Here is a 72,089-nt window from a genome sequence, read left to right as displayed (position 1 = left end):
ACGTACAAGGTCTATTTTCGATTTATCTACTTCAATTCCTTTTTCTGAAACAATATGTCCTAAAACTATACCTTGTTTCACCATAAAGTGACATTTCTCCCAATTCAAGACAAGGTTAGTTTCAACACATCGTTTCAAAATTAAGGTCAGATTATCTAAGCAATTATCAAATGAACTCCCAAATACACTGAAATCATCCATGAAAACCTCAATGATCTTTTCAACAAAATCGGAAAATATACTTACCATACACCTTTGGAAAGTGGCCGGTGCGTTGCATAAGCCAAATGGCATGCGACGATAAGCAAATGTTCCAAAGGGACATGTGAATGTGGTCTTCTCTTGATCATCCGGGGCTATCACAATTTGGTTATATCCAGAGTATCCGTCAAGAAAACAGTAAAAAGCATGACCGGCTAACCTTTCGAGCATCTGGTCGATGAATGGCAAAGGAAAGTGATCTTTCCTAGTCATGGCATTTAGCTTCCGGTAATCGATACATACTCGCCATCCAGTCTGAATGCGTGTAGGCACGAGCTCATTCTCATCATTCTTGATAACAGTTACTCCGGACTTCTTGGGAACGACTTGAACTGGAAAGACCCAACGGCTATCGGAGATAGGGTAGATCACTCCGCAATCCAAAAGCTTGATTATTTCCTTCTTCACCACTTCCATCATCGGAGGGTTGAGACGGCGTTGAGCCTCTCGAGTTGGTTTAGCCCCCTCCTCAAGAAGTATACGGTGCATGCATGTGGTAGGGCTTATTCCTTTAATGTTGGCCAAAGTCCACCCTATGGCCGTTTTGTGCTCTCGCAGCACCCTCACAAGCTTCTCCTCCTCCATTGCCGTGAGACTGGATGAAATGATGACGGGCAATGTTTCGCCTTCTCCCAAAAACACATACTTCAAATGGTCCGGCAACGGCTTAAGTTCAAGCGATGGTGCCTGAATAACAGAAGGTAGCATCTTAGTGGAAACTGAATTTGAAAGTGAGAGTGGAACCTTACCATATTGTTGTGGCAATGACTCAAGGGCTGCCACAACCTCAATTATTTCTTCACTAGAACCCATTGCAAAGAATTCCTCCTCATTGCCGTGGCCTTGCATTGGCCCAAATCCTTCATTTTTGCGCTCTATGGCCTTAGTGATGGTTGTTTCCAGGGCGTCCTCGTTCAATTCTTCAAGGTATACCTGCGCCAAAGAATCGATAACATCAATGGAAAAACAAGAATGGTCATCAACGGGATATCTCATAGTTTCAGAAATATTAAAATCAATCACTTCCCCATCGAATTCCATTGTCAAGGTGCCTTTGTATACATCAATCTTCGTTCGGGCCGTCTTCATGAATGGCCTACCAAGGAGAATCGGCAAAGATGTAGAATGGGCTGAATCCTCCATGTCTAGGACGTAGAAATCAGCCGGAAAAATTAAATGGTTCACCTGCACAAGCACATCCTCCAAAACTCCTTTTGGATACGCGTTAGAACGATCAGCCAATTGTATAATTACACCATCTTGTTTTAATTCACCCAAATTCATAGATGCATAAATAGAATAAGGCATGACATTTATGGATGCACCTAAATCAAGCATGGCATGTTCAAAACGATTATGTCCAATCACACAAGGAATCGTGAAACTACCGGGGTCTTTGCACTTGGTAGGCAGTTTACGTTGCAAAACAGCGGACACATTCTCGCTTACCTTCACTACCTCTTTGTTTGCCCTTCTTCTCTTTGTATTGCATAGGTCCTTGAGGAATTTAGCATACTTTGGAACCTGTTTGATTGCATCGAGAAGCGGTATGTTCACTTGCACCTTCCGGAACGTTTCAAGAATGTCCTTCTCGCTTTCTTCCTTTTTTTCTTGCATGAACCTGCGAGGAAAAGGTACATTGGGCAGATTAGGACGTGAAGTACATGAATTTGAACTTAAATTACCTGATTTGGCCGAGTTAGGGTGATCTGCCTCAGGTTGTGTCGTCTCTTCATCTACTTTTTGGGCAGATTTGGGATTGTTTGGCTCAGTCCCAACTTCTTTTCCACCCCTTAGGGTGATGGCCTTGGCGGATTCGAATCCTCCCTTTGGATTGACTGTGGTTGAGCTAGGAAGCTTTCCTTGCTCTCTAATCTGTCCAAGGAACTCAGAAATCTGCCCTATTTGTTTCTTCATATCCGTCATCTCCTTCTCGTTATTTGCTATCCGGTTGTTTTGATTTTGCAACCCCTGCGAAATAGAGGTTAGTAATTGCATAGCTTGATCACTTTCCAAGGACGTACCTGAATGAGATGATGCCGAAGGTTGTTGGGGTTGTTGGGGTGCATACGGCTTGGAATAAAAACCAGGGGGGTTTGGCCTAAATCCTCCTTGTTGGGCAGCTTGTTGTGGCTCCCTCCATTTGAAGTTTGGATGGTCCCTCCATCCGGCATTGTAAGTGTTTGAGTATGGGTTGTTTTGATTTTGTCCTTGGAAACCAATTGCATTGGCAGATTCCCACCCACCATTCTCGATTAGTTGAGGGCACTTGTCGGATGGATGCCCTTGAATTGAGCACACGCCACAAACTTGGTGTTCTTGTGCTTTTGGACCAATCACAACCTGAGAAACAAGAGAAGTAAGATTAGCAAGTTGTGATTGAATTTCAGAAATAGCACTCACCTCATTTACACTTTGTTGTCGTGGGGCTTCCCTTTGACCCACTCCTTCATATTGTTGAGCGTTGAGCGCTCGGTTGGCTATGAGAATCTTGGCATCCCTTGGTGTTTTGTCCACCAATGCTCCTCCCGCTGATGCATCAAGCATTTGACGTTCGATAGGAAGGAGGCCCTCATAGAAATATTGAAGGAGAAGTTCCTCCTTCATTTGATGTTGAGGACATAAAGCTACAAGGCCCTTGAAGCGCTCATAATAAGCCGGGAATGTCTCACCATGATTCTGTTGAATACCACTAATTTTCTTCCGTAGGAGAATCACTCTCGAAGTAGGGAAGAATTTCTCCAAGAAAGCACGCTTCATACTCTCCCACGAAGTCACAGTTCCCGGGGCTAGTTCGTAGAGCCAATCTTTGGCCTTGTCCATAAGTGAAAATGGAAAGGCCTTCATCTTCAATATACTCCCATCCACATTGACGGGGGTCATGCTTGAACAAAGCACCTCGAACTCCTTCAAGTGTTTGTTGGGGTCTTCCATAGACAAGCCATGGAACTTCGGAATATGGTGTAACAAACTGGATTTGAGTTCAAATTCCTCAGTCTTCCCCTCTGCAGCCGTGGGGTATTGGATACAAAGAGGCAATGCATTATCCAAACCCGAGGCCGAAAGCTCCTTGATGGTTCTATTATCTGCTGCCATGGCTTGTTCTTCCTCAAAAATCTGATCCGTGGGCTTTTCTTCTACACCTTCTTCGTCTTCTTCAAGCCCAGGTTGTGGTGGAGGTTGTGGTGGCTCTTGTTGACTCCTCGTTCTCCTCAAAGTGCGTTCAAAATCACCGTCAAAGTCGGAGATGTTCTCTATAATAGGCCGAGAGCTACGAGTCATACACAGTACCTAAAAAACAAGGAAACAAACAAACTAAGAATCTGAAATAAGAATGCACGAAAAACAAAATATAAAGACAAAGGATTAGCAAAGGTCTAGAACGATCCCTCACTTATCCATTCTACTACAATTGTCAAACGAGGGTTTAATTTGAGTGTCAAGTAAATCTCGCATCAAATTTTGGCGCCGTTGCCGGGGATTAGGAGGGCTTGCTAAAACCTTCTAAACTGACTTAAAAACATAAAAACTAAATTAAAATACTCTTAACAAGACTACTATGACTCAGAATGGCTTTGAAAAACTCAAATTGTCTAAAACAATCAAATTGACTCAAATAGAAGCTAGAACTTGATTTAGACGAATTTGCAAGTGTTTATGACTCCAAAAGCTTAAAGATACAAAAATAAAACAAATACGAATGATTAAGACTTAACAAAATAGGGGGGGGAATTGTGGTTGGACGATATTAAATTAAATGGACAGAATATAATTAAAGGCAAAATGTAAATATGAATGTGATGAAAAATATGGATGATGGAATAGCTAAGGGGTTTTTCTCCACACATGTTACACTTGCATACAAGATTAATTTTCGGTTGGTCTTTCGATAAATTATGAAACTCAATGCTCCAAGTTAATTAGGTCCGCTTACATTAACTTTCAGATTTCCCTAGATTCGTTGGATTGAATGGAATACGCATTACAACCAATTTATTCTTAATCAAAGTCCCTAACTATGGAATACGCATGATAGAGACATTCAACAAAGATCATTAAGTTCAACGGAAATCATAAACATTGACGAGGCATTCGTTACTATGGAATACGCATGAAACTTATGCCAAGAATTCGTTTAACGCGATTGTTTATAAGCAACCTCCACTACTTGTGAATATAAGTTCGTAACTATTAGGTGAAACTCACTTATATTCTAGCGTCATATTCATTCAAACGGTTAAACAAATTGAATCCACAACTTATGAAATTCCAACCAAAAGTAATCAATTCATATTGCAAGCATAAACATGTATTTTGAATCACCCCCTAGCTAAAGGGGGGTTTAGTTCCTCATAACTTTGAAATCAAAGAAACACCTAAACATTCCAACAACTCAAACGTGAATTGTATGAACGTTTAGGCACTCTTCTCTTCCCTTCTCATACGTACAAAACAAAGAGAATTAAATTTAAACTTTGAAATCAAAGAAACACCTAAACATTCCAACAACTCAAACTTGAATTGTATGAACGTTTAAGCACTCTTTTCTTCCTCGTTGTTGTAGCACAAGGTCTAAGGTGAGCTTAAGGGCTTTAGGTGTATGTGGAATGGAGTAGGGAGTGGTTGGAGATGGAAGAATGAAGAGAAAATATGCAGAAAATGAAGGGATATGCACGGCAAGAATGTGTTTGTTGCTTGGTGTTTGTAACTGAAAATGTGTATGGAAGAGTCAATGCATTTTGAGGAGTGTTGGATGCTTATTTATAGGTGAATGAAGGAAGGAAAGAGGGAATATTGCAGCTAGGAGGGAATGAATGATTATGGGTGCATGTGATTGGAATAATGAAGGGGGAATGTATGTAATAAAATAGCTAGGAAAAGTTGTGGAAAGCTGGAAATGGGAGTGGGAACTCACGGCAAGAATGTTTTCAGGATGCATGTGTGTGTAGGCCACGGCAAAGGGGATTTTTGGTGGTGTAAATGCATGTGTTTGTGGAGATGTAAAGCAAAGGATGTTTGGTGAATGATGGCAGGTTTTGTGATGGTGTTGTTGTGCATGTGTTTGCATTTGAAAGCTGGAATTTAAAGAAAAGAAAACATGTGCACGGCAAAGGGTTTGGTAAAGGGGAAGATGGTGTGTGTATGTGGCTTAATGATTAAGTGGGAAAGCTTGGAAAGCATGTGGATTAGAAATGATGATGATGCATGTGATTGGTGGGAACAAAGGGGGAAACAAGGCACAAGGGTGCTTGAGTGAATGATTGAATGTGCATGTGGATTAATGAATGAATGGTGGTGTAATGATGAAGTGAAATGGCTAGAAAAATGTGAGTGAATGATGTGCATGTATGTGAATGCATGTGGAATAAAGAAGAGTATGGAAGTGAATAAATCATAATATGGCTAGTTTAAAGGGCTAGGGTTTAAGTACATAGAATGGGCCTAAAAATAGGTTGGTTTGCATGGCATAGAATGTTTGATTTGGGCTAGAGGTTTTCCATGGCTCAAAGGATTTGTTTGATTGGGCTAGGCCCTTTGTTTTATGTCCCCAAAGAGCATACAAGGCTTCAATTTCGTCCATCCTCTTTGCACCATGATTAAGGTATCCAATCCATGCCCAAAAGTGCCCCAAATAGCCTCAAAATGCACTTTCTTGCTCCCTAAGCCCTTAGAACCTGAAAACACACAAAAGAAGCATAAAGGACTAAAATAACTAAAGAAACATAACGTAAATGTACGAGAACAAGCCATTTAAGTCGCATGAATATGCTCCTATCATTGATTCAGAAAATCCGAAAATTTACAAAACGTTTGCAAAAGAGTTTTGAAAAACCCAAAAAGAGTTGTTTTTAAGTTGTTTTTGTGTGTTTGTTTGTGTCTTAGGGTGCCTTCCAACACAATGATGAGGATTTGGTTTTTAATTGCATGACTATTAAACAATGTTGTAAACATGGATGGAACTTTGATTTATGCTTTGGTTTATGCTTGGTTATGGTTATTGTTTACGAATTCACATGTAATCACAAAGAGAAAATAAGTTTTTGTAACATGCTTGAAGGAAGGAACTCAAACTAACGCTACATCCTTGAGAGACTTGAGGCTATAACGTTCTTTGGAGAGTATAAATCTGTGATTTCTTGTTTTCTAAAGTCGTTGCATGATCTCATCATTCTTTGCTTGGTTGCTACTTAGAATGCATTTCATCATTATAGTTCCAAATACTAGAACTCATGCCCATTTCATTCAAAGCATGATATTGATTGCATAACATACAATAAGATGAAGTTGTTCAGTTAAACCAAAGCCAAAAAGCCTAACCCTGTTGCATTTGTATTGTAGGATTACCCCTTTTGAGCCTTATTGAGCCTATTTTCTTTGTTAGCCACATTATCCTTACCTAGCCTAGATTAGGACTTTCCATACCCTTGTTCTTAAAGGATAGTGAAGCATGACTTAGAATGAATTCCTTTTGATTAACATATTGCAGAAAACAAGTGTGGGGGAAGATAATAGGGCACGGCAAACAAAGAAAATAAAGAAAAAAATTCGTGGAAAAAATAAAAAGAAAATAGAAAAGTGGTGAAAAGAAAGAAAAAGAGTTGAAAAATAAGTGAGAATGAACTCACATGTGTTGGTTGTTGAAGAAAGGGTCCAAAAATTTGAATTTGATCCTAAATATTGCATGAATTTATTTTAGTAGTATAAGCTATTTTCGTGTGTTTATAGGTTCATATGGCTACGGAAGCAAAAGGGTGCATTTTGGAGCATTTTGGAGCAAAATTGGACTTGGAATGGATAGCATATGCTTGGAGCAAAAGGAATGGACGAAATTGAAGACCTAAAGGTGTTAGGATTCCTAATCACAAGAGGAATCCTAGTCAAAGAAAGTTTCCTATTTGACGTAGGAAAGTTAAGCCAAGGTTTCCTAATCCTTAATGACCCCATGTTTCAGCAACATTGAAGACTTCTATGCATTCTAGGACACAAACCAAGCCTTCCTTGCAGCTTAACATTCCTTGCCGTGCAAGGGAGGCCCTTGTTTCCTATTCTATGTCATAAAACCACATTCCTTTTCACTCCAATCTCAGCCACACCTCACATACCTTTTCTATCCTAAATCCTTGCCTAATTTCAGCATTAAAACACATTCCCTTTTCATATAATCAATGCCGCAGGTTACTTCCCTTTTTCCCTTTGATTTCTGATTTCATATCTCCTTTTCCTTATGGATTTGGGGTTAAATCCTTTCCTAAACGATGTAATAAGCTTTAGGGATTCTTTCTCCCAAATAAATACCAAAGCCGCACCCCTCATTCAACCCTGATCACTCTCACACACAATCTGCCATCATTCACAGAAAAAAAGTTCTTTGTCGCAGCCTTTAACCCATTCTTCCATCATTCATACACATTCATACCTTTATCCAAGCATCCATACACCATCCCCAACCTTTGCCGCACCACCCGACCAACCTTAATCCATTCATAACCCAAAAATCCATCCTAAAATCATCCCTAGACTCTTGTGTTGTAGCTTGCAAGGAAGAAGAGAAGAAGAAGAAGCCTTGGACGTTTGTGCATTCAAGTTAGAGTGTTGAAGCATTTTTAGGTGTAATCTATCTTTTCTTTTCAATGTTTAATTCAATTTTCCTTTGTTTTGTTGTGAACATGAGAAGCTAAACTTGTTTTAGCTAGGGGGCTTTGAAACCATGATTATATTTATGATATGAATTGATTAAGTCCAGTTGTGATTTCATAAATTGTGAATGCAATTTACTTAACTGTTTGATGGATAACTTATTCTTGTATGTTGATTAGGGAGGCCTACTTAATTGGCATGCTTGAATTTGGTGCTAGAATATAAGGGAGTTTCACATAATCGTCACAAACTTATATTCACAAGTAGTTAAGGTTGTTTTCACAATCATGTTAAGTAAATTCCTAGCATAAGTATCATGATGTCATAGTTATGAGTGTTTTGTCAATACTTATGATTTTCATTGAACGTAATGATCTTTGATTGTATCTCTATTATGATGTCATGTAGGGAACTTTTGAAGAATGCTTTGGGTTGTCGTATGATGTCATCCAATCCAATAACTTAAGGAAAATCTGAAGGTTAATTAGTGATGTCACGGTTAATCTGGGGTGTTGAGGTTCATGGTTTATCGGAAAATCAACTGGAAATCAATTTGGGTTTGAATATATCATGTGTGGAAAAGTGTTCCCTAGCTATCTAATCATGCATTGGTTTTCCCAAATTCGCCCAAATTTCTTTTAAGTCTTTTAATTACTTGTTTTTCTCTTAAATTCGTCCAAAACCAAATCCCCTTTACTTACTTGTTTCAAATCTGTCCAAAAGTGTGTTTTTGAGTCTTTTGAGTCAAAACTAATTCTATTTTCGTCCAAATTAAATCCTAGAGTTCAAATTGAGTCTTTTTTATTGTTTTGAGTTGTTTTGAGTGTTCTAAGTTTGTTTTGAGTCATATAAGTTTAGTTAAGAGTCTTTGAGTTTGTTTAAGTGTTTTTAAGCATATTTTTGTATCTTTGAGTCAGTTTCCCTTAGATTAGCAATCCCTCCTAATCCCCGGCCTAGAACGATCCCTACTTATATCTATATTACAATTGTCAAAAAGAGGGTTTAATTTGTGTGCTATCTTTTATCACATCAAGGACAATGTTTTTAAGTGTTGGGGGGGGGGGGTAAACAAAGTGTTTTTCATGAAAATTCGTGGGATTTTATCACCTATCAATTCTAAAGTTGTTATTCACTGCTTTTAGTGTGTTTTGAAGTGTTTTTATGTGTTTGGATCAGAAAATCCGAAAATTTAAAAAAAAAAAATTCGAAAAAGAGTGTTTTAAAAACCCAAAAAGAGTTATTTATAGAGTCATTTTTGTTTTTGTGTTTCTTTATGTCTTAGGGTACCTTCCAACACAATGATGAGGAATTCACACATGGATGGAAGTTTGATATGCTCTTTGGTTTATGCTTAGTTGTAGTTGACATTTACGAATTCACATATAGTCACAGAGGAAAAAAATCAGTTTTTGTAACATGCTTGAAGGAAGAAACTTAAATTAACGCTACAACCCTGAGAGACTTGAGCCTAAACTTTGTTTGGAGAGTAATTAATCTTGATGTTCTGGTTTTCTAAAGTTGTTGCATGATCTCATCATTCTTTGCTTGGTTACTACTTAGAATGTGTTTCATCACTATAGTTCCAAATACTTGAACTCATGCCTATTTCATTCAAAGCATAAATTTGATTAGCATAACAAATAACAAGATGAAGTTGTTTAGTTAAACCAGAGCCAAAAAGCCTTACCCCTTTGCATATGTATTGTAGGTTTAACCCCTTTGAGCCTTACTTTGCCTAATTTTCTTTGTTAACCACATAATCCTTACCTAGCCTAGATTAGGACTATCCATACCCTTGTTCTTAAAGGATAGGAAAGCATGACTTAAAGAGAATTCCTTTTTGATCTACAATTTGCAAAAAAAACAAGTGTGGGGGAGGGGATTTTTGTTTGGGAACCTATAGAGTTGTGTTAATGTGCCAAAAGAAGAAGAGGGGCACGAAAGAAGAAAAAAAAGAAAAAAGAAAAAAAACGTGAAAAAGAAGAAGAAAAGAAAGAAAAGGAGTTGAAAATAAGTGAGAATGAACTCACAAGTGTTGAATGTTGAAGAAAGGGTCAAAAAAGTTTGAATATGGCCCTAAGTTGTGTGTGAATCTTCCCTTGGTGTTCAAAGTTGATTTTTGCATTCAAAAGTGAATTCTAAGTGTTTATTTCATTACTTTACTTACTATTGCTTTAAGAACTTTTGTTTATCCTTACCTTTCTTTGTTAGCCAATACCTTAGCCCCGTTACAAACCCTTTGACTTCAATCTTGATTGTTATGTGTTTCAATATGTAGAGTTTAAAATTGGTTTGAGCATATGGTATCCCTGGTTCTCGCGTCTAAGTAGTGGCATTCCATTCATGAGATCATATACATGTTAATAATTCCGAAAATTGCCTTCTTTGTTATGACATATGTGAGTGTTAGTCTACATGTTTACATCAATCTTCTCACATATACCTAGTGTAGGGAGTGTAGTCAGAAAATCTGTGTGAAAACAGAGAGTATATCTTGTGAGGAATTGAGGGGTTCTCTAAGGCATGTTACTACATTCAAAATATTGTTTTAATTGATTAAATGCGAGCTAGTGAGTGGTGACTATGATTAAGTATATGTTAAAGGGTAGGGATTGCTAAAATCTATGGGAGTAGTAATCTTTAATATGTCATGTTGCATTGGAAATCCCTGAGGCAATTGTTGGAAGGTTTAGATTGTGTTTTGTTTGTTTTGTTTATTTCGTTTTGCTCGAGGACTAGCAAAAGCTAAGTGTGGGGGAATTAGATAGGAGCATATTTATGCTACTTAGTTATGTTGTTTCCTTGCATTAGTTAGTTAATTAATATTTATTTTAGTCTTTTAAGCTATTTTTGTATGTTTTTAGGTCCTAATGGCAAAATGAGCAAGAAAGTGCATTTTGGAGCTAAATAGAGCAGTTTTGGGCATGGATTGGATAGCTTAACTTTGAAGCAAAATGGTGGACGAAATTGAAGTCAAGAAGGGCTAGGAAAGGCTACAAATCTGGAGAAAGAAGTTCTAGTGCAAAGAAGATAAGGAAATAGCAAGAAATAAGGAACCTTATCCAACCTTATCTTACCCTATCCTAACCAACCTTATCCTTTCCTAACTCTAACATTATCTTATCTTATCCAATCCAAATCAGGTTAGGCCTTAAATCTAGCTAATTAGAATGGATTAGTTATACATTTAAACACCTATTTCAGATTCTAGAAGCCTAATCCCTTTGTATGCCGCATGTAGGCCATTCCTTGTAGGTTTAGGAGTTGTAATCCTTCCTCTATAGCTATGTCGTGTGTTCTTGTCCCTTTAGGTTTAGGAATTTGCCCTAAACAATCTTTCTAGAACACCTTATCTTCCCCCGACAAGTGTGCCGCACATATCCTTCTAGAAGGCCCTGAAACCTAGCCGTGTATTCCCTATTCCATTCCCTTTTGGTTTCTGTCAAGACTTAACCCTTTTCTCATTGGATTATGCAATCTTTTTCCTTCAGAAATTGTGCATAAATTAGCCTATAAATACAACCCTATGCCGCACCATTCAAATCATCCATTCACTCATTCATACTTTCAGCCATCAAACACCACAACTCACCCTACACCACCCTAATGTCGCAAGCAAGGAAGGAAGGAGAAGAAGACTTGTGCAATCTGCCATCCAAAGGAGTGCCGTGCGTGCCATTGGAGTGTGGATCGTTTCTTGGTTCTTTCTATCCTTAGTCTTAGTTCAATGTTTATGTTAATTTGGGTTAATTTGGTTTTCAATTATGATTAACATGTGGAACTAATTTCTTTTTAGTTAGAGGTGAATTCGAAGCCATGATTATATGTTTTCTATGAATTCATTACGTCCAGTTATTGTTTCTTAAGGCATGAATGTGATTTGCTTATCTAAGTTATTAAAACTTGTTTATGTATGTGGGTTGGGGGTCGACACAAGTAGTGGAGGTTGCTAGTCACAATCGTGTTAAGTAAATCCTTGGTATGAGTCTCATGCGTTTCATAGTGATAAATGCCTTGTCAATGCTTATGGTTTTCACAAAACTTAATGACTTTTGATATGTATCTCTATCATGCGTTTCATATAGGGAACTTGAGAAAGATATCTTGGTTGCGATGCGTATTCCATCTAATTCAATGAAATAAGGAAAATCTGATGGTTGATTGTGCAATGCAATTAACTTAGGGCATTGTCATTCATAGTCTAAAGGAATAATAACTGGAAATTGGTTCATATGCATATATCATGTGTGGAGAAGGACCCTCTAACTTGCCTTTCACCCATTTAATTCACCTAAATTCGTTTTTCCAAAGTGTTTTCTACAAAGTTTTTGTTTTAAATTTTAAATTCGTCAAAAACAATCCCCCTTTCATTTAGTCTTGTTATTTGAGTCAAAATCTGTTTTCTTTTAGTCTTTTGAGTCAAGTTAAGTCCTATTTTCATCCAAATCACTTGTTAGGTCTGGAATTAAGTCTTTTTTATTGTTGGTTGCTATTTTAAGTGTTTTAAGTTAATTTTGAGTCTATAGAGTCTAGTTTAGTGTTTTTGAGTCTTATTTGTATTGATTAGCATCCCTATTTAATCCCCGGTCTAAAATGATCCCTACTTACGTATCTACTACAATTGTCACAAATAGGGTTTAATTTGAGTGTTAGAATATTTCACATCAATTCTCTAAGGCATGTTACTACATTCAAAATGGTGTTTTACTTGATTAAATGTGAGCTGGTGAGTGGAGACTGTGGTTAAGTGTTTACTTGATAGGGGCATATTTAGGCGACTTAGTTAGCTTCTTACATTTATGTTGTTAGTTCATAGTTATTTTAGTATTTTAAGCTATTTTCGTGTGTTTATAAGTTCATATGGCTAAGGTAGCAAGAAGGTGCATTTTGGAGCCTTTTGGAGCAAAATTGGACTTAGAATGGATAGCATATGCTTGGAGCGGACGAAATTGAAGACCTAAAGAAGGATTCCTAATCAAAGGAGGATTCCTAGTCAAAGAAGGTTTCCTACTTGAAGTAGGAAAGTTAAGCCAAGGTTTCCTATTTTGGTTTAACCTTTCCTAATCCTAAAAGGGCTTAAGTTCCAGCAACATTGAGGACTCTCATGCATTTTAGGACACAAATTAAACCTTCCTTGCATCCTTGTGTCCCTTGCCGTGCCTTCCATAAACCTCCATTTCCTTGCCGTGCAAGGGGAATGCCTATTTCCTATTTTGTGTCACAAGATCACATTCCCCTTTCACCGTATTCAAGGCCGCACCTTACATACCTATTCTATCCTAAATCCTTGCCTATTTTCAGCCTTAAATCACATTCCTTTCTTATCCTTTTTGGCCGCAAGTTTTCTTTCCTTTGTCCCTTTGATTTCTGACTTTATGTCTCATTTTCCTTATGGATTTGGGGGTTATTTCTTTCCTAACCCATTCAATAAAAGCTAAGATCCTTTCCTTCAAATATATAGTCAAAGCCGCACCCAAAAGGAACCCTAATCACTCACTAATACAATCTGCCATCCTTCATCTCCACCAACCTTTGCCGCAGCATTCCTCCATTCTTCCACCATTGTCATACTTCCATACCTTCAACCACACACCCATACATCATCCCTAACCTTTGCCGCATCCCCCTACCAACCCAAATCCAACCTTAACCCAGAAATCCATCCAAAATCACCCAAAAACTCTTGTGCCACAGCATAGCAAGGAAGAAGAGGAGAAGAAGAAGCCTTGGACGTTTTTGCATTCAAGTTGGAGTGTTGGAACGTTTTTAGGTGTAATCTATCTTTTGTTTTCAATGTTTAATTCAAATTTTCTTTGTTTTGTTGTGAACATGAGAGGCTAAACTTATTTTAGCTAGGGGAGACTTTGAAACCATGATTATGTTTATGACATGAATTGATTAATTCCAGTTGTGATTTCATAAATTGTGAATGCAATTTACTTAACCGTTTGATGGATAACTTATTCTTGTATGTTGATTAGGGAGGCCTACTTAATTTGCATGCTTGAATTTGGTGCTAGAATATAAGGGAGTTTCACATAATCGTTACAAACTTCTATTCACAAGTAGTTAAGGTTGTTTTCACAATCATGTTAAGTAAATTCCTAGCATGAGTATCATGATGTCATAGTTACAAGTGCTTTGTCAATACTTATGATTTTCATAGAACGTAATGATCTTTGGTTGTATCTCTATTATGATGTCATGTAGGGAACTTTTGAAGAATGCTTTGGGTTGTCGTATGATGTCATCCAATCCAATAACTAAAGGAGAATCTGAGGGTTAATTAGTGATGTCACGGTTAATCTGGGGTGTTGAGGTTCATGGTTTATCAAAAAGTAACTGGAAATCAATTTGTGTTTGAATGTATCATGTGTGGAAAAGAATCCTTTAGTTAGTTAATCATCCATAGTTTTTCTCAAATTCGTCCAAAGTTTACTTAAGTCTTTTAGTTACTTGTTTTCATCTTAAATTCGTCAAACCCAATCCCCTTTATTTCATGAAGTCAAATCTGTCCTATTGTGTGTTTTTAAGTATTTTGAGTCAAAACCATTTTATTTTCGTCCAAATTAAGTCCTAGAGTCTAGTTTGAGTCTATTTGATTGTTTTGTGTTATTTTGAGTCTCTTGAGTTTGTTTTGAGTCATATAAGTTTAGTTAAGAGTCTTCGAGTTTGTTTAAGTGTTTTTAAGCATATTTTTGTATCTTTGAGTCAGTTTTCATTAGATTAGCAATCCCTCCTAATCCCCGGCCTAGAACGATCCCTACTTGTATCTTTAGTACAATTGTCAACAAGAAGGTTTAATTTGTGTGCTATTATTTATCACATCATTACTCAAGAGTAAAAAGAGCAAAAATCTATGTGAGTAGTGATTTTTAATATGTCATATTGCATTGAAAATCCCTGAGGTAAATGTTGGAAGGTCTAGATTATGTTTTGTTTGTTTTGTTTTGCTTGAGGACTAGCAAAAGCTAAGTGTGGGAGAATTTGATAGGAGCATATTTATGCAACTTTGTTAGCTTATTTCCTTGCATTTAGTGAGTTAGTTTCTATTTATTATAGTGATTTAAGCTATTTTCGTGTGTTTGTAGGTTCAATTGGCTAAAGTGGCAAGAAAAGGCAATTTGGAGCATTTTAGAGCAGTTTTGGGCTTGGAATGGAAAGCGCATGCTTGGAGCAAGGCGGATGGATGAATTTGAAGTTCAAGAATGGCTAAGAATATGCTAAAAAGATGGAAGAATTAATTCAAGACAAAGAAGATATGGAGTTCAACAAAGAAAGAAGGAAACATGAGCCAAACTTCCTTATTTTGTCTTAGCCAATCATAATCCTTCTCTACCTAAGTTCCAGCTACAAGGGGGTCCCTAATTATATTAGGACACCTAAATATATGTTTCTAGAAGGCCTAATCCTATTCCTAAAGGGATGCCGCACCTTTCCTTCTAGAAAACCTTTTCCCTTGCTGCAAATCCCTTTCCCTTTCCCTTGCCGCATATCTCTTTCCCTTTTCCTCTTGGATTCTGACATTTATTTACCCTTTTTCCTTTAGGATTTGGAGAGAAAATCTTTCCCAAAATTAATTAATTAATGCCTTGTTTTTTTCCCTTTATTTTATGCTTTTTGCCACACAAAAGGAAGGACCTTTCATCCATCTATAAACACAATTCAAACCATCCATCCATCTCACACAATAACCCAATTTCATACACAAACACCCTTGTGCGGTAGCCTTGCAAGGAGAAAGGAGGGGAGACCCTTGGAGCCATGCCTGCCATTCAAGTTTTGGATTGTTGGAACGTTCTTAGGTGTATTCTATCTTTTGTTTTCAATGTTTGATTTAAGTTATCTTTGTTTAAGTGCGAACATGTGGAGCTAAACTCATTTTGGTTAGAGAAAAATTCAAAGCCATGAACATATATGTGATATGAATTGATTTCATCCAATTATTGTTTCGTAAAACATGAATGTGATTTACTTAACTGCTTGATTGATAACTTATTCTTGTATGTTGATTAAGGATGCATACTTAGTTTGCATGAATGAATTTGATGCTATAATATAAGGGATTTTCACCTAATCGTTATGAACTTATATTTGCAAGTAGTGGAGGTCGCTAGTGACGATCATGTTAAGTAAATTCTTGGCAGGAGTATCATGCTTTTCATAGTTACGAATGCCTCGTCAATGCTTATGATTTTCATAGAACTTAATGATCTTTGATATGTATCTCTATTATGTTGTTCATACAGGGAACTTGATAAGAATAATTTGATTAAGTCGCTAAGTCCAATTCAATGAAATTAAGGAAATCTAAGAGTTAATTAGTGTTGTTCACGGTTAACTTGAGGCATTGTCATTCATGGTTTATTGGAATAACAATTGGAAATCGATTTGTATGCATATGTGTCATGTGTGGAGAAGGACCCTCTAGCTAGCCTATCAGCAATCAATTCACCCAAATTTGTGTCAATTTACTTTGTTTCTGCAATTTGTTTGTTTAAGTTCTAAATTCGTCAAAACCAATCCCCCTTTTAATATTTCATGTTTACTTAGTTAAAACCTGTTTTAATTTGTTTCTTTTAGTATTTTGAGTCAAAGTTAAGTTACAATTCGTCCAAAATCATCCTTAGTTTCTATTTTGAGTCAATTTGCTTGTTTTGTGTTGTTTTGAGTCATTCTAGTTTGTTTTGAGTTATTAGAGTCAAGTTTTCTGTTTTTGAGTTGAGAGATTAGCATCCCTTCTAATCCCTGGCCTATAACAATCCCTACTTATCCATACTACAACTACATAAAAAGGGTTTAAGTTTGTGTGCTATTTTATATCACACCACCGATGACCCCTCTCTTTCTCTCTCTATAACCCTTCTGATGTGAAATATTCTAACACTCAAATTAAAACCCTATGATTGTAGTAAATGAAAGTAGGGATCGTTTTAGGCCGGGGATTAGAAGAGATGCTAATCAACACAATTAAGACTCAAAAAAACACTAAAATAGACTCTATAGACTCTAAACTAACTTAAAACACTCAAAACAGCAACAAACACTTAAAAAGACTCAATTTTAGACCTAACAAGTGTTTTGGACGAAAATAAACCTTAACTTGACTCAAAAGACTCAAAGAAAACAGATTTTGACTCAAATAACAAGACTAAATGAAAGGGGGATTGTTTTTGACGAATTTAAAACTCAAAACAAAAACTTTGTAGAAAATACTTTGGAAAAACGAATTTGGGTAAATTAAATGGGTGAAAGGTTAGTTAGAGGGTCCTTCTCCACACATGATATATGCATACAAACCAATGTCCAGTTATTATTCCTTTAGACTATGAATGACAACGCCCCAAATTAGTTGCATCGCACAACTAACCCTCAAGTTTTCCTTATTTCATTGAATTAGATGGAATACGCATCTAAACCAAATTATCTTTTTCAAGTTCTTTATATGAGACGCATAACAAAGATACATATCAAAAGTCACTAAGTTTTGTGAAAACTATAAGCATTGACAAGGCATTCATCACTATGAAACGCATGAGACTCATACCAAGGATTTACTTAACACGATTGTGACTAGCAACGTCCACTACTTGTGAATATAAGTGAATAACTCTTACATGAAACCCCCTTATACTCTAGCATCAAATTCATGCGTGCAAAAGTGTCGACCCCCAACCCACATATATAAACAAGTTTTAATAACTTAGATAAGAAAATCACATTCAAGACTCAAGAAACAATAACTGGATAGAATCAATTCATATAAAACATATAATCATGGCTTCGAATTCACCTTTAACTAAAAAGAAATTAGTTCCACATGTTCGCAAAACAAAGATAATTAAACTTAAACATTAAAAACAAAGATAGAATACACCTAGAAACACTCCAGGTGGCTCCTCCTTCCTTCCTTGCTGCCAACAATGGGGATTTGTGTGAATTTAGGCTCTTGAGGTGTGGTGGATGGTGTGGTGTGAATTTTTGGTAGAGGGTGGTGGTTTTTGAGTGTTGTGGCATCATGTATTTATAGGGTGAAGGGGAGGCACGAAATTTGGGCTGAAAAGGAGAGGAATTAGGACTCCAAATCACCAAAGAACAAGGACACTTTCAATTAGATTCCAAGGAGGACAAGGAATGGTCCTTGTGGCAGATTCTAGAACTTCTAGAAGGGTTACATGTAGCATAAACTTAATGCACGAAAATAGGGCTTCTAGAACTTGATATTTAGGTGATTTAATGTGAAAAGGAGTCCTCTTTGAAGTTGGAATTAAGGTAGGAAAATATTAGGATAGGATAAGATAAGGTTGGATAAGGTTTGGATAAGATAAGGAAATTTGGATAAGGTTCCTTGTTTCTTTCTCTTTCCTTATCTTCTTTGCATTTGGACTTCTTTCTCCAGATTTTTAGCCTTTCCTAGCTTCTCTTGACTTCAATTTCGTCCATGCACATTGCTCCATAGTTAAGCTATCCAATCCATGCCCAAAACTGCTCCAAATAGCCTCAAAATGCACTTTCTTGCTCCTTTTGCCATTAGGACCTAAAAATATACGAAAATAGCTTAAAAGACTAAAATAGATAGTAATTAAGTAACTAAATGCAAGGAAACAACATAACTAAGTAGCATAAATATGCTCCTATCAAATTCCCCCACACTTAGCTTTTGCTGGTCCTCGAGCAAAACGAAATAAACAAAACGAACAAAACACAATGTAGACCTTCCAACATGTGCCTCGGGGATTTCCATTGAACATGACACATTAAAGAACACCACATTCATAGATTTTAGTTATCCCTACCCTCGAGCATATACTTAACCATAGTTACCACACACTAGCTCCCATTTAATCAATTAAAACATGATTTTGAATGTAGTAACATGCCTTAGAGAATTCCCTCAATTCCCCACTCGATATACTCTCTATTTTCATACAGATTTTCTGACTACACTCCCTACACTAGGTATATGTGAGAAGATTGATGTAAACATGTAGACTAATACTCACATATGTATAATCAAAGAAAGCATTTTCTGGAATTATTAACATTATATGTATGATCTCAAGAATGGAATGCCACTACTTAGGCGCGAGAACTAGGGATACCTTATGCTCAAACCAATTTTAAACTCCACATATTAAAACACATAACAATCAAGATCGAAGTCAAAGGGTTGTAACGAGGCTAAGGTATTGGCTAACAAAGAAAGGATAAACAAAAGTTCTTAAAGCAATAGTAAGCAAAGTAATGAAATAAACACTTGGGATTCACTTTTGAATGCAGAAATCAACTTTGAACACCAAGGGACGATTCACACAAAACTTAGGGTCAAATTCAAACTTTTGGACCCTTTCTTCAACAATCAACACTTATGAGTTCATTCTCACTCATTTTCAACTCCTTTTTCTTTCTTTTCCTTCTTTTTCACGTTTTATTTTTTATTTTTTTTTATTTTTTTTTGTGCCCTATTCTTTTCTTTGGCACATAAATCATCCATCCCTCTAGATTCCCACGAAAATTACCTTCCCCCACACTTGTTTTTCTGCAAAATGTAGATCAAAAGGGATTCCCTCTAAGTCATGCTTAACTATCCTTTAAGAACAAGGGTATCGATAGTTCTAATCTAGGCTAGGTAAGGATTATGTGGGCTAACAAAGAAAATTAGACTAACTAAGGCTCAAAGGGGTTAACATACAATACATATGCAAAGGGTAAGGCTTTTTGGCTCTCGTTTTAACTAAACAACTTCATCTTGTTTTATGTTATGCACTCAATTTTATGCTTTGAATGAAATGGGCATGAGTTCTAGTATTTGGAACTATAGTGATGAAATGCATTCTAAGTAGCAACCAAGCAAAGAATGATGAGATCATGCAACGACTTTAGAAAACAAGAACATCAAGATTAATAACTCTCCAAACAAAGTTTAGGCTCAAGTCTCTCAGGGTTGTAGCGTTAGTTTGAGTTTCTTCCTTCAAGCATGTTACAAAAACTGATTTTTTTATTTTGTGATTACATGTGAATTCGTACATGTCAACTATAACCAAGCATATAACCAAAGAGCATATCAAACTTCCATCCATGTTCGTAACTTTCTTTAATAGTCATGCAATTAAAAACCAAATCCTTATCATTGTGTTGGAAGGTACCCTAAGACACAAACACACATAAAAACAAAAACAACTCTAAAAACAACTCTTTTTGGGTTTTTAAAACACTCTTTTTCGATTTTTTTTTCAAATTTCGGATTTTCTGTTTAAGACACATAAAAATACTTCCAAACACACTAAAAACACTTAAAAACAGTGAATAACAACTTTAGAAGTGATAGGTGATAAAATCCCACGAATTTTCATGAAAAACACTTTGTTTACCCCCCCACACTTAAACCAAACATTGTCCTCAATGTTTTAAGGATAGACTCACAAACAAACAAACAAATAACACAACTAACAAACATGACAATAATGGTAAAGTAAAAGCAATAAAGAGTAGGGTTTAGGAACGCAAATCTGGTTGTGGGATGTTGGAGATTCCTAGGTCTTCTTTATTGGAATGCATAGGTTGCCTCCCAAGAAGCGCTTGCTTTAACGTCTTCTAGCCGGACGATACCTCCTTTTAAGCTACCCTAGGTCCCATGGCATGGAATTGATCTTTGAATGGAAGGTGATACTTGCAATGATCCAGTAATGGTTTAAATTCTAGAGTGGGTGCCTGAATCATTAACAACATATTAGTATAAAACAAAATTGAAATTCGGGGAGGTGGCTTACCTGTGTGCTCCGACATGAACTCAAGGATAAACACATCTTCTTTGAAAGTTTTAGGGACTTTGCACTCAGCCAGATTTCGTGAGAGCATTAGTCCTTGTCCTGTGTCATAAAATTCAACTTCTTTGGGGTTGTTTGCCTCAAGAATATCCTCTTTGACGAATTCTTGATATTCCATACTTTGCACCTTTGGAAGGGTTTCCAAGATGTCTTTTTCACTTTCTTCTTCCTTGGAATTCATGAACCTGCAAGGAATAGGGACATTTGGTGGAACGGGGTTAGAAATAATGAAATTTGGAACAACCTTACCTGAATTGGAGGGCGTAGGGGCAATAGGTGCCTACGGCAAAGGTGTTTCCACCCTTTCCGTGGGTTGGGTGTGTTTTTCTTCCTCAAATTGCAATTTTTCATCTTCCTTGTAATTTGATTTTGATGGTTTAGGGTCTGTTCCAACCTCCTTGCCACTTTTCAAGATGATTTCCTTCGTAGTTTCAAATCCTCCCTTAGAATTTGCAATGGTTGAACTAGGGAGTTTGCCTTGGTCTTGAAATTGTCCTACGAACTCCGCTATCTGCCCAATTTGCTTTTCCAAGCGGTTCAACCTTTTGTCTCGATTTTGCATTGCTTTCTTTTGATTTTCTTGCCCCTGAGACAAATTGGTGGGTAACTTAATAAGCGTATCATTATACAAAGACGTACTTGAATTTGTTTGGGCAGGTTGTATATGAGGTTGTGGTGGCTGCATAAGGCTTGAATAGAACTCCTCATATTGCTGCCAATATCCTTCTTGTTGAACTTGTTGAACTTGTTGAGATTCCCACCACATAGAGTTTGAATGATCACTCCAATCTGAATTGTACATGTTGGAAAACAAATTGTTCCCTGATTGATTATGATCTTGATAACCCCATGTACTGACATTCTCCCAACCTCTTTGTGGACATTGATTTGCTTGATATTCTTGCATAGAAGAAGCACCAAATGTAGGGACACTTTGCATTGTGGACCCTTCGGCATACTGTGATAACTGACAAGTAAGATTCGCTAATTGAGCTTGAAGATTAGCAATTACCATGTCTTGCTTCTCTAGTACCTGAAATCAAAGAAATATAACTAAATCAAATATCAAAAGAAAAATAAACAAACAAACAGAGGGATTAGCAATTTTACTAATCCACGGCAACGGCGCCAAAATTTGATGTAAAATATTCTAACACTCAAATTAAAACCCTATGATTGTAGTATATAAAAGTAGGGATCGTTTTAGGCCGGGGATTAGAAAGGATGCTAATCAACACAATTAAGACTAAAAAAAACACTAAAATAGACTCTATAGACTCTAAACTAACTTAAACCACTCAAAACAGCAACAAACACTTAAAAAGACTCAATTTTAGACCTAACAAGTGTTTTGGACGAAAATAAACCTTAACTTGACTCAAAAGACTCAAAGAAAACAGATTTTGACTCAAATAACAAGACTAAATGAAAGGGGGATTGTTTTTGACGAATTTAAAACTTAAAACAAAAACTTTGTAGAAAATACTTTGGGAAAACGAATTTGGGTAAATTAAATAGGTGAAATGCTAGTTAGAGGGTCCTTCTCCACACATGATATATGCATACAAACCAATGTCAAGTTATTATTCCTTTAGACTATGAATGACAACGCCCCAAATTAGTTGCATCGCACAACTAACCCTCAAGTTTTCCTTATTTCTTTGAATTAGATGGAATACGCATCTTTTTCAAGTTCCTTATATGAGACGCATAACAAAGATACATATCAAAAGTCATTAAGTTTTGTGAAAACTATAAGCATTGACAAGGCATTCATCACTATGAAACGCATGAGACTCATACCAAGGATTTACTTAACACGATTGTGACTAGCAACCTCCACTACTTGTGAATATAAGTGAATAACTCTTACGTGAAACCCCCTTATACTCTAGCATCAAATTCATGCATGCAAATTAAGTGTCGACCCCTAACCCACATACATAAACAAGTTTTAATAACTTAGATAAGCAAATCACATTCAAGACTCAAGAAACAATAACTGGATAGAATCAATTCCTATGAAACATATAATCATGGCTTTGAATTCACCTCTAACTAAAAAGAAATTAGTTCCACATGTTTGCAAAACAAGGATAATTAAACTTAAACATTAAAAACAAAGATAGAATACAACTAGAAACACTCCAGGTGGCTCCTCCTTCCTTCCTTGCTGCCAACAATGGGGATTTGTGTGAATTTAGGCTCTTGAGGTGTGGTGGATGGTGTGGTGTGAATTTGTGGTAGAGGGTGGTGATTTTTGAGTGTTGTGGCATCATGTAATTATAGGGTGAAGGGGAGGCATGAAATTTGGGCTGAAAAGGAGAGGAATTAGGACTCCAAATCACCAAAGAACAAGGACACTTTCAATTAGATTCCAAGGAGGACAAGGAATGGTCCTTGTGGCAGATTCTAGAACTTCTAGAAGGGTTACATGTAGCATAAACTTAATGCACGAAAATAGGGCTTCTACAACTTGATATTTAGGTGATTTAATGTGAAAAGGAGTCATCTTTGAAGTTGGAATTAAGGTAGGAAAAGATTAGGATAAGATAAGATAAGGTTGGATAAGGTTTGGATAAGATAAGGAAATTTGGATAAGGTTCCTTATTTCTTGCTCTTTCCTTATCTTCTTTGCATTTGGACTTCTTTCTCCAGATTTTTAGCCTTTCTTAGCTTCTCTTGACTTCAATTTCGTCCATCCACATTGCTCCATAGTTAAGCTATCCAATCCATGCCCAAAACTGCTCCAAATAGCCTCAAAATGCACTTTCTTGCTCCTTTTGCCATTAGGACCTAAAAACATACGAAAATAGCTTAAAAGACTAAAATAGATAGTAATTAAGTAACTAAATGCAAGGAAACAACATAACTAAGTAGCATAAATATGTTCCTATCACCTTGCACTCACCAAATTGAAGATCCGGCAGGAATGACCCTGACATGCCCTTGTTCAACATCCCAATTCTTTCTCTCTCTCTCTCCCTCTCTACAAGCCTCATGTTCTCTCTTTTTCTGTCTAACCCATCCCCTTACCAAATCCCACACAATCATCAATCCCACCGAATGAAAATAAACCACTATGCAAACAAACACCTGCCCTAAATAAACAAACCCAAACACAAGACCCAAAAAAAAAAAAAAAAGAGGCGATTTTATAAATAAGTTGAAATCCTCCAATTTGAATGTGAAGCTATAGTCACTTCCCTCCCCAATTTTACAATAGAGTAATATAACTTTTGTATATCTTTTTAATGTGGACTCCTACCCTTAACTCTAGAGTTTTTTTTTTTTTTTTTTTTTTTTGTTGAACAAACGATATTATCTACAAAGGGGGAGCGGATAGGCTAAACTATCACGCCCTGGACCTGGAGTCAGTAGAAAAATAATCTTGCACTCGGTGCACAAGTAAAAGTAAAAATAAAACGAAAAATTATACTTCTCTTATAAAAATAACTACAAAATCTTTAGAGGGTGGTACACATATTAAATAAAAACTCTTAAATCCCTTGTCTAAAACAATCTCAGCCAGTCTATCACCTGTCTTGCCAAGTAACTCATCTGAAAAATAATAGAGTGAGGGGTGAGCAACAACCACCGTCGCCCAGTGAGTAGAAGATGTAATATGACAGTCAAGCGATGCCGTTTTACAAACTCTAGATAATACAATAATAATATTAAAGCTTTAGTCATGTAGTGTCATATCACATCGTCCCTTCATGTATTCATTATACCTTTATATATTGTAAATCATCACGTGACCCCTAATAGCCATTCTGCCATCATGTCCACCTGTGCATTTTACATTTATCCTTTAGATTAATGCAACACTAAAGTTCTCATGTTCCATGAACATCTCAAGTAATTTAACATACAATATATATCTCATCATAAAACATTTACACAAAATCCAACATGCTTGACTTAAATAGATAGAGATTTATAAATAGATAAAACCCACAATTGCTCGTGGTTTTCATTTATTAAAAAAATAAGAAGTTTTATAACACATTACATAAATCACTCGCATCGATAATCCGAGATTTCACAAGACAATTCAACTAAAATCTTCGCATACGTCGAACCCTAGCTTTGCCTCTCTCTTTCTTTTTAAATCTCTCTCTAAATATACATATACATATATACATACATACACACACATGCATGCATATGTACGTACGTACACACATAATCTGGACTATGCATGCATTGCACCTACGTTTCTAATGTGAGATGAATGAAGGAATACAAGCTCAATATATAGGGGAAAATGGAGGCTAACACCTCTGCTGTAATTGGACCAAATGGACAGCACATCTAATAAGTTTGCCTCTTGGATAATCTAAGCTATAATTGGACAGTTCCTATGAAACTATGAATTACAAACACATGTTGATTGCATGCAAATTTAATGACACCTCCAGCTTAGTGCATGCAAACTCAAGCTATTCACTTACATAAGTCTCCAAAGTAGCTTGGTGGCAATTAGTGATCCTACTCACAATTGTGGGATTGTACAAACTTACTAAACAAACGTAACAACCCTATACATGTACACATATTCATACTACAATTACGGGATGTCACATAAACCTCACAATGGACTAGTAATAATGTGGTTCAAAGTCTAATGTGGTGACGAATTGAAACAAAACTAACATAAATAAGAACTAATAGGCTATTTGGACGAATTTTGACCTTTACTTGAGTCAGAACACTAATAAAACTAAACTTACACATATTCTAACTAAGTTGAAACACTAAATATTAAAGGGGATTGATTTTGACGAAATTAACTACACTAGGTAGATTGCAAAACCAAACAGATTAGACACTAAATTGGTTGAATTGAATGGGTAAAGGCTAGCTAGAGGATCCTTCTCCACACATGCACATATGCAACACAAATTGATTTCCAGTTATTATCCCTTTAAACCATGAATGACAATGCCCTAAATTAATCGTGAGAAGCACAAATTAACTTTCAGATTTTCCTAGTTTCATTGAATTGGATGGAATACGCATCCGCAACCAAATTATTCTTATCAAGTTCCCTACATGAACATCATAATAGAGATACAATCAAAGATCATTAAGCTTTGTGAAAATCATAAGCATTGACAAGGCATTCGTAACTATGAACTGCATGATACTTTTGCCTAGAATTTACTTAACACAATCATGACTAGTGACTTTTACTACTTGTGAATATAAGTTCATAACGATTAGGTGAAATTTCCTTATACTCTAGCATCAAATTCATGCGTGCAAACTAAGTATGCATCCTTAATCAACATACAAGAACAAGTTGTCAATAAATCAGTTAAGCAAATTGCATTCACAATTCAAGAAACAATAACTGGAGGAAATCAATTCATATAAAACATATGTCCATGGCTTTGAATTCATCTCTAACTAAGAAAAACTTAGTTACACATGTTCATAACAATTGAAAAGCAAATTAAAATAAACATGGAAACGAAACGAGGGAAGAAAGAACTCTGAATGACTCCAATGGATGCAGATGGCTTGCAGCACAAGTTCTCCTTCTCCAATGGAAGCCACGGCAAACTCCTTATTCTCCCAAAAGTTGCGTCAAAGATGTATTTCTGAGTATATGGTGTGTGGTCTGTTGTTTTCTATAGCATAAGCATGAATATATGTGTGGCACGGCAAACCCTAGAGATTAGGGCTTGGACTTAGCAGAAACAAAGGATTAGGGCCTTAGGTTGCGGCACAAGGCTTGGAAAAAGAATCATGACCCAATTAATTTCTGATATGGACTTGCACAATCCAAGTCCACAAGGAAAAAGACCAATTCAAATTAGAATCCAAGAGGGAAAAAGGGCCATAAGGTGCGGCACTCTCTAGGGGTTCTAGAAACAATGTGTTTTGTGGCATATTTTGGTACTTCTAGAAAGGATAAAGGGAAAGGGTGAGACACCCTTTTACGGGCAGATAAGGCTTCTAGATATCAGGTATTGAGGTCCCCTTACAGCTGGAAATAAGGTAGAACAAGATTAGGTTAGGATAAGATAGGATAAGGTTTGGATAAGCTAAGGTTGTTTGGATAATGTTCCATGTTTCTTACTCTTTCCTTATCTTCTTTGTCTTAAACTTGTTTCTCCAGATTTGTTGCATATTCCTAGCCTCTTTTGACTTCAAATTCGTCCATCCATTTTGCTCCATACGCAAGCTATCCATAATAAGCCTAAAGCTGCTCCAAATAGCTTCGAAATGCACTTTCTTGCTTCTTTCGCCATATAAACCTACAAACACACGAAAATAGCATAAAACACTATAATAAATGGAAATTAACTATGTAAATGCAAGCAAACAAGCTAACTAAGTCGCATAAATATGCTTCTATCAAATTCCCCCACACTTAGCTTTTGCTAGTCCTCGAGCAAAACAAAGAAAACAAGACACAACCTAAACCTTCCAACATTTACCTCAGGGATTTCCAATGCAACATGACATAGTAAAAATCACTACTCCCACAGATTTTAGTCATCCCTACCCTTGAGCATATGCTTAACCACAATCACCACTCACTAGTTCGCATTTAGTCAATTAAAACAACATTTTGAATATAGTACCATGCCTTAAAGAATCCCTCAATTCCTCACCGGATATACTCTCTATTTTCACATAGATTTTCTGACTACACTCCCTAGGCTAGGTATATGTGAGAAGATTGATGTAAACATGTAGACTAACACTCACATATGTATAATCAAAGAATTATTAACATGTATATGATATGATCTCATGAATGGTATGCCACTACTTAGACGCAAGAACCAGGGATACCATATGCTCAAACCAATTTTAAACTGCACATATTGAAACACTTAACAATCAAGATAGAAGTCAAAGGGTTGTAATGGGGCTAAGGTATTGGCTAACAAAGAAAGGTTAAGGATAAACAAAAGTTCTTAATGCAATAGTAAGCAAAGTAATGAAGTAAGCATTTAGAATTCACTTTTGAATGTAGAAATCAACTTTAAATGCGAAGGGAAACTTCACACAACACTTAGGGTCATATTTAAATTTTTGGACCATTTCTTCAACAACTAATACTTGTGAGTTCATTCTCACTTATTTTCAACTCTTTTTCTTTCTTTTCTTCAACTTTTTCTTCTTTTTCACGTTTTCTTCTTCTTCTTTTTTCTTTTTTTTTTCTTTTTCGTGCCCTCTCACTTTCTTTGGCACATAAATCATACATCCTCCTAGATTTCCATGAAAAACACCTTCCCCCACACTTGTTTTTCTGCAATTTGTAGAACAAAAGGAATTCCCTCTAAGTCATGCTTCACTATCCTTTAAGAACAAGGGTATGGATATTCCTATTCTAGGCTAGGTAAGGATAATGTGGCTAACAAAGAAAATTAGGCTAACTAAGGCTCAAAGGGGTTAAACCTACAATACATATGCAAAGGGTAAGGCTTTTTGGCTCTGGTTTAACTAAACAACTTCATCTTATTGTATGTTATGCAATCAATATCATGCTTTGGATGAAATGGGCATAAGTTCTAGTATTTGGAACTATAATGATGAAATGCATTCTAAGTAGCAACCAAGCAAAGAATGATGAGATCATGCAACGACTTTAGAAAACAAAAACATCAAGATTAATAACTCTCCAAATAAAGTTTAGGCTCAAGTCTCTCAGGGTTGTAGCGTTAGTTTGAGTTCCTTCCTTCAAGCATGTTACAAAAACTGATTTTTTTTTTTCTTTTTGTGATTACATGTGAATTCCTAAATGACAACTACAATTAAGCATAAACCAAAGAGCAAATCAAACTTCCATCCATGTTTGTAACTTTTTTTAACAATCATGCAATTAAAAATCAAATCCTCATCATTGTGTTGGAAGGTACCCTAAGACACAAACAAACATAAAAACAAAAACGACTCTAAAAACAACTCTTTTTGGGTTTTTTAAACACTTTTATCGATTTTTTTTTCAAATTTTCGAATTTTCTGTTTAAGACACATAAAAACACTTCAAAACACACTATAGACACTTAAAAACAGTGAGTAACAACATTAGAAGTGATAGGTAATAAGATCCCACAAAAATCATGCAAAAACACTTGTTTACCCCCCCCCCACCCCCACACTTAAACCAAACATTGTCCTCAATGTTTTAAGCATAGACTCACAAACAAACAAACAAATAACACAACGAACAAACATGACAACTATGGCAAAATAAAAGCAATAAAGAGAAGGGTAAAAGAAAGCAAATTTGGTTGCAGGAGCTTGAATTCCATCATCTCCTCGTTTGAACACATGGGTTGCCTCCCAAGAAGCGCTTGCTTGAGCATCTTCTAGCCGGACGATACCTCCTTTTAAGCTTCAATAGGGCTCACAGCATGGAGGGGTGTGTCCTCCACGGCATGCTCCTTGAAATTCTCATAGTAGGGCTTCAAACAGTGTCCGTTCACTTTAAATTCATGTCCCGTCTTCACACTTTGAATTTGGACTGCACCATAAGGAAAGACATTAGTAACAACAAAAGGACCAATCCATTTAGAACGCAACTTACCCTGAAACAATTGAAGGCGAGAATTGAAAAGTAACACTTTCTGCCTTATAAAAAACGTCTTGCTACGAATCATCTTGTCATGGAAAGCCTTTGTTTTCTCTTTGTAAATGCGAGCGTTCTCATAAGCCTCATTCCTTATGGATTCAATTAAAGCTTCATATGGATTCCAGCGGCATCAATATCCATATTGAATGTCTTGACGACCTAATGTGCTTTATGCTCCAATTCAACGGGAAGATGGGATGGTATCCCATAGATGAGCTGAAATAGGGATATCCCAATTGGTGTTTTGTAGGCGGTACGATATACCCACAATGCGTCATTGAAACGCAAGCTCCAATCCTTCCAAGTTGGTCGAATGGTCTTCTCCAAAATTTGCTTGATTTCTCGATTAGAAACCTCGGCTTGCCCATTTGTTTGAGGATGATAAGGTGTGGAAACCATATGCGTGACATTATACTTCTTGAGCGGCGCCTCAATGGTTCAATTGCAAAAATGGGAACCCCCATCACTTGTAAGAACCCTTGGCATTCTAAATCTTGCAAATATGTTACTTTTCACAAATTCTGCAACCATTTTGGAATCATTAGTACGGGTGGTTTTTGCTTCCACCCATTTCAAAACATAATCAACCGCAAGTAAAATATAAACAAAGCCATAAGATGAAAGAAAATGACCCATAAAATCAATAGTGAGCATCTTCTTGAGGTGTTTAAAGGCCTTCTCACATTCCTTATTGAACACAAAGGGCACATCTTTTTGGAGAAGTCAGCATAAGGGTTGGGAAATCTTAGAAAAGTCCTTGATGAATCGCCTATAGAATCCTACATGTCCAAGAAAAGAACGAACCTCTCTAACCGAAGTGGGATAGGGTAAGTAGCGTACAAGATCTATTTTTGATTTATCAACCTCAATACCCTTAGCCGAAACAATGTGACCTAAAACTATGCCTTATTTTACCATAAAGTGACATTTTTCCCAATTTAAAACAAGGTTAGTTTCAATGCATCGTTTCAAGATTAATGTGAAATTATCTAAACAATCATCAAACGAATCACCAAATACGCTAAAATCATCCATGAAAACCTCAATAATCTTCTCTACAAAATCTGAAAAGATACTTACCATGCATTTTTGAAAGGTGGCTGGTGCATTACATAAACCAAATGGCATTCGATGATAAGCAAAAGTACCAAATGGGCAAGTAAAAGTAGTCTTTTCTTGATCATCTGGAGCTATAACAATTTGATTATATCCTGAATAACCATCAAGAAAACAATAAAAAGAATGACCGGCTAACCTTTCAAGCATTTGATCAATGAATGGCAAATGGAAGTGATCTTTCCTTGTGGTGGCATTGGCTTCCTATAGTCAATGTGCACTCTCCAACCTGTTTGGATACGAGTGGGCACAAGTTCATTCTCTGCATTCTTCACCACAGTGACTCCAAATTTTTTTAGAACAACTTGAACCGGTGAGACCCAATGACTATCCAAGATAGGATAAATCACTCCACAATCAAGAAGCTTGATAATCTCATTTTTCACAACTTTCATCATTGGAGGGTTGAGCCGGCGTTGAGCCTCTTGAGTTGGTTTAGCCCATTCCTCTAGAAGTATACGATGCATGCAAGTTGTAGGACTAATACCCTTAATATCGGCCAAGGTCCATCCTATGGCTGTTTTATGCTCTTTCAACACCCGAATAAATTTCTCCTCCTCCATTACCGTGAGGGATGAAGAAACAATGACGGGCAATGTCTCTTTTTCTCCTAAATAGACATACTTCAAATGATCCGGCAATTTTTTAAGCTCAAGAATGGGTGCCTGAATCACCGAAAGTAACAACTTGTTAGTAGAAACGGGAATTAGAATTGGATTTGGAGGCTTACCAAGGTGTTATGGCAATGGCTCAAGGCCAGCAACCATCTCGGCCTCATCTTCACATGTAGGCACGGCAAGGACCTCTTCATGCATGCCATGGGTGTGGTCCTTTCTTGCCCCTTCGTTTTTTAGTCTCATTCCTTTTGTAATGGTTGTTTCAAGGGGATCCCTCTCCAAGGAGTCAAGATAGTCTTGCGCCAATGAATCAAATAGATCAATAGAAAAACAAGAATGATCATCTTTAGGATATTTTATATTTTCAGAAAGATTGAAATCAATAACTTCTCCATCAAATTCCATTGTTAACGTCCCTTTGAACACATCGATCTTGGTGCGGGCTGTTTTCATGAAAGGTCTCCCAAGGAGGATCAACAACGAGGTAAAATGGGTTGAATCTTCCATGTCAAGCACATAAAAGTCCGCTGGAAAGATCAAATTGTTAACCTGCACCACAACATCTTCCTAAACTCCTTCTGGATATGCATTAGAACAATCGGCCAATTGAATAATCACACCATCGTTTTTAAGCTCTCCTAAGTTCATAGATGCATAAATTGAGTAAGGCATGACATTAATTGAAGCTCCTAAATCTAACATAGCATGTTCAAACTTAGTATTGCCAATAACACAAGGAATTATAAAACTACCCAGATCTTTGCATTTATGTGGTAGTTTTCTTTGTAACAATGCAGAAACATTCTCACTTACTTGGACCACTTCCTTGTTCGAAATCCTCTTCCTTGTTGTGCAAAGCTCTTTCAAGAATTTGGCATACTTAGGAACTTGCTTGATTGCATCAAGGAGCGGGATATTGACTTAAACTTTCTTAAAGGTTTCCATAATGTCTTTCTCATTCTCTTCTTTCTTTGATTGCCTAAACCTGTTAGGAAAGGGCACATTTAGTGGAATAGAACTAGAAAAATTCGAATTTGAACTTACTTTGGTGGTTTGGGACGACTTAGGTGCACTAGGGGCTGCGGCAAGGGTTGTTCTACCCTTGTTGTGGCTTTGTTTACTTCTTCTTCTTCGAGCAGCAGCTTTTCATCTTCTTTTTGACTTGCTTTGGTTGGTTTGGGGTTGGTTCCAACATCTTTACCACTTCTCAAAGTGATAGCCTTGGCAGTTTCAAAACCTCCTTTTGGATTGACAATTGTTGAGCTAGGTAGTTTGCCTTCTTCTCGAAACTGCTCCCATGAACTCTAACATCTGCCCAATTTGCTTCTTCACTGCGCCCATCTCTTTGGATTTATTTTGTAATCCTTGAGTCAAAGAAGTTAGTATTTGAAGCATTTTATCATTGTCCAAAGACGAACCTGAATTTGGTTGGGCAGATTGTGGTGGAAGTTGTGATGGTGCGAATGACCTTTGGTAAAGTCCTGGAGGTTGCTGTCTATATCCTCCTTATTGCTGAAATTATTGAGGCTCCCTCCACTTGAAGTTTGGATGATCTCTCCAACTCGAATTATAAGTGTTAGAGAATGGATCATGCCTTGGTTGATTTTGACTTTGGTACCCCACCACATGGACACTTTCCCATCCTCCATTCTCTATCAATTGAGGACATTGATCATTAGAATGTCTTTGCGTAGAGGACACTCTACATATGGCCGCTGATAGGATTGAAAGCACACCACAAAGTAGCACACAAATGTCCTATTAATTTTCCTTATTAACAATAAGATTTGTCAATTGTAGCATATGAAAATAAGGGTATTTTCTGCAGAAGATTGTTTTATCTAACTACTTAAAATGTCACAAAAATTGAGCTATTGTCCCTACTGACCAGCCACCGAAAAATAATTATTAGACCGACTTACACTTATCTAAAATCAACGAAATTTTATATGCAGATACTTGATAGGAGCATATTTATGTGACTTAGTTAGCTTATTCTTGTGCATTTGTGCTATTATTTCCTAGTTAATGTCGTATTACAACTCATTTTCGTGCGTTTGTAGGTCCAAAGGGTTAAAGTACCAAGAAAGTGCATTTTGATGCATGTTGGAGCAGTTTTGGGCACTATGTGGATAGCTTGCATATGGGCCAACATGGATGAACGAATTTGGAGTTTAAGAGGCTAGAAATATGATGAGAAGAAGAAGGAACTAAGCTCAAGAAAAAGTGGATAAGGAAGTAGCTCAAAAGTGGAAACCCTATCCAAAACCTTATCTAAAACCTTATCCAACATTATCCAAAACCTTATCTCATCTTATCCTATCCTAACCTTATCATGTCTTAATCCTAGCTACAAGTGGACCTAAAAACATGATTTCTAGAAGCCTTATCTAACCCTAAAAGGGTGCCACACCCTTCCCCCTTTTATCTCTTCTAGAAAACCCAAAATCAGCCACAAAACACCTAGTTTCTAGAAGGCCCAATTTTGGACGAATTTCCTAAACCTTTTTCCTTTTGGATTCTGATTTGTTAGGCCTCATTCCTTGTGGATTTGGGTTACACAAATCCTTTTATGAAACTAATTGGGCCAAACCCTCTCCTAAGTGGATTTAACTTACTTGTGCCGAACCCTAGGGCCCTAATCCATAAAATCTGCTAAGTGTAACCCTAATCTAATTAACCCTAGGACTATATAAACATATTTTCAACCACAAATTCGTACCACCCCTTATGCTATACAGAAAACACTGTGCCACAACCCCTATTCTCCATTCTTCAACCTCCATACACCTCCATACACCTCCATACACACCTGCCGCACCCCTACCACCATAATCAGCCATCATTCATCCCTCTAAACAAGAACATACCATTCATAACCCCCAAAACCACCACCCACACCAAGTGCCGCAGCAAGGAAGTGGAAGGGGAGCCTAGCTGTGCACGCCATTCATCCTAGAATTGCTGAAACGTTTAGGTGTAATCTTTCTTATGATTTCAATGTTTAAATTCAATAATCTTTGTTTTGCAAGCATGAGGAACTAATCCCCTTTTTGGCTAGGGGGAATTTCGAAACCATGGCTATATTTGCATGATGATTTGATTACTTTCAGTTGTGATTTCATGAATGGTGAATTCAATTTACTTATCTGTTTTAATTAAAACTTGTTTATGTATATGAATTTAGAGTGCACACTTGATTTGCATGCATAAATCTGATGCTAGGGTATAAGGAAACTTCACCTAATCATTGGGAACTTATTATATTCATGAGTAGTTAAGATTGTTGGTCACAATTATGTTAAGTAAATTCTTGGCATAAGTATCATGCGCTTTCATAGTTACGAATGCCTTGTCAACACCTATGATTTCCATAGAACCTAATGATCTTTGATTGTTTTTCTATTATGCGCTTTCATATAGAGAACTTTTAAGAAATAATTTGATTGCAATGCGCTAATTCCATTCAATTCAATGACCTAAGCGAAATCTGAGAGTTAATTTAAGCGTACCTAATTAACTTGGGGTGTTGAGGTTCATGATTCATTGAATAAGCAACTGGAGATTGTTTTGTATGCAAGTATGCCATGTGTGGAGAAAGACCTCCTAGCTAGCCCACCATCCACTTAATTCCACCAATTTCGTGCAAATCTGCCTAGTTTAATTTCTTGTTTTGTTTTTTTTATTTTCGTCCAAAACCAAATTCCCATTTATTTTGGAGTGTGCAACTAGTTAGAATATGTTTTAGATTGTGTTTTGAAGAGTTTTGAGTCAAGTTAGAACCAAATTTCGTCCAATTTTGTGTTTAGAGTCAAATCTGCCCAGTTTGTGTTTTTTTGGCAGTTTTGAGTGTTTTCAGCTTATTTTGAGTCTTGTGAACTTGTTTTGAGTCTTTTAAGTTGAGTTAAGTGTTTAAAAGCTTTGTTTTATCTATTTGAGTCAGTTTAAAGTGTTTAGCAATCCCTCCTAATCCCCGGTTTAAGAACGATCCCTACTTATATGCTACAATTGTCAAAAGAGGGTTAATTTGTGTGTTAAGTTAATTTTCGCATCAATACTAGACACACAGAGCTACATTCACACAAATTTTTGGGATTTTTGGAGTTGATTTGCTATTTAAATTAAATCGAAAAAAAAAAAGGACAAAAACAGATTTTAAGTAGTGAGCAAATTAAGAAAAACGAGTTAGGGGAATTGCTATCCACCACCAAATAATCATGCAAACATGCTATGTTTCATTCAAATTCCTTCTATTTTCGAATGAAGATGCTCAAGTTGGCTCAATGTTAGAACTCAACCTATTACTCTTTCTTATGTAGTATGTTAACAAAATGGCATTTTCAACTTAACTTAGTCCCTAACATGTAATCTAGAATGTTGTGTTCATAGATTTAACAAGTAGAAATCATTAAGGACGAAAAGAGTTTGAGTCATCACAAGGCATCGTAAGTACTAGCGTTGTCTTACTTATCCTAAAAATTGATTCACATGTTAATCGCAATTAACAAGTACTACTCTAGAACATATGTAGGTGCTCATTCGACAAGGGCAGACACACACATATTCATAGCATTAGAATCCTAGATATGCTTACTAAGTTTGCATCCGTAGAAAACACATAAAGAATTCATCAATGAGACAAGTAGTGAACCAAATTTCATCCATTATAAAAGTAATTCAAACGAAATGTCATAACAAACTTGCAATCATATTCGGGGCGTCAAACAACCCCTAACTACTAAAAATTTAGTTACATAATCCTTAAGTTAAAACAAAAGATAGACATGAGTTTGAGAAAATAGAACCGAAAGAAATCAACTAAGGCTCTCATTTTCCTTCCTTCCCCAACACTACTTTTAAACCAATTCTTGCTGCATCATTTTCTTCTCCTTAACTCACCCACTAATAGCCATTTAGTGATGACAATAATTAAGAGGAAATGGTGAAACAATTGTAACTCCTTGGGTAGCCTTTATGCCAATAACTTCCTCTTAATCCTCATCTTTAATTTCATTTCCTCTGATATTTGAATAGGTGTCAGCTGGTTGTTCTTGACTGCATTAGTTTTGGCTGCTAGTTTTGTTGGATTTATTGCTTTCAATGCTTTCTTGTCAGTTACAAACTGCTCAGCCTCTTGGGAACCTTTCAGTGTTAAAACAGCCATAACTTCTTCTAGAAAAATGATATTAACAATCCGTGAAATGGTCCAGAAAATAGACATCCGTAGCTTTCCAACAATATAAGGCTCATTCTCTAATTCATTATGAGCTGTCTGTAACTTGCTTCCAAAGTCAGCTAACCTGCACAGGCAGTTTTGACGAATTTGTTACTTAAAATTCCACTTGTGTTATTTTTCTTTTCTTTGCTTGACAAATCCTACAAAACACAAAAACAAAGGAAATAACTCAAAAATATAAGAAACTAACTAAGAAAAGACAAGTGAATTTGATATAACATATATATAAATATAAGCTTATCAGCCACACCTTGCATTTTGGATCCATCGACAACCTGTGACACAAGAACAGTGAGATTAGCCAATTAAGATTGAATTTCAGAAATTGCACTTACCTCATTCACTTGGTGTTGCCGTGGGGGGTCTCTTTGTCCAACTTTCTCGTATTGTTGTGCATTCAAGGCTCGATTTGCAATTAAGATATTGGCAGCCACTGGTGTTTTGTCAACCAAAACACCATTTGCCAAGGCATCTATCATTTGTCTCTTAATTGGAAGGAGTCCCTTGTAGAAATATTGAATTAAGAGTTCTTCCTTCATTTGATGTTGAGGGCATGATGCAACTAGAGTCTTGAAACGCTCATAGTACACTGGAAAAAACTCCCCTTGGTTTTGTTGAATGCCACTAATTCTCTTCCTCAAGAGAATGACGCTCAAAGTTGGGAAAAACTTCTCTAAGAATGCTCTCTTCATGCTTTCCCAAAAAGTGACGGTTCTGGGTGCCAATTCGTATAGCCAATCTTTAGCCTTTTCCAAAAGAGAGATGGAAAGGCTTTCATCTTCAAAATGTTCCCATTGATATTGATGGGTGTCATGCTCGAACATACCACTTTAAACTCCTTAAGATGCTTGTTTAGGTCTTCCATGGACAACCCATGGTATTTGGGAATATGATGCAGCAAGCTTGACTTCAATTCGAACTCATAGGTCTTGCCTTGAGCCGCCTTAAGGTATTGAATGCATAAAGGCACGGCATTGTCTAACCCCAAGGCTGAAAGTTCCTTGATTGTTTGAGTATCCGCAACCATGGCTTGTTCTTCTTCTTCTTCAGATTCGGCCTTAGAACTAGATAGACTAGGTTTTGGATGCTTCATCTTTCTTCTCAACGTTCATTCAAAATCGTCATCAAACTCCAATATATTCTCACGAACAGGTTGAGAACTACGAGTCATAAACTAGTACCTATAACAAAGCAAACAAATAAGATAAAATTAGAAAACAAAACAAAACAAAACAAAACAGAAACAAAAGAAGCACACACAACACTAACTAGGGGAAGATTAGCAATTTTGCTAATCCCCGGCAACGGCGCCAAAATTTGATGTGAAAATTAACTTGACACATAAATTAAACCCCTAATGTTGGCAATTGTAGTATATATGCAAGTAGGGATTGTTCTAGACCAGGGATTAACTAGGGATGCTAATCTACTCAAAACTGACTCAAAAACATAAAACTAGGCTTAAAAACAGAAAACCAGACTCTAATGACTCAAAACAAGCTAAATAAACTCAAAACACACAAACTAAGTTGAATTAACTCAAAACAGGTCCTAGAAAGTGATTTGGACGAAAATTGAACTAAAAAGACTCAAAAGACTCAATATGGCAGATTCTGACGAATTGAAACAAAACTAACACAAATAAGAACTAATAGGCTATTTGGACGAATTTTGACCTTTACTTGACTCAAAACACTAATAGAACTAAACTTACACAGATTCTAACTAAGTTGAAACACTAAATATTAAAGGGGATTGATTTTGACGAAATTAACTAAACTACGCAGATTGCAAAACTAAACAGATTAGACACTAAATTGGTTAAATTGAATGGGTAAAGGCTAGCTAAATGATCCTTCTCCACACATGCACATATGCAACACAAATTGATTTCCAGTTATTATCCCTTTAAACCATGAATGACAATGCCCCAAATTAATTGTGAGAAGCACAAATTAACTTTCAGATTTTCCTAGTTTTATTGAATTTGATGGAATACGCATCCACAACCAAATTATTCTTATCAAGTTCCCTACATGAACAACATAATAGAGATACAATCAAAGATCATTAAGCTTTGTGAAAATCATAAGCATTGACAAGGCATTCGTAACTATGAACTGCATGATAGTTTTGCCTAGAATTTACTTAACACAATCATGACTAGTGACTTTTACTACTTGTGAATATAAGTTCATAATGATTAGGTGAAATTCCCTTATACTCTAGCATCAAATTCATGCATGCAAACTAAATACGCATCCTTAATCAACATACAAGAACAAGTTCTCAATAAATCAGTTAAGTAAATTGCATTCACAATTCAAGAAACAATAACTGGAGGAAATCAATTCACATAAAACATATGTCCATGGCCTTGAATTCACCTCTAACTAAGAAAAACTTAGTTACACATGTTCATAACAATTGAAAAGCAAATTAAAATAAACATGGAAACGAAACAAGGGAAGAAAGAACTCTGAATGACTCCAATGGATGCATATGTCTTGCGGCACAAGATTTCTTTCTCCAATGGAAGCCACATCAAACTCCTTCCCCCAAAAGCTGCGACAAAGATGTATTTCTAAGTATATGGTGTGTGGTCTGTTGTTTTCTGTGGCATAAGCATGAATATATATGTGTGGCACGGCAAACCCTAGAGATTAGGGCCTTAGGTTGCAGCACAAGGCTTAGAAAAGGAATCATGACCCAATTAATTTCTGATATGGACTTGCATAATCCAAATCCACAAGGAAAAAGACCAATTCAAATCAGAATCCAAGAGGGAAAAAGGGCCATAAGGTGCCGCACTTTCTAGGGGTTCTAGAAACAATGTGTTTTGTGGCAAATTGTGGTACTTCTAGAAGGGATAAAGGGGAAGGGTGCGGCACCCTTTTAGGGGCAAATAAGGCTTCTAGAAATCAAGTATTTAGGTCCCTTTGCAGCTGGAAATAAGGTAGAACAAGATTAGTTTAGGATAAGATAGGATAAGGTTTGGATAAGATAAGGTTGTTTGGATAATGTTCCATGTTTCTTGCTCTTTCCTTATCTTCTTTGTCTTAAACTTGTTTATCCAGATTTGTTGCATATTCCTAGCCTCTTTTGACTTCAAATTCGTCCATCCACCTTGCTCCATATGCAAGCTATCCATAATAAGCCCAAAACTGCTCCTAATAGCTCTAAAATGCACTTTCTTGCTTGCCATATAGACCTACAAACACAGGAAAATAGCTTAAAACACTATAATAAATGGAAATTAACTATGTAAATGCAAGAAAACAAGCTAACTAAGTTGCATAAACATGCTCCTTTTAGACTATCAAAATATCAACAAGTTGTGGCTGTCCCAATAACAAAAGGCTCCTTTAATAATTGAGTAGAGAAGTAAAAAACGACACCCAAGATGGTAGATATGGGCAAAGCTGGCAAAGCTCAATGGTACACTAACCACAAAATAAGAGTGGACTCTGAGTCCCAAAATAATGGCAAGATAGGAGGCATACACAGTCATAAGGTCATGCATTATAGCTCTGCGCACAAGAACACTGTAGAAAACGAAATCCCCTAAACCAAGTTTAATACCTTTGTACTGAACATTTTGCTACCTCCCCTTCATCTCTATTACCCTTACTTTCCTCGTTCGCTATCTCAACATCAACAACGATATACTCAGAATTACCACCATTTCATTCTCATTTTGATTCACATTGCTACTGGGGACTGATTTGTCAGACAATTCTTTAAGGCATTAAATCAAACACATGAAGTGTGTATAAAGACGAGCAAAAAGTAGTACGAGAGCCAAATGGAGGAAGACCATCAAACACCTGGAGATAGGTGGAGGAAGACAATCAAACTTTACCGATTGCCAACTCCTAATTCCGTTGTTTGACGATGAAGTACCAAATGCCTAGGGTTTCAATATTAACCGATCAATCAAGCAATTGGTAATCCCAAAATGAAAGGAAAAAAAATCAAATCTTTCAACTCGAAATCGTACATAAAACATAAAATTCAAATACCTAAAAAACCCATTTGCGCAAAAACGAATTGAATTGGAAAGAACGAAGCTTTGAGCGTTTGGGGTTGGGAGGAGGGGATGCGTATAGGGCGCTGTTATTTGCATCGATTTGTTCTAGAAATAGGAAAATGGGGTGAAGAGGTAACGGCTAAATGCTTAAATGACGTCGTCCCATTTATTTTTCTTTTAAATCACCAAACGAGATGGCATTGTTTTTGCTGAAGGATTTAAAAAAAATAATATTTAAACACTCTTACCACATAGCAGTAGAAACTTAGAAAACCAGCTCAGCAGCCATCACTTCTAACTGGACCAGAGGGGCGGAACCACCACTTGTAGGCTTGATTTCCAGCGAGAGGAGGGGTGACCGCCCCTCCTTGCTCCTCTGTAGTTTCATCACTGATCGTAGATTCAGTTATTTACTGATAGTCAAATATTGACTTTAACTTTTTCGGTTCATTGAAGACAGCGTAAAAAATAATGATTTTTCTTGGTATTATTTATCCTCGCTTTTATTTATGTCAATTCCTTTTCCAAAAAGGGAAAAAAAATAGCGAGTAATTGGGGTTGGTGTGAGAAAGTAGGAGTACTAGTATTTTGGTCATTTCACCTTTTCACTGAACTTATTTACGGATCCTACCATTAGCCCTCCTCCTTCCTATTGTGCGACTGTTATCTCTCTGATTCTCCTCTCTCTCTCTGAGTCGGGTGAGTTCACCTTCCCAATAACGGCGATATCGCGGCTCCTCTCCGCCTCTCTCCAATCAATTCTCGACTCGAATAAGCAAAATCAGCGACTAAAAATCCCTCAAAAAACCTAATTTCTCTCAATCCGATCTCTCTCTCCCTATCACATTTATTAGCCATCCCAGAGTCGCAGTTCCAACCGATTTCACTAGCATGGGCGTTATCTGAAATATCCGGTACTGTCTTCCTTCCCCAATTTTGTTTTAAACCCTATATTTTTAGGGTTTTAGTAGTTGGGTTTTGAAAATTGTTTGATTTCGTATGCGATTTTTTCGGGAGGGTTTTGCCGATTTTGGGGACGATTTGTGGGAGTGGGGGTGTCTTACTGAACCAGCATGAAGCGGGAATTGGCTTGTGTATTGGAGGGCCAGACGCTCGCTGATTCAGTGGCTGGGACTAAGACCGAGTCCCAGACGAGTCCTTTTGTGCGTGTTTATGAGAGAGTTAATTATAAGAGGTTTAAGGGTGCGGTTGTGAATGGTGTGATTGTTTATACCCGAGAGAGAAGGGCTCGGATCAATGGGGGTAATGGGGTTTCGGGTGGCGCTGAGATAAATGGGTTGAAGAGCTCGGAAAAGCCGAGAATTGACGGAAGCCCTTCTCCTCAATTAGTTGAATGTTTAGTTAAAGATGAGGCAAATGGCAATTTGGAGATACCCAGGTGTAGAATTGAGGGTGACAGTGAGCAGTCATGGCCTCCGGGTGATGAGCACGATTTGGAAGCTGACTTGGTTGAAGTTATAGTTAAAGATGATCCCCATTATCATGAGGGAGAAACGGATACATCAGGTTCTACTGTGGAAAATGCATCTGGGTCTGTGCCAGTTGAAGTGATATCAAATATAGAGGGGGAAGATACAGTTGGAGTTGGCTTGCTGGCATCGCCACTTAAGAATAAGCTAGAATTGAAAATGTCAAAGAAGATTGTGCTGGACAGGAAACCTACAACAGTCAAAGAGCTATTTGACACTGGCTTGGTTGATGGGGTGCAAGTTATTTACATGGGCAGCAAGAAGGTAGCATTAATTCTAATTTTATGTATATGCATATTCCATACCATACGTTTAATATATGTCATGAGCTAAAAGTGGCACTTCCGAATTCAGGCCTTCGGTCTGCGGGGCACAATAAAGGATGGTGGGATTTTGTGTTCATGCATACTGTGCAACAGCTGCAGAGTGAGTAATGTTTGTTACCCTAGTATGGTTTAGCATGCTATAAACTGTTTTGTGATTTGGTTTGTGTATTTTTTTACTGTATTTTTTTTTTTCCAATCAATGTAGGTTATTCCACCATCCCAATTTGAGATTCATGCTTGTAAAACATACAGACGAGCAGCACAGTATATTTGTTTTGAGAATGGAAGGAGTCTGCTTGATCTCTTGAAGTCATGCAGAATTGCTTCTTTGCAAGCATTGGAGACAACAATTCAGAAGTTCATTAGTTCTTCACCCATGGAGAAGTATTTTAGTTGTAAAAAATGTAGTGGTGAGTTTTTTTTTTTTTTTTCAGTCAATATTCTTTTGCATTAATAAATTTTAATCGTATTGGTTTTAGCAATTTTCTGAACATTTTCTTGATTGCTATTTATTCCCTATCATTTCTAGTGTCTTTTCCTCCATACTGTGCACTGGGTGATGGATCTCTGTGCTATTCTTGCATGGAACCGAAGCAACCTGAGTGCAGTCTAATTCATGAGAATGGCAACAGTCTCAGGTACGGTATCCTCTTGAGCGACCTCGTCCAGCTTTGTCATTTTGTCAAGTTTTTCTTTGGAATATGTGGATTTTGGTTTTCCGGATTGTACCCCTTGATTTCCCCCTTATTTAGCCAGTGTATGATTTAATATATTTTGCAGTTTTGACCATTCTAGGACTGTTTTGGGAAATTGGTTATAAAAATAAAGGGTATTTCATAATTTTATGCTAGTGGGATCTCATCTGCATCTGCTTGTCTCTAAGCATCAAGATCTCTTAGTGTCAACTTTTTTGTTTTTCTATAAGGTCAATGATTAGGTAGTAATTTTATTTACTTGAATAGGACTTTACCAGAAGGTTTATGGTGGTTTGGCTTTTAGTTGGACTTAGTCTGTTTGAAAGGTGTTAACACTCGCATTAAAATGCAAATAATAGAAAAGACTTGTCCAGATCTCCAAAGTCAGATGGTTTTGCTGTAATTTCCACAACTATATTTGTTTTTTGTAAAATAAGAAGACAGCTCAACATTCCATATTACTTGCAACTTTAAACATAAGAGCCTCGTGTTGTGGTCAAGGGAGTGACATATCCACATTCTATAGTAATTGCAAGTTCATTGGAAATATTTGTGCATTGGGTTCCATTAATTGTTAAAGTTGCTAAAACTCAGTTTAAGGTAGTGTATGTTGTGCTTGTGTTTTATAGATTCAAATTTTTCATGTTGCTATTTATAAGGAAGTTGATAATAACATATTACTATCATTGAGTTATTGTTTCATACGTATATAGTTTGACAATGTGTTTATTTAGTCCTAGGGTGGGAATTGGCTCTATTCTGTCTGAGATTCCGAGACTTTATTTTGCTAACTGTTCCCGAAAAACCATGGTTCCTTTGGGTGCACTCAAGAGGTTCAAACTTATCATGTTTCAATCTATCATATGATATTTGCCGATTGAAAGAATCTTAAAAGGCTAATGCTTTGGTTGGATCTAGTATCTGTGCCATTATAAATGGATCAGCTACGGTGTTTTTCACTTGTGTCGGACATAGTCATAGGAGGACATTATGTCATAAATCACAGTAATATATTTCTGAAACCATATGTAATGAATAAGAATGTTACCTGTTGTGTCATTTAAATTTTTGTTATAAAGATACCGCAAATAACTTTTGATATGTGCTTGCATCTGTCGTAACTCAGATCCTTGATGCCTGTTTCAATCTCGAAGTCCTCAAATAGTGCAATCTCAAAGTCTCTGAAAAGTGCAATCTCAAAGTCCCTGAAAAGTGCAATCACGAAGTCCCCAAAAATTGCAATCTCAAAATCCCCCAGAAGTGAAATCTTAAAACCCCTGAGAAGTGCAATCTCAAAACCCCTGAAAAGTTCAATCTCAACTCCCCTGAAAAGCGCAGTGTCAAAATCCCCCAAAAGTGCTCCACTCTATTTGTCACTGAAAAAGAAGACCCAGTTGAAGACAAGAAAGTATATCTCTTTCTTTGATGGCATCTCATCTCCATTTGTTGTATCATTACTGCATATATTGGATGGATAAGTGATGAAGCACTAAATTAACTAACCTAAATGACTATTTTGTTCTAAAGAACATCTGGATCATTGAAGGCATATAGTTTTGGTTGAGGTTTTAGAAGACTTTTTTCTTCCCTTTTTTATGCTCCTACCTTCATTTCAGGTCATCAACACCACTTTTGATCTCAGATCCCTCCAAAAGTGCTTCTCCAGAGTGTTCAGATTATAAGAGTAGATGGAAGATAACACCAAAGTTGGTATCTACTTGTGTTTCCTTTGAATTTACAACTAGAACCATTGATAGACTTGTGTTTGATATTTTCTTTGGACTAGTAATCTGCACCAATGGCAACCCAAGAAAACTGATTCCTTCCAGAAACACATTGGATTTGTGATGAGCACTGTTCAAAGTGTCTTGATAGATATAGTAATATACAAGCTATATCTGTATGTACTTAATCTGTTTTTGACAGTTTGTGTGAATTTTTACAGATCATCTAAACCAATTCTGATCTCAAGGCCCCTCGGTTCTTCTTCAGTGTATTTTTCTTCGCTGAAGAAAAGTCAGTGGAGGATTACGACAAAGTAGGTTTCCCCTGCTTTCTTGTATTATTTAAAGTTATGATTTTTGGGGAGCATAATCTTGGATGTAGTATTTCTTTTCGTTTGTGACATTTGAATAATCTCTTTATTCATTGGTGTATATATCTAAAGAGATCAGCGGCTGCATAAGTTGGTATTTGAGGAAGGTGGATTGCCTGACGGAACAGAAGTAGCATATTACGCACGTGGGCAGGTTGTTTAGAAAAAGATTGGTCATTTTTACATGCTAACCTTATTCAATATAATAATTCCTTCTTTTGGACAGAAATTACTAGTTGGGTACAAGAAAGGATTTGGAATATTTTGCCGTTGCTGCAACAGTGAGGTTTGTTTGCTAGCATTTGGAGTTCACTGCACTTGAACTGTGTTGGAGTCTTTTTAACCTATGTATTTTCTCAAAATCTGCAGGTCAGCCCGTCACAGTTTGAGGCCCATGCAGGTTGGGCCACACGCAGGAAACCGTAAGCTTTTTGTTAGATATTCAGTGGCTAACTATGTCACATTTTACCTTAAACACTTAATAATTCTATGGTTGTGTTTTTTATTTTTATTTTTGGCAGCTATGCATACATTTACACATCTAACGGAGTGTCTCTCCACGAGTTGGCTTTATCTTTGTCAAGAGGTCGGAAATATGCAGCCAAGGATAATGATGACTTGTGCATCATTTGTGCAGATGGTGGGAATCTTGTGCTTTGTGATGGATGCCCAAGGGCCTTCCACAGAGGTGAACTAAGATTTTTTTTAAGTTTATTATGTGTACAAATTGTTAATTTCCTACTAATTGACTCTAGACTTTTTCAATTTTGTTTTCGTTTTTGAAGTAAGACCTGTTATTTTCTTTATAAGTTCAGTAACAGATGCTATTTGAATGGATGAGGTAAAGTTGTTACATTGACTCTGTGAAAGAAAGCAAAAGGACTATGGCTTTATTTATAAAAGCTTTTTTTTAATTATATTTCAAGTTCATGATATGTGGAGATAAAATTTGCTTAGAATTTGTTTTATTTGTTTGTTGTCTTTATAGAATTTTGAGTTTTTGTAGCTGGGGTGAATCTGAAATTCATTTTTGAATTTGAACTTGCATTTCACTTATGGGAGATATGCATTGTATCTGAGAACACTCATTGAGTTCCTTATCCGATACACTTCTAAACTGTGTTTGCCTTATATTAGTTTCTCCCATGCATTGTATCTGAGAACACTCATTGAGTTCCTTATCCGATACACTTCTGAACTGTGTTTGCCTTATATTAGTTTCTGTGCCTCCTGCAGACTGTGCCTCTCTACCAAGTGTTCCTCGTGGTGACTGGTATTGTAAGTTTTGCCAAAATATGTTTCAAAGAGAAAAGTTTGTGGAGCATAATGAAAATGCTGTTGCCGCTGGAAGGATTGATGGAATTGATCCTATAGAACAGATAACCCAAAGATGCATTCGTATTGTCAAAGACATAGAAGCTGAACTAACTGGATGCTTTTTATGTAGGTAATATTCAGAAACCTATTTTGTTGAATTCTACGGGCTTAGACATCCTATTCCTGATGCAGTTGTGGCGGATAGCCGTTCAATTTACTTCTATTTATGTTGCATTTATTTTATTATTGGTTCTTGTGCAGAGGTTATGATTTTAGCAAATCAGGATTTGGTCCACGAACTATTATACTTTGTGATCAGGTATTTTATTTTTTTTAATGCCATATTTGGTGCATTTGAAGTGCATTTTACACGAAATGTTACTTTTGCTTCTATCTAAATGTCAAAATGGTACTCTTCTCGTGATGTATGCCAGTGTGAGAAGGAATTTCATGTTGGCTGTTTGAAGAAACATAAAATGTCAAATTTAAAGGTGAGTACTTAAAGAAAGGACATGTTTAACAACTAATATCAGTAAAACCTTCCTTTTCCTGTGGCCTTGCAAATAAATCTTCAGATTTGACTGTTGACACCACTTATTTAACAGGAATTGCCAAAAGGGAAGTGGTTTTGTTGCGCAGACTGCAGCAGAATTCATTCTATTTTGCAAAAGTTGCTAACTAGAGGAGCTGAGAGGCTTCCTGACTCTCTTTTGGATGTTATAAAGAAGAAGATGGAGGCAAACGGTTTGGAGGCTGTCAGTGGATTTGATGTGAGATGGAGACTTATTAGTGGCAGAATTGCTTCTCAGGAATGTCGCTTATTACTTTCAAAGGCTGTTGCTATCTTCCATGTAAGTGCTGCTCTCTCTGTTTTGAAAACGTTGTGCTTGCCTATAGCAATTTATGGTCATTCCAGTGTTTTACTTTCTTCTGGAGGGTTGTGCATATAATTTTGTATTTTTTGTTCAGTCATATTTTCACTATTCAGTATTTGTTAGTATGGTCATGTCTTTAGTTTACTATGGTTTTATTTGTTTGTAATAACCTTTCTGTTAGTATGTCCATCCACATTTTCCTTTGGAAAATTTTGTGATAACTGAATATCTTAGACAATTTGTTATAATTATGAAAACAAATTAACAACAACAAAGCCATTTCCCACAAAGAGGTTTAGTAGAAACAAACAATTTGTTATAATTATGGAAACAAATTAGAGAGAAAAAAAAAAAAAAAAAACAAACTGAAAGAAGTTTAGTTTCTGCATTGTATGACTACGAGCTGAAATTCTTTTGCAAGCAAAAACGAAATAAAAACAGAAATTCTTTGGTTACATTTGCACATAGGCAGCATAATCCCCTTGAACAAGATGATATCTTTAGGACTTACTTGGGGCAGTTGGTGTTTGATTGTTACGATGATGTTCCTTTTCCCCCTTTTTGTATGACTGAAAAGTTGAATATTGTTAGACAGGAATTGTACAGTGCACTATGCTTTTATGCATGAGGCTTACTTTTGATAAATTATCATTCCTTGCATTAACGAAGCATGTTGAGGCATTTGTTACAACACGAATGGAGCAATCATCGTGACTAATTGAAGTTCTCCAATATCTGTGCTTCAGGATTGCTTTGATCCTATAATTGACGCTGAATCTGGGCGAGACCTTATTCCGGCCATGGTTTATGGGTAAGCATAAGGATATGTTATACCTTATGTTGTAGTTGGTTTATATTTGACTGAAGTTTTACATGTCCGTCTTTTCTAACATTACTTTCTTCCTTTTCTCAGAAGGAATGTTAGGAGCCAAGAATTCGGGAATATGTTCTGTGCAATACTGATAGTCAAGTAAGAATTCTGTTGAATTTTGTCATGGACTTGCTTCCCCGTGTAGTATAATTGATAGAACTTATCTGTTCTTGCAGCTCAACTGTGGTATCAGCTGGAATTATACGTGTTTTTGGTCATGAAGTTGCTGAACTTCCTTTGGTCGCCACTAGTAATGGTAACCATGGCAAGGTGAGACTGTATAAATGTAAATGATAGAAATCGTCTGTTCTTGCAGCTCAACTTTGAATCTTATATCGTTCAACTTAATCACTTAACTTCACAGGGCTACTTCCAATTATTGTTTTCCTGCGTTGAGAAGCTGCTAGCTTTCTTGAGTGTGAAGAGTATTGTGCTGCCGGCTGCTGAAGAAGCAGAATCCATATGGACCGACAGATTTGGTTTTACAAAAATGAAGCCGGAACAGGTAGGTTTGAATGTACCTAATTGATGCCTCGATTCTAGTTGTACCTTTTTCTTTGCCCCAATATTTACAGCTGCGTCACTCGTGCAGCTTACCAACTACAGAAGAACTTGCTACCAAATGGTGACCTTCAAAGGAACATCGATGCTACATAAACGGGTTCCCGAGTGTCGGGTTGTAAGTACGTGAGAGAAGGGGAAAACGGAGGGAGATTTTTCATTTTTGTTTTCTGATCTTTTATTATTAGCAAGCTTTTTGTTTCCAGTTCGTCTAAAATTTTATGAATTAGAACTTTCAAGCCTCCGCTCTTCATCTGAACCTCTTTTTTATTTTTTATTATTTTTTATTGAACGTCAGCTAAGTAGCTAGATTTCCATTTCTTCTCTTAGCAATATATACATCTTCTGCCTGCGTTTAGTTTCTTTCACTTGTTTAACATCATGAGACAGCTCGGTCCATATCCGGTGTGGGCGTTTGAGCATTGCGAGGACTCCACCGCCGCAGGTTTGATACTACCATTGTGGCTAAAGTAGTCAAAAATCACTTCTAATATTTCATTAAGGCTTTTTTTTAGCCAAAATAGGTCCTTGAGATTGGCATCTCTCTTCAGTTTAGTCTCTTAACAATAAAAATTGATAGAAATGATTCATGAGTTTGTTAGTGTCTTGCTAGTATGCTGATGTGGTGTTTAGTTTCAAATATAAAAAAAATAGTTTTTTATTTTTTTTATTTTTTATTTTTTATTTTTTTTATGGTTAATTCACATTCACTGTATGATTGGATTTGTGGGACTTACACGGTCCTACATCATCATACGAAGGTTCTGAAAAACGCTAGGCGTTAGTCGGGCGGTGGGTCGGCGCCTAGGCAGGATCTAGGTGGGTGCTTAGGCGGGCTAGGAGGATTTAGGTAAATATCTTGTAAATAAGTGCATATTGACACTTACAAAAAAATTATAATTGAATGAAATCCATGGATAAAATTTTTTAGGTACATAATAAAAGTACATATGGTGTATCTTAAAAAAAATAATAATAAAACATTACAACAAAAAAATAAAAAAAACAAAATGAAAAATAATAACGGGTTAAGAGTGGAAAAAGAAAAGGGTATAAAAAGTTGTAAAAAAATGGTGGGGACCATTTCAAAGAAAACGTTGCAACTATAGATAAAAGATGGTGGGACCATCTTAATTGAATTATGCAAAATCAGGTTAGGGAACAGTCTTTTTCTTCGCAAAGCCAACTCTGCAAAAAAAAAAAAAAAAATTGCAGATTCCAGCATCTTCATATAAGCTTGATTAGTCTCCACCCAGCTCTGCCTAGCCCTGCCCAGACTTCCATATCTCTGCCTAGTCCTGCCTAATCCCGTCCAACGACCACCTAATTTGCTCTCCGATTTTTTAGTCGATTAGGAGTTAAGCGCGGCAGTTGGCTACCTTCCAGCGTTTAAGCATCGCCTAGGCCGATTTTTAGAACACTGCATCATACTATTGGATTTTTTTTACGGAATGACTGAAATGATTTACAACAAACAATATAGGACCACTTTAATTTGTTTTCGTTGTTAGGTACCAAACTGAAAAGTAAAGTAAATTTCAAAGACCAGGCTAAAATGCCTTTCAAACAATTAAATTAGAGTTGAAGTTCAAGTCTCACTGCATCACCGCACATACCCCTCATTTCATCATGATTTGTGTCCAAAATCTCTCCTTTGTAGCTTTGCGCATGTATCTTCCAACCTCCCCATCTCTTTCTCATCACCAATATTTTTCAAGGGCCCCTGTTTGTTGCGTGTTCTTAAGTGTGATTGGCTTAAGTGGGATTACAATCCCACGTTGCCGACATGGACTAACAAAAATGAGACTAGCTTGGATTCGCTTTGACTACCGGCATCACTAACACGGTACTACAAATCCCGTCTGTCAACATAGGATTGCTAAGAACCTCCCTAATCTCGTCTGCTCTTGCGCATCTGCAACTCCAGAACCTCGTTTGTCAACATGGTTTCTCTCAGCCTTCTTTGCTTTTGCCATCTTCCACTTCCTTTTTTTTTTTTTTTTTTTTCTTTTTTTTTTTTTTAAATTTCCGAAGTGAATTGGGCAGGTTGTCTTATGGGTCATTTGCATCTAAATAATTCACAAGTAAATTAAAAAATGATAAAAATATTTTGGATTTTAAAAAAAATTTAGTCTGTGACTTTAGTCAGGTACTACACCAAACGCTACACAATTTTAATTTCGGTAAGTCCAAGCCAAACCAATCCAACTTAGCCTTTCGTACCTCCCACGCCAATCATCACTCACTTCCTTGCAACCTTTCTTTACCTACATAATGACCAAATAACATAAAACCTCAACTAATTAAATTCCCAAAACCCTAACTCATGACAACCAAAACAACCCTCTTCTTTTGGCTTTGAGGCTTTTGCCATTGCACTTCCTTCCACTTTCATATCTCTCACCCACATGCCCTCTCTTTCCTCAATTTCCATCATTCCTGAGAGTGCTTGAAACAGCTTCATATTTGGTCGCGTTTTCGAGCAAAGTTGTGAGAGCTTACTATTCGCCCTAAGAAAGGCATTGTGTCTAGACACTACCACCACCGATGTAGGTGTACATGTGACGAGAAAAAACAAAAAAATTCTAGGCCCGTGTCCAAATACAATGCGTCCCTCATTTTGACAGTAGGATTGAAAGGTTGCATAAATTTTAGTAGTGTGCAAAAGGCAGTTGATGCTGCTCCAGATCTTAGCACTAGCAAAACCCTCATCATAATTGACTCCGGTACTTATAGGTATCTTTTAAGACCCTAAACCCTAAACCCGAAGCAAAATCTCATAAGTACTTCAAAACCAACTTGTGTAGGCAAGGAAAAGGTAACTATTGGAACCGAATTCGTGCACCGCCGTGGATGGTCGAGGCAAGAAAGTGCATTTTGGTGCATTTTAGAGCAATTTTGGGCTAGAATGGATAACTTGCATATGAAGCAAGGTGGATGGACGAATTTGAAGTTCAAGAGAGGCTAGGAATGTGCTTAACATCTGGAATAATCAATTCAAGACTTGGAAGATAAGGAATTAGCTATAAAGGAGGAAACCTTATCCAAACCTTATCTAACCTTATCCAACCTTATCTTATCTTATCTTAACCTAATCTCTTTCCACCTTAATTCCAGCTACAAAGGGGACTCATCTTCACATTAAAACACCTAAATATCAGGTTTCTAGAAGCCCTATCCTTCTTCTACATTGGTGCCGCACCCTTTCATCCTTTTCATTCTAGAAACCTACCACAATACCCTTTCTAGAAGGCCCATTCCCTGCCGCAGGTTCTTAATACCTTTCCCCTTTGGTTTCTACCAAACCTTAGTCTTTTTCCCCCTAGGATTGTGCAATCCTTTTCCCTTCAGAAATTGCGTGAACCCTAGCCTATAAATACATCATTAAGTCGCACAATTCAAGAGACCACACCCCATATATTCACACCATAATTCGCACCACATACACAAAAATTCCTTAAGTGCTGCAGCAAGGAAGGAATGAGAAGAAGGATTGGAGCCGTGCCTGCTGATAGGAGCATATTTATGCGACTTTGTTAGCTTATTTCTTTGCATTTAGTAAGTTAGTTTCTATTTATTATAGTGATTTAAGCTATTTTTGTGTGTTTTCAGGTTCAATTGACAAAGTTGGCAAGAAAGTACAATTTGGAGCATTTTAGAGCAGTTTTGGGCTTGGAATGGATTGCACATGCATGGAGCAAGGTGGATGGACGAATTTGAAGATCAAGAGAGGCTAGGAATGTGCTTAATAGCTGGAGAAACAAATTTGGAAGCATTGAAGATAAGGAATCAGCTACAAAGAAGGAACATTATCCAAACAACCTTATCTTATCCAAACCTTATCCAACCTTATCTTATCTTATCTTATCCTAATTTTTTCCTACCTTAATTCTAGCTGCAATGAGGACTCATTTTTCACATTAAATCACCTAAATATCAGGTTCTAGAAGCCCTATTTTTGTGCCCTATGTTTATGCCACATGTAACCCTTCTAGAAGTTTTAGAATCTGCCACAAGGACCATTCCTTGTCCTCCCTAGAATCTGACTGAAGATTATCCTTGTTCTTTGGTGATTTGGAGTCCCAATTCCTTTCCTTTTCAGCCCAATTTCATGCCTTCCATTCACCCTATAAATACATGATGCCGCAACACTCATTCACACCCATCATTCACCACAATTCACAACACACTTCTATCATACACACAAGTCCCCATTGTGCAGCAGCAAGGAAGGAAGGAGAAGCCACCTGGAGCCATGCTTGCCATTCAAGATGTTGGATTGTTGGAGCGTTTCTAGTTGTATTCTATTCTTTGTTTTCAATGTTTAAATTTAATTATCTTTGTTTTACGAACATGGGGAACTAATTTCTTTTTAGCTAGAGGTGAATTCAAAGCCATGAATATATATGTGATATGAATTGATTTCCTTAAGTTGTTGTTTCGTAAAACATGAATACGATTTACTTATATGTTTGATTGATAACTTATTCTTGTATGTTGATTAAGGGTGCACACTTAGTTTGCATGCATGAATTTGATGCTAAAATATAAGGGAATTTCACCTAATCGTTACGAACTTATATTTACAAGTAGTGGAGGTTGCTAGTCACAATCGTGTTAAGTAAATCCATGGTAGGTGTATCATGCAGTTCATAGTTACAAATGTCATGTCACTGCTTATGATTTTCAAAGAACTTAATGACCTTTGATATGTCTTTCTATTGTGCTTTTCATAGTTAGGGAACTTGATAAGGATAATTTGGTTGTGATGCGTATTCCATCCAATTCAATGAATTTAGGAAAATCTGAAAGTTAATTTGTGCTTTTCATGATTAATTTGGGGCATTGTCATTCATGGTTTAAAGGAATAATATCTGGAAATCGATTTGTGTTGCATATGTGTCATGTGCGGAGAAGGACCCACTAGCTAGCCATTCACCCATTTAAGCACCGAATTTTGTGCAACTTAGTTTAAGTTTACAATCTGCTTGTTTTTACCTTAATTTCATTCACAAACTTAAGCCCTTTTACTTTGTTGTGTCAAATTAGTTAGAATCTATTTTAATTTGTTTCTTTTAGTGTTTTGAGTCAACATAAGGTATAATTCGTCCAAATTACTCGTTAGGTCCTGTTTTGGGTCAATTTAACTTAGTTTGTGTGTTTTGAGTCTATTTAGCTTAATTTGAGTCATAAGAGTCTAGTTTAGTGATTTAGAGTTTAAATTGAGTAGATTAGCATCCCTTCTAATCCCCGGCCTAAAACAATCCCTACTTTCATATACTACAATCATAGGGTTTTAATTTGAGTGTTAGTTTATATCACATCAAATTTTGACGCCGTTACTGGGGATTAGTAAAATTGCTAATCCCTCTGTTTTATTTATTTATTTATTTAATTTATTTTTATTTTTTTATTTTTATACTTTCAATATTTGATTTAATTTTCTTTCTTTGATTTTAGGTACTAGAGAAGCAAGACATGGCAATTGCTAGTATTCAAGCTCAAATTGCGAATCTTATTTCTTAGTTGTTGCAGTATATCGAAAGGACCACTGATAGAAGCATATTTATGCGACTTAGTTAGCTTGTTTTCTTGCATTTACATAGCTAATTTCTACTTATTAGAGTGTTTTAAGCTATTTTAGTGTGTTTTCGGGTTCAATTGACAAAGTTGGCAAGAAAGTGCAATTTGGAGCATTTTAGAGCAGTTTTGGGCTTGGAATGGATTGCACATGCATGGAGCAAGGTGGATGGACGAATTTGAAGATCAAGAGAGGCTAGGAATGTGATTAACATCTGGAAGGATTAAATTGAAGACTTGGAAGATAAGGAATCAGCTACAAAGAAGGAATATTATCCAAATTTCCTTATCTTATCCAAATCTTATCCAACCTTATCTTATCCTATCCTAATCTTTTCCTACCTTAATTCCAGCTTCAAAGAGGACTCATTTTCACATTAAATCACCTAAATATCATGTTCTAGAAGCCCTATTTTCGTGCCCTAAGTTTATGCTACATGTAACCCTTCTAGAAGTTCTAGAATCTGCCACAAGGACCATTCCTTGTCCTCCTTGGAATCTGATTGAAAGTGTCCTTGTTCTTTGGTGATTTGGAGTCCTAATTCCTCTTATTTTCAGCCCAAATTCGTGCCTTCCCTTCACCTTATAAATACATGATGCTGCAACACTCCTAAACCACCACCCTCTACCACAATTTCACACCACACCATCCACCACACCTCAAAAGCCTAAATTCACACAAATCCCCATTGTGTGCAGCAAGGAAGGAAGGAGGAGCCACCTGGAGTGTTTCTAGGTGTATTATATCTTTGTTTTTAATGTTTAAGTTTAATTATCTTCGTTTTAAGAACATGAGGAGCTAAACTTGTTTTAGCTAGAGGAGACTTTGAAACTATGATTATATTTGCAATATGAATTGATTACTTTCAGTTGTGATTTCATAAATTGTGAATACAATTTACTTAACTGTTTGACTAAGAACTTATTCTTGTGTGTTGATTAAGAGGGCCCGCTTAGTTTGCATGCATGAATTTGATGCTAAAATATAAGGGAGTTTCACCTAATCGTTATGAACTTATATTTATAAGTAGTGGAGATTGCTAGTCACGATCGTGTTAAGTAAATTCCTAGCAAGAGTATCATGCTTTTCATAGTTACGAATGCCTTATCAATGCTTATGATTTTCACAAAGATTAATGATCTTTGATTGTATCTCTATTATGCTGTTCATGTAGGGAACTATTATGCTGTTCATGTGTGGAGAAGGACCCTCTAACTAGCTTATCACCCATATTTTTCCCTAATTTCGTCCAAAGTTATTTAAGTCTTTAATTATGTTTGTTTTTACCTTAATTTTGTCCAAAACCCAATCCCCTTTTACTTGGTTGTGTCTTTTAGTTAGAATTTGTCCAAACTTGTGTTTTTAAGTGTTTGGAGTCAAGTTAAAAGTAATTTTTGTCCAAATCATCCTTTAGTGTCTAGTTTGAGTCTATTTGATTATTTTGTGCTGTTTTGAGTCTTTTTAGTTTGTTTTGAGTTGTTAGAGTCTAGTTTAGTGTTTTAGAGTTTAATTTGAGTAGATTAGCATCCCTTCTAATCCCCGGCCTAGAACGATCCCTACTTACACATACTACAATCATAGGGTTTTAATTTGAGTGTTAGAATATTTCACATCAACCACAATGCAAACTGTCCCTACATTTGGTGTGTCCTATAGGCAAGGATATCAAACTTATCAACGTCCTCAATTAACTAAAAATGGAGGTGCCTGGGGTTATCAAGGCCATAATTAATCAAGGAACAACCTGTTTTCCAACACTTACAATTCAGATTAGAGAGATTATTCAAATTTTATGTGGAGGGAACCTCAACAAGTTCAACAAGAAGGATATTGGTAGCCATTTGAGGAGTTTTATTCAAGACCTATGCTGCCACCACAGCCTCCCCCACAACAATCCTAACCAAATTCAGGTTCGCTATTTGATAATGATCAAGTTATTCAATTTCTAACTTCTATATCGCAGGGATTACTAAATTAAAATAATAGAATAGCGAACGAAGACAAGGAGATGAGTGACATGAAGAAGCAAATAGGGCAGATCTCAAAGTTCCTTGGGCAGTTTAGAGAACAAGGCAAACTTCGTAGTTCAACCATTGTGAATCCAAAGAGAGGCTTTGAAACAGAAGGCCATTACATTGAGAAATGGCAAGGAGCTTGGAAATCACCCAAAACCATCCAAATAAGGCCTTAACGAGGATGAAGAGCTGCTGCAAGAAGAAGAACAGGAAGCAAGGGCCATGGCAAGGGAAGGCCAATCCTTGCCGCAGCCCCCTAAGGCCTCAAAACTGTCCTAAACCACTAAGGTAAGTCCAAATTCGAATTTTTCTAGTTCTATTCCAATAAATGTGCCATTTCCTAGCAGATTTATGCAATCTAGGAACGAAAAGGATGAAAAAGACATTCTGGAGAAGTTTGGGAAGGTGCACGTCAATATCCGGCTCCTTGATGCTATAAAGCAAATCCCAAAGTATGCTAAGTTTTTTAAGAAGCTTTGTACAACATGGAAACGGATTCGGGAGAAAGAGGTGGTACATGTAAGTGAGAATGTCTCTGCAATGTTACAAAGAAAGCTGCCACCTAAATGCAAAGATCCAAGTAGTTTCACTATCCATTGTGTAATTGGTAATACAAGGTTGGAACATGCTATGCCAGATTTAGGTGCATCAATTAATGTCATGCCATATTCTGTTTATGCATCTATGAATCTACGAGAGCTAAAAAATGATGGTGTTATTATTTAATTAGCCGATCGATCTAATGCATACCCGAAAAGAGTTTTGGAAGATGTTTTGGTGCCGGTAGACCACTTGATTTGTCCTGCAGATTTCTATGTGCTTGACATGGACGAGTCAGCCCATTCTCCACCATCGCCAATCTTACTTGGACGACCTTTCATGAAAACAGCCCACACCAAGATTGACGTGGCCAAGGGAGCCTTAACTATGGAGTTTGGTGGCGATATGATTAACTTTAAAGTTTCTAAATCTATTGAGAATCCTAATGATGTTCGTTCTTGTTTTACCATTAATGTAATTAAAAATATAGGGCAGAAATGTTCAGCACCAATTAAGAAGGATGCATTTCGGACCACCAATGAAGAGGGAATATAAAGCACATGGGACACGCCCCTGCCATCAAGAAACTCAATCTGGCCGAAAGCACCCCTAGTGATTTTTTTGACAATGCCACTACTTTTGAGCCTTCATCGCAATATATTGGTGAGCCACCTATTCCAATTCCAATTCCAATTTCTATTTCAACTAATAGGTTGTTACCTTCTTTGGTGCAGGTTCCCAATTGAATCCAAGCTGGTGAAAGAGTTTACATGGACTTTAGGAAGCTTAACGCTACAATCAGGAAGGATCACTATTCCCTTCCATTCATTGAGCCTTATTATGAGTATTTTGAGGAGCATGTCCTGTAGGATGTACCCTTCCATGCCGTGGGCGCTAATGGAGCTTAAAAGGAGGTATCGTCCGGCTGGAAGACGTTAAAGCAAGCGCTTCTTGGGAGGCAACCCATGAGTTCAAATAAAGAAGACCTAGGAATCACCAGCTCGACAACTAGATTTGCTTTCTTTTACCCTACTCTTTATTGCTTTTACTTTACCATAATTATCATGTTTGTTTGTTTGTTTGTTTGCGTGTGAGTCTTTGTTTGAAACACTGAGGACAATGTTTGGTTTAAGTGTGGGGGGGGGGGGGGGTAAACAAAATGTTTTTCACGAAAATTCGTTGGATTTTATCACCTGTCACTTCTAAAGTTGTTACTCACTCTTTTTAAGTGTTTTTATTGTGTTTTGAAGTGTTTTAATGTGTCCTATAACAGAAAATCCGAAAATTTAGAAAAAAAAAATTCGAAAAAGTTTTTAAAAAAAACCCAAAAAGAGTCGTTTTTAGAGTCATTTGTGTGTGTTTGTTTGTGTCTTAGGGTACCTTCCAACACAATGATGAGGATTTGGTTTTTAATTGCATGACTGTGAAAGAAAGTTACAAACATGGGTGGAAGTTTGATATGCTCTTTGGTTTATGCTCAGTTGTAGTTGTCATTTACAAATTCACATGTAATCACAAAAAGAAAAAAAATCAGTTTTTGTAACATGCTTGAAGGAAGAAACTCAAACTAATGCTACAACCCTGAGAGACTTGAGCCTAAACTTTGTTTGGAGAGTTATTAATCTGTGAATTCTTGTTTTCTAAAGTCGTTGCATGATCTCATTATTTCTTTGCTTGGTTGCTACTTAGAATGCGTTTCATCACTATGGTTCCAAATACTAGAACTCATCCCCATTTCATTCAAAGCATAAAATTAAGTGCATAACATATAACAAAATGAAGTTGTTTAGCTAAACTAGAGCCAAAAAGCCTTACCCTTTGCATATGTATTGTAGGTTTAACCCCTTTGAGCCTTAGCCTATTTTCTTTGTTAGCCACACTATCCTTACCCAGCCTAAAATAGGACTATCCATACCTTTGTTCTCAAGGAATAGTGGAGAATGACTTAGAGGGAATTCCTTTTGATCTACAATTTGCAGAAAAACAAGTGTGAGGGAAGGTTTTTCTTTGGAAATCTATGAAGATGTATGATTTGTGTGCCAAAGAAAGAAATGAGCATGGAAAAAAAAAAGAAAAAAAAAAGTGAAAAAGAAAGAAAAAAAAGGAGAAAAAGTTGAAGAAAAGAAAGAAAACAGAGTTGAGAAATAAGTGAGAATGAACTCACAAGTATTGGTTATTGAAGAAAGGGTCCAAAAGTTTGAATCTGGCCCTAAGTGATGTGTGAATCTTCCTTTCGTGTTTAAAGTTGGTTATGCATTCAAAAGTGAATTCTAAGTGTTTATTTCATTACTTTGCTTACTATGGCTTTAAGAACTTTTGTTTATCCTTACCTTTCTTTGTTAGCCAATACCTTAACCCTATTACAACCCTTAGACTTCGATCTTGATTGTTATATGTTTCAAGATATGGAGTTTAAAATTGGTACGAGCATATGGTATCCCTGGTTCTCGCGCCTAAGTAGTGGCATTCCATTCATGAGATCATATACATGTTCATGTTAATAATTCCAAAAAGTGCCTTCTTTGATTATACATATGTGAGTGCTAGTCTACGTGTTTACGTCAATCTTCTCACATATACCTAGAGTAGGGAGTGTAGCAAGAAAATCTGTGTGAAAATAGAGAGTATGTCCAGTGAGGAATTGAGAGAATTCTCTAAGGCATGTTACTAAATTCAAAATGTTGTTTTAATTGACTAAATGCGAGCTAGTGAGTGGTGACTGCGGTTAAGTGTATGCCTGAGGGTAGGGATAACTAAAATCTGTGTGAGTAGTGATTTTTAACATGTCATGTTGCATTGGAAATCCCTGAGGCAATTGTTGGAAGGTTTAGGTTGTTTTTTTTGTTGTTTTGTTTTGCTCGAGAACTAGCAAAAGCTAAGTGTGGGGGAATTTGATAGGAGCATATTTATGCAACTTTGTTAGCTTGTTTCTTTGCATTTAGTAAGTTATATTTATTATAGTGATTTAAGCTATTTTCGTGTGTTTTTAGGTTCAATTGACAAAGTTGGCAAAAAAGTGCAATTTGGAGCATTTTAGAGAAGTTTTGGGCTTGGAATGGATTGCACATGCATGGAGCAAGGTGGATGGACGAATTTGAAGATCAAGAGAGGCTAGGACTGTGCTTAATATCTGGAGAAACAAATTTGGAAGCATTGAAGATAAGGAATCAGCAACAAAGAAGGAACATTATCCAAACAACCTTATCTTATCCAAACCTTATCCAACCTTATCTTATCTTATCCTATCCTAATCTTTTTCTACCTTAATTCCAGCTGCAATGAGGACTGCTTTTCACAATAAATCACCTAAATATTAGGTTCTAGAAGCCCTATTTTCGTGCCCTAAGTTTATACCACATGTAACCCTTCTAGAAGTTCTAGAATCTTGATGTGAAATATTCTAACACTCAAATTAAAACCCTATGATTGTAGTATATGATAGTAGGGATTGTTTTAGGCCAGGGATTAGAAGGGATGCTAATCTACTCTAAACTGACTTAAAAACACAAAACTAAACTTAAAAACACTTAACTAGACTTATATGACTCAAAACAAACTAAAAAGACTCAAAACAGCACAAAACAATCAAATAGAGTCAAACTAGACTCTAAAGGGTGATTTGGACGAATTCTAACTTAACTTAGACTCAAAACACTTAAAAACATAGATTTGGACAGATTCGAACACGTTTCTAACTAATCTAACACACCTAATTAAATGGGAGATTGATTTGGAGGAAATTAAAGTGAAAACAAACAGATTTAAAGACACTAAAAAATTTGGACGAAATTGGGCAAAAATATGGGTGATAAGCTAGCTAGAGGGTCCTTCTCCATACATGACACACTTGCATACAAATTGATTTCCAGTTGCTTTTCCAATAAACCATGAACCTCAACACCCCAGATTAAATGTGAATAGCACTAATTAACCCTCAGATTTTCCTTAAGTCATTGAATTGGATCGAACACGCATCGGCAACCAAATTATTCTTCAATAGTTCCCTACATGAACATCATAATAGAGATACAATCAAAGATCATTAAGCTTTGTGAAAATCATAAGCATTGACAAGGCATTCGTAACTATGAAAAGCATGATACTCTTGCCAAGAATTTACTTAACACGATCGTGACTAGCAACCTCCACTACTTATAAATATAAGTTTATAACGGTTAGGTGAAACTCCCTTATATTTTAGCATCAAATTCATGCATGCAAACTAAGTGGACCCTCTTAATCAACACACAAGAATAAGTTCTTAATCAAACAATTAAGTAAATTGTATTCACAATTTATGAAATCACAACTGAAAGTAATCAATTCATATTGCAAATATAATCATGGTTTCAAAGTCTCCTCTAGCTAAAACAAGTTTAGCTCCTCATGTTCTTAAAACAAAGATAATTAAACTTAAACATTAAAAACAAAGATAGAATACACCTGGAACCACTCCAGGTGGCTCCTCCTTCCTTCCTTGCTGCGCACAATGGGGATTTGTGTGAATTTAGGCTCTTGAGGTGTGGTGGATGGTGCGGTGTGAAATTGTGGTAGAGGGTGGTCGTTCATGAGTGTTGCAGCATCATGTATTTATAGGGTGAAGGGAAGACACAAATTTGGGCTTCAAAGGAGAGGAATTAGGACTCCAAATCACCAAAGAACAAGGACACTTTCAATTAGATTCCAAGGAGGACAAGGAATGGTCCTTGTGGTAGATTCTAGAACTTCTAGAAGGGTTACATGTAGCATAAACTTAAGGCACGAAAATAGGGCTTCTAGAACATGATATTTAGGTGATTTAATGTGAAAAGGAGTTCTCTTTGAAGTTGGAATTAAGGTAGGAAAAGATTAGGATAGGATAATATAAGATAAGGTTGGATAAGGTTTGGATAAGATAAGGAAATTTGGATAATATTCCTTCTTTGTAGCTGATTCCTTATCTTCCAAGTCTTCAATTTAATCCTTCCAGATGCTAATCACATTCTGATAGGAGCATATTTAGGCGACTTACTTAGCTTGTCTTCATGCATTTATGTTATTAATTCATAGTTGTTTTAGTCTTTTAAAGTATTTTCGTGTGTTTTTAGGTTCTAATGGCAAGGGGAGCAATAAAGTGCATTTTGAGGCTATTTGGAGCATTTTTGGGCATGGATTGGATAGCTTAACCATGGAGCAAAGATGATGGATGAAATTGAAGACTAGAAGAGTTAGGAAAGGCTACAAATCTGGTGGAAGAAGTCCTAATACAATGAAGATAAGGAAGAAGCAAGAAACAAGGAACCTTATCCAACCTTATCTTATCCTATCCTAGAAACCTTATCCTATCCTATCTCTAACATTATCCTATTCTATCCTATCCAAATTAGGTGGGGGCTTAAACCTAGCTAATTAGGGGGAATCAATTACACATTTAAACACCTAATTCAGTTCTACAACACTTATCCATACCAATGCCGCAAGACACCCCTCCTAGTAGGTTTAGGAATTGAAAACCTTTTCCTACTCTTATATCACATGTCCTAGGCCCTTTAGGTTTAGGAATCTACCCTAAACCTTCTATTCTAGAAACCTTATCTCATCCCTACATGTGTGCCGCACCTTCCCTTATAGAATCCCTAAATCCTAGCCGAAATTCCTATTCCAAATCCCACTTGATTTCTGCCTTGAGTTAACCTTTTTCCAATGGGATTAGGCAATCCTTTTCCTTAACTAAGTGTGCCAAACTAGCCTATATAAACTCCTTTGCCGTGCCATTTAATCAACACCACCCTTCACACAACAATCATTCATTCATAAACACAACCATCCTTTGCCGTGACCTTACAACCACCCATTCATCATTCCCCTATCTCCATACCTCCATCCCAACCTCCATACACCACCATAGACCCTTTGCCGTGACTTAGCAAGGAGGAGGAGAAGGAAGACTAAGCCTTGGGCGTTTGTGCATTCAAGTTGGAGTGTTGGACGTTTCTAGGTGTAATCTATCCTTTATTGTTAATGTTTAAATCTATGTTGCTTTGTTTTGTCATGAACATGAGAGGCTAAAGTCGTTTTAGCCTAGGGATGCTTTGAAACCATGATTACATTTATAATATGAGTTGATTAAGTCCAGTTGTGATTTCATAAATTGTGAACGCAATTTACTTAACCGTTTGATGGATAACTTATTCTTGTATGTTTATTAGGGAGGCCTACTTAATTTGCATGCTTGAATTTGGGGCTAGAATATTAGGGTGTTTCACATAATCGTCACAAACTAATATTCACAAGTAGTTAAGGTTGTTTTCACAATCATGTTAAGTAAATTCTTGGCATAAGTTTCATGCAATTCATAGTAAGGAGTGCTTCGTCAATGCTTATGGTTTTCAAAGAACTTAATGATTCTTGCTTGTATCTCTATTATGCAATTCATGTAGGGAACTTGTGGGGAATGCTTTGGGTTGTCGTATGCAATCATCCAATTCAATAACGTGAGGAAAATCTGAGGGTTAATTAGTGCAATTCACGGTTAATCTGGGGTGTTGAGGTTCATGGTTTATCGGAAAAGCAACTGGAAATCAATTTATGTTAGAAAGTATCATGTGTGGAGAAGTATCCCTTGGCTATCCCATCATCCATTAGTTTTTCTTATTTTCGTCCAAAATCTGTTTTAAAGTTTTAAGTTACTTGTTTTCTTTTAAATTCGTCCAAAATCAAAACCCCCTTTCTTATTTGTTCCAAATCTGTCCAAAAGAGTCTTTTTGAGTCTTTAGAGTCAAAACCAAGTGTATTTTCGTCCAAATTAAGTCCTAGAGTCTAAATTGAGTCTTTTTGGTTGTTTTGAGTTGTTTTGAGTCTTTAAAGTTTGTTTTGAGTCATATAAGTTAGTAAGAGTCTTGTGAGTCTATTTAAAGTGTTTTAAAACATATTTTTACATCTTTGAGTCAATTTTCATTAGATTAGCAATCCCTCCTAATCCCCGGCCTAGAACGATCCCTACTTATATCTATACTACAATTGTCAAAAAGAGGGTTTAATTTGAGTGCTATCTTTTATCACATCACATTCCTAGCCTCTCTTGATCTTTAAATTCATCCATCCACCTTGCTCCATGCATGTGCAATCCATTCCAAGGCCAAAACTGCTCTAAAATGCTCCAAATAGCATTTTATTGCCAACTTTGTCAATTGAACCTGAAAACACACGAAATAGCTTAAAACACTCTAACAAGTAGAAATTAGCTATGTAAATGCAAGAAAACAAGCTAACTAAGTCGAATAAATATGCCCCTATCAAATTTGCCACAAGGACCATTCCTTGTCCTCCCTGGAATCTGATTGAAGAGTATCCTTGTTCTTTGGTGATTTGGAGTCCCAATTCCTCTCCTTTTCAGCCCAATTTCGTGCCTTCCCTTCACTCTATAAATACATGATGCCGTAGCACTCATTCACACCCATCATTCACCACAATTCACAACACACATCCATCATACACATAAATCCCTATTGTGCCGCAGCAAAGAAGGAAGGAGGAGCCACCTGGAGCCGTGCTTGCCATTCAAGACGTTTGATTGTTGGAGCGTTTCTAGGTGTATTCTATTCTTTGTCTTCAATGTTTAAATTTAATTATCTTTGTTTTGTGAACATGAGGAACTAATTTCTTTTAGCTAGAGGTGAATTCAAAGCCATGAATGTATATGTGATATGAATTGATTTCCTTCAGTTATTGTTTCGTAAAACATGAAAGCAATTTACTTATCTGTTTGATTGATAACTTATTCTTGTATGTTGATTAAGGGTGCACACTTAGTTTGCATGCATGAATTTGATGCTAAAATATAAGGGAATTTAACCTAATCATTATGAACTTATATTTACAAGTAATGGAGGTTGCTAGTCACAATCGTGTTAAGTAAATCCATGGTAGGAGTATCATGCAGTTCATAGTTACAAATGTCATGTCAATGCTTATGAGTTTCAAATAACTTAATGACCTTTAATATGTCTTTCTATCATGCTTTTCATAGTTAGGGAACTTGATAAGGGTAATTTGGTTGTGATGCATATTCCATCCAATTTAATGAATTTAGGAAAATCTGAAAGTTAATTTGTGCTTTTCACGATTAATTTGGGGCATTGCCATTCATGGTTTAAAGGAATAATAACTGGAAATCGATTTGTGTTGCATATGTGTCATGTGCGGAGAAGGACCCTCTAACTAGCCATTCACCCATTTAAACACCCAATTTCGTGCAACTTAGTTTAAGTTTACAATCTACTTGTTTTTACCTTAATTTCGTTCAAAAACTCAAGCCCTTTTACTTTGTTGTGTCAAATTAGTTAGAATCTGTTTTAATTTGTTTCTTTTAGTGTTTTGAGTCAACGTAAGTTAGAATTCGTCCAAATTACTCCTTAGGTCTTGTTTTGAGTCAATTTAACATAGTTTGTGTGTTTTGAGTCTATTTAGCTTAATTTGATTGATAAGAGTCTAGTTTAGTGATTTAGAGTTTAAATTGAGTAGATTAGCATCCCTTCTAATCCCCAGCCTAAAACGATCCCTACTTTCATATACTACAATCATAGGGTTTTAATTTGAGTGTTAGTTTATATCACATCACCTGCCACCATCGAAGGGAGTCCCACTGCCTACTTTGGAGTGTTGGAGCATTTCTGGGTTCTTTCTATCTTTAGTTTTAGTTCGATGTTTATTTTAATTTGGTTTTCAATTATGATGAATATGTGGAACTCACTATGGCTACTCTCGGCCAAATTGGGTGGTTTTAGGGCAACCACTCCAATTCCCTCTTCAATGGTGGTTCTTGATGCATCTTTCTTGATAGGTGTGGATTGTTCCTGCCCTATATCGTTATGCACATCAATGGAAAAACAAGAACAAACGTCATTAGGATTCTTAATAGAGTCATAAACATTGAATTTAATTATATCACCACCAAACTCCATTGTTAATGCTCCCTTGTCCACATCAATCTTTGTTTGGGCTGTTTTCATGAATGGTTTTCCAAGTAGGAGTGGCAAGGGTGGAGAATGAACCGAGTCTTCCATTTCAAGCACATAAAAATCAGCCGGAAAGATTAAATGATTGACCTGCACTAAAACATCTTCCAAAACACCTTTTGGATAGGCATTAGATCTATCGGCCAATTGAATAATCACACCATCATTTTTTAACTCACCTAGGTTCATAGATGCATAAATTGAGTAAGGCATGACATTAATTTATGCACCTAAGTCTAGCATGGCATGTTCAAAACAATTATTGCCAATAACACAAGGAATTGTAAAACTACCTGGATCTTTGCATTTAGGGGGCATTTTATGTTGTAAGATGGCTGAGACATTTTCACTTACCTTTACAACCTCTTTGTTCGAAATTCTCTTCCTAGTAGTGCAAAGTTCTTTTAAAAACTTAGCATACATTGGAACTTGCTTAATTGCATCCAAAAGTGGTACACTGACTTGTACTTTTCTAAATGTCTCCAAAATGTCCTTTTCAGCCTCCTCCTTCTTTGATTGCATGAATCAATGAGGGAAGGGTACATTTGGGGGAATAACATTAGAAATAATCGAATTTGGAACCTCCTTACCTTTGGAAGACGAATGGGAGTGTTTGGGTGGCTGCGACATGGGTTTAGCTACCCTTGCCGTGGCTTGCTCTTGTTCCTCCTCCTCGAATTGCAACTTTTCGTCCTCAGTTAGGGCTGATTTAGATGGTTGTGAGGCCGTTCCAACTTGTTTTCCACTTCGCAACATGATTGCTTTGGCAGATTCGAATCCTCCTTTTGGGTTGACAACAGTTGAACTAGGAAACTTGCCTTGTTCTCTGAATTGGCCCATGAACTCCGCAATCTGCCCTACTTGCTTCTCTAATTCATCAACCTTTTTGTCCCTATTTTGCATTTTCTGCGCCATAGAAATTGGTAATTGAAAATTTTGATCATTATCTATGGACGAACCTGATTTGGATTGGGCAGGTTGTGCTTGGGGTTGTGTGGATGCATACGGCCTTTGGTAGAATCCTGAAGGATGCTGCCTAAATGCGCTTTGCTGTTGGGGTTGTTGAGGCTCCCTTCATTTGAAATTTGGATGATCTCTCCAACCGGGATTGTATGTATTAGAGAAAGGATCACTCCTTGGTTAATTTTGGCTCCCATAACCCACGACATTGGCAGATTCCCACCCTCCATTCTCAATCAATTGAGGGCACTTATCCGTGAGATGTCCATTCATTGAGCACACACCACAAACAGCCACTCTTTGTACCTTTGGTATTTCAACCACCTGCGAAAGAAGAGAAGTAAGATTAGCCAATTAATTTTGAAGTTCGGAAATAACACTTACCTCATTAACTTGTTGCGGCTGTGGTATGTCTCTTTGACCAACGCCTTCATATTGTTGAGAATTTAAAGCTCGGTTGGCAATGAGAGTCTTGGCAGCCATGGGAGTTTTGTCCACTAAAGCTCCTCCCGCTGAGGCATCTTGCATTTGGCGTTCAATTGGTAGAAGCCCTTCGTAGAAATATTGAAGAAGAAGCTCCTCCTTCATTTGGTGTTGTGGACATGAAGCAACAAGCGTTTTAAAACGTTCATAATAATTTGGAAATGATTCACCTTGGTTTTGTTGAATGCCACTAATCCTTTTGCGTAAAAGAATGACTCGAGAAATTGGGAAAAGAATGATTCACCTTGGTTTTGCATAAAAGAATGATTCACCTTGGTTTTGTTGAACGCCCGTTTCATACTCTCCTATGATGTGACAGTTCCAGGGGTTAGTTCATACAACCAATCTTTAGCCTTTTCCAAGAGAGAAAAGGGAAAAGCCTTCATCTTCAAAATGCACCCATCAACATTCACTGGGGTCATGCTTGAGCAAACAACCTCAAACTCCTTCAAGTGTTTATTAGGATCTTCCATGGACAATCCATGGAACTTAGGAATATGGTGCAATAAGCTAGACTTTAATTTGAACTCGTCGGTCTTCTCTAGGGCTGCCCTTGGATATTGAATGCATAGAGGCATGGCATTGTCCAATCCCGAAGCGGAAAGCTCCTTGATTGTTCGATTGTCGGCTACCATAGCTTGTTCTTCCTAAAAAATCAGAGTCGTGGCCTCCTCTTCCACTTGTACTTCGTCTTCTTTAAGATCTGGTGCAGAATGAGGTGGTTGGGGCTCTTGTTGATTCCTCTTCCTTCTCAAAGTTCGCTCGAAATCGTCATCAAAGTCTAAGATATTCTTACGAATTGGTTGAGAACTCCGAGTCATAAACTAGTACCTAAAAACAAGAAAATAAAATAAGGTGAGCAACTAAAACAAAAAGCACACGAAAATAAACAAAAAGAAATAACAAGGGATTAGCATAGTTGCTAATCCCCGGCAACGGCACCAAAATTTGATGCGAACATTAACTTAACACACAAATGAACCCTCTTTTGACAATTGTAGTATAGGAGGTTGCTGCCTAAATGCGCTTTGGTGTTGGGGCTATTGGGGCTCCCTCCATTTGAAATTTGGATGATCTTTCCAACCTGGGTTGTATGTGTTAGAGAAAGGATCACTCCTTGGTTGCTTTTGGCTCCCATAACCCACGGCATTGGCAGATTCCCACCCTCCATTCTCAATCAATTGCGGGCACTTATCTGTGAGATGTCCATTCATGGAGCACACGCCACAAACAGCCACACTTTGTATCTTTGGTATTTCAACCACCTGCGAAAGAAGAGAAGTAAGATTAGCCATTTGATTTTGAAGTTCAAAAATAGCACTTACCTCATTAACTTCTTGTTGCCATGGTATGTCTCTTTGATCAACACCTTCATATTGTTGAGCATTTAAAGCTCAGTTGGCAATGAGAGTCTTAGCGGCCATGGGCATTTTGTCCACTAAAGCTCCTCCTGCTGAGGCATCTAGCATTTGGCGTTCAATTGGTAGAAGCCCTTCGTAGAAATATTGAAGAAGAAACTCCTCCTTCATTTGGTGCTATGGACATGAAGCAAGAAGAGTTTTAAAACATTCATAATAAGTTGGAAATGATTCACCTTGGTTTTGCTGAATGCCACTAATTCTTTTGCGTAAAGAATGACTCGAGAAGTTGGGAAAAACTTCTCCAAAAACGGCCGTTTCATACTCTCCCATGATGTGACAGTTCCGGGGGCTAGTTCATACAACCAATCTTCAAAATGCTCCCATCAACATTCACCGGGGTCATACTTGAGAAAACAACCTCAAACTCCTTCAAGTGCTTATTAGGATCTTCCATGGACAACCCATGGAACTTAGGAATATGGTGCAATAAACTAGACTTGAGTTCGAACTCGTCGGTCTTGTCTAGGGCTGCCCTTGGATATTGAATGCATAGAGGCATGGAATTATCCAATCCCGAAGTGGAACGCTCCTTGATTGTTCGATTGTCAGCTGCCATAGCTTGTTCTTCCTCAAAAATCTGAGTCGTGGCCTCCTCTCCCACTTGTACTTTGTCTTCTTCAAGATCTGGTGCAGGTTGAGGTGGTTGAGGCTCTTGTTGATTCTTCTTCATTCTCAAAGTTCGCTCGAAATTGTCGTCAAAGTCTAAGATATTCTTATGAACCAGTTGAGAACTCCGAGTCATAAACTAGTACCTTAAAACAAAACTAAAACAAGGTCAGCAACTAAAACCAAAACACACGAAAATAAACAAAAAGAAATAACAAGGGATTAGTAAAGTTGCTAATCCCCGGCAACGGCGCCAAAATTTGATGCGAAAATTAACTTAACACACAAATTAACCATCTTTTGACAATTGTAGCATATAAGTAAGTAGGGATCGTTCTTAAATCAGGGATTAGGAGGGATTGCTAAACACTTTAAATTGACTCAAATAACTAAAACTAAACTTTAAAACACTCAACTCAACTTAAAAGACTCAAAACAAGTTCACAAGACTCAAAATAAGCTAAAAACACTCAAAACTGCCTAAAAAACACAAACTGGGCAGATTTGACTCTAAACACAAATTTGGACGAAATTTGGTTCTAACTGGACTCAAAACACTTGAAAACACAATCTAAAATAGATTTTAACTAGTTAGACACTCTAAAATAAAGGGGGATTTGGTTTTGGATGAAAATAAAGTAAACAAAAACAAGACTTTAAACTAGGCAGATTTGCACGAAATTGGTGAAATTAAATGGATGATGGGCTAGCTAGGAGGTCTTTCTCCACACATGACATACTTGCATACAAAACAATCTCCAGTTGCTTTATCAATGAATCATTAACCTCAACACCCGAAGTTAATTAGGTATGCTTAAATTAACCTTCAGATTTTCCTTGAGTCATTGAATTGAATGGAATTAGCGCATTGCAATCAAATTATTCCTCAAAAGTTCTCTACATGAAAGCGCATAATAGAGAAACAATCAAAGATCATTAAATTCTATGAAAATCATAAGTGTTGACGAGGCGCTCGTAACTATGAAAGCGCATGATACTTTTGCCAAGAATTTACTTAACATGATTGTGACTAACAACCTTTACTACTTATGAATATAAGTTCCCAACGATTAGGTGAAGTTTCCTTATATCCTAGCATCAGATTTATGCATGCAAATTAAGTGTGCACTCTCAATCCATATACATAAACAAGTTTTAATTCAAATAGATAAGTAAATTGAATTCACAATTCATGAAATCACAACTGGAAGTAATCAAATCATAATGCAAATATAGCCATGGTTTCGAAATTCCCCCTAACCAAAAGGGGATTAGTTCCCCATACTCGCAGAGCAAAGATTCTTGAAATTAAACATTGAAAAACACAAGAAAGATTACACCTAAAACGTTCCAGCAACTCCAAGTCGAATGGCATGCACGTCTAGGGCTCTCCTCCTTCTTCCTTGTTGCGGCACAAGATGTGGGTGGAGGTTTTGGGGGTTATGAATGATGTATTCTTCCTTGGGATGATGAATGATGGCTGATTATGGTGGTAAAGTGCGGCAGGTTGTATATAGAAGTGTATGGAGTGAATGAATGATGGAGAATGGAGGCTAGGGCTTGCGGCAAGGAGTTTTTGAATAGCATAAGGGGGTGATACGAATTTGTGGCAGAAAATATGTTTATATAGTCCTAGGGTTAATTAGATTAGTGTTACACTTAGCAGATTTATTGGATTAGGGCCCTAGGGTTCGGCACAAGTGAGTTAAATCCACTTGGGAGAGGGTTTGGCCCACTTAATTTCATAAAAGGATTTGTGTAACCCAAATCCACAAGGAATGAGGCCCTAAAAATCAAAATCCAAAAGGAAAAAGGTTTAGGAAATTCGTCCAAAATTGGGCCTTCTAGAAACTAGGTGTTTTGTGGCTGATTTTGGGTTTTCTAGAAGAGATAAAAGGGGGAAGGGTGCAACACCCTTTTTGACACACCCCAATCGAGATCAGGGCATGCTGCCCGTCACGTGGAAGTGACGTAACCATGTGCACAGTGCGAAAACTAAAAAAATAATAATAAAAGTACAAATAAATAAAAACTAGCTTTACACAAAGTAAGAACATACATGTGCAAGCGTAAGTGTGAAAAACAAAGTTCAGAGCTCGAAGACCTAATGCAGTCCAGGAGAAATAACACTACAAAAACACACCGAAAGGTGGTCCTACACTGGTGATAATCTGTCAGATATGCCGAGGAAATCCTCTGGGGAGCCACCAAAAGTGCTAGCCAACTAGAACCTGGAGGGGCGCAAAACAAAAAGTGTGAGTGGGCAAAAACAAAGCTTTTCAAAAACCATTTCATAAACAAGATTCTAACCCCTCGCCGTAAAACCTGTATACTTCCCAGAAAAATAGAGTATACATATATATAAGTCATGCTCAAAAATATGCCATGCCAAAAGCCTCGAAATAAAATGCAAGTGCTCAGGTAATGCCAAATCAATGCCATGTAATCTGTCAGCCGAAGTCACCTAACGTGACCTGTGCGGCTGGATCTAGAGCTCAAATCTCCATCTCACTAACGATACCTGCACATAAGTCAGAACCACCTAAATTGGTCTGTACGACAGGACTGGGTGTAATATAAGTACGCTCAAGTGCTACGATCACGTGAAGGCTGGGCGAATAATCGTGGGTCACCTACGAGTCGGAACCACCTAAAGTGGTTTGTACGACAGGATTGTGCACCTAACTTGGATCCAAGATGAGCGTGTGGTGCGGGAGGTGAACATCACGTGAAGGACTGTGCCCAACTCTGGGTGGGAGCACTAACACCGGGGGTGCAGGTTATGAGCTCCCTATGCATCTCAAATCACTACTGAACATAAACATAAACCATAACTTACCTGGCACTTACCTGTGCGTCCACAGTACCAACACACATATATGTATATGCAACTAATAATGCGTAAATAAATGGCAAACAATAAGCATGGCATA

General features: G+C 36.9%; 2 protein-coding genes across 5 annotated transcripts; one reads left to right on the top strand and one right to left on the bottom strand.

The window, feature by feature from the left end:
- Positions 1-20,756: 20,756 nt before the first annotated feature.
- Positions 20,757-21,741, bottom strand: LOC148697422 (uncharacterized). The gene is made up of 3 exons (XM_088691922.1): positions 21,597-21,741; positions 21,121-21,515; positions 20,757-20,768 (listed from the first exon to the last, which is right to left on the bottom strand). The coding sequence occupies exons 1-3, from the start codon at positions 21,739-21,741 to the stop codon at positions 20,757-20,759; spliced, it is 552 nt and encodes a 183-aa protein (XP_088548048.1).
- A 19,193-nt stretch (positions 21,742-40,934) lies between these two features.
- LOC148697421 (uncharacterized) lies at positions 40,935-48,796 on the top strand. 4 transcript variants are annotated; one of them, XM_088692454.1, is made up of 20 exons: positions 40,935-42,078; positions 42,169-42,240; positions 42,346-42,550; positions 42,670-42,778; positions 43,962-44,243; positions 44,452-44,541; positions 44,781-44,873; positions 45,003-45,084; positions 45,157-45,216; positions 45,300-45,352; positions 45,452-45,618; positions 46,167-46,377; positions 46,509-46,566; positions 46,682-46,738; positions 46,853-47,098; positions 47,869-47,933; positions 48,036-48,092; positions 48,170-48,263; positions 48,358-48,498; positions 48,586-48,796. In XM_088692454.1, the coding sequence occupies exons 1-20, from the start codon at positions 41,398-41,400 to the stop codon at positions 48,682-48,684; spliced, it is 2,922 nt and encodes a 973-aa protein (XP_088548580.1). In that variant the 5' UTR covers positions 40,935-41,397; the 3' UTR covers positions 48,685-48,796. The 4 variants fall into 4 exon arrangements, with proteins under 4 accessions (XP_088548580.1, XP_088548581.1, XP_088548583.1 ...); XM_088692455.1 differs by lacking the exon at positions 44,452-44,541 and having other exon boundaries at positions 40,968-42,078; XM_088692456.1 differs by lacking the exons at positions 43,962-44,243; positions 44,452-44,541 and having other exon boundaries at positions 40,998-42,078.
- Positions 48,797-72,089: the final 23,293 nt, after the last annotated feature.

The sequence above is a fragment of the Pyrus communis genome, chromosome 4, assembly GCF_041283825.1.
Source record: "Pyrus communis isolate YQ-2024b chromosome 4, ASM4128382v1, whole genome shotgun sequence".
Classification (NCBI taxonomy): domain Eukaryota; kingdom Viridiplantae; phylum Streptophyta; class Magnoliopsida; order Rosales; family Rosaceae; genus Pyrus; species Pyrus communis.
This window is presented reverse-complemented; position numbering and strand designations above follow the sequence as displayed.

Excerpts from the sequence above, each read along its gene's own strand:
- LOC148697422 (XM_088691922.1), bottom strand. The coding sequence starts at position 21,741 with ATGGTAATTGCTAATCTTCAAGCTCAATTAGCGAATCTTACTTGTCAG. Across the intron at positions 21,516-21,596 it reads AAATCAATGTCCACAAAGAG|ATTGGAGTGATCATTCAAAC; the intron begins GTTGGGAGAATG and ends TGTACAATTCAG.
- LOC148697421 (XM_088692454.1), top strand. The coding sequence starts at position 41,398 with ATGAAGCGGGAATTGGCTTGTGTATTGGAGGGCCAGACGCTCGCTGAT. Across the intron at positions 45,217-45,299 it reads GCCGTTGCTGCAACAGTGAG|GTCAGCCCGTCACAGTTTGA; the intron begins GTTTGTTTGCTA and ends CAAAATCTGCAG. Across the intron at positions 48,093-48,169 it reads TGTGCAATACTGATAGTCAA|CTCAACTGTGGTATCAGCTG; the intron begins GTAAGAATTCTG and ends CTGTTCTTGCAG.